At 57.4% G+C, this 70,377-nt stretch overlaps 1 protein-coding gene and 1 pseudogene across 1 annotated transcript; both read right to left on the bottom strand.

Moving 5' to 3' along the window:
- Positions 1-22,468: 22,468 nt before the first annotated feature.
- FGF3 (fibroblast growth factor 3) lies at positions 22,469-31,705 on the bottom strand. Its single transcript, XM_004444124.2, is given in 4 exon segments — positions 22,469-23,031; positions 23,034-23,292; positions 28,702-28,805; positions 31,089-31,705. Coding segments are annotated over 4 exon segments (681 nt in total). The 5' UTR covers positions 31,309-31,705; the 3' UTR covers positions 22,469-22,933.
- A 21,621-nt stretch (positions 31,706-53,326) lies between these two features.
- Positions 53,327-56,853, bottom strand: LOC147912521 (uncharacterized; annotated as a pseudogene).
- Between the last annotated feature and the right edge of the window lie 13,524 nt (positions 56,854-70,377).

The raw sequence follows: 70,377 nt of genomic DNA, 5'->3' as shown, positions 1-70,377 counted from the left end.
GTGGCTTTCTGCAAAAGTCAAGGAGACGGGCAGAGCCGCTGGTATGGAGGTGGTATAGGAGTGGAAACACCCCAGGAAACAATAACTTTTTCTTTAGAGCATCCAAAGAAAAGGGAAATTCAGTCAATTTTTTGTAGCTTTTTTTATTGTGGTCACATACACGTACCATGAAATTTGTCATTTATGTCTGTGTGCACAGTTCAGTGGCAGTAAGCACATTCACATTGTTGCGCAACCATCACCGCCGTCCATCTCCAGAACTTTTCCATCTTCCCGAAATGAAACTCTGTGCCCATTAAACACCAGTTCACCATTCTCCTTTCTGTCTCTGTGAATTTGATGACTCCAGGGACTTCATACAAGAGGAATCACACGGGATTTATTGTCTTGTGTCTGGCTTATTTCGCTTAACATAATGTCCTCAAGGTTCATCCATGTTGTAGCTATCACAGTTTCCTTCCTCTTTAAGGCTAATATTCCCCTGTTTGGATGCTCACGTTTTGTGCATCCATTCCTCCATCAATGGTCACCTGAGATGCCTCCACCTTTTGGCTGCTGTGAATATGCTGCTGTGAACATGGTGTGCAAATATCTCTTCGAGACCTGCTTTCAGTTGTTTTGGGGATAGACCCAGAGGAGGAACTGCTGGACCATATGCTAACTTTATGTTTAATTTTTTGAGGAACCTCCATACTGTTTTCCACAGTTTTGTTTTAAGTCACCTTGATCATGGGGCATCAAGGACGTGGGACAGCAGGTCGGTCTTGGCTCACAGAGGCGTCTTGGGTAGACAAAAGCTTGTGCAGAGGCGGCTCTGTGCCCACTTGGTCGTCCCTTCTCTTGTTCTTCTTCTGGCTTCTTTTTTACTGGGAAGTTGGACCCCCCGCCCCCGGGCCTGAGTGACAGGTGCAGGGTCAGTATTTACAACTGCAAATCAATAAGCAGTCCACCGTGCTGCTGCCCAGGCGGGCGGGTGTTTGTACACCTTAGATACTCAAGCCTGGGAGAATCCCAGAGAAACTGTGCCTCAGTTTCCTCACCTGTAAACTGAGGAATTGGAGTTCTCACCTCGAGGGCTTCCGGGAGAGTTAAATGAGATGACAGGAGTTGAGCACGAGAAGAACGGGCAGGTGTGATGACTTAGCGATGCACGTGGTCTCTGTCGATTTACAGGGGGTGCTGCCCCACCGGAGTGTGGGCTGGGGATCCAGGGGCCGGCGCATGGCCGAGCCCTGCCCTCACTCTTGGCGTGACCGTGGGCAGTCTGCCTAGCTTCTCAGTGTCCAGTATCTACCTTCCTGCGGTTGTGGAGAGAATCAGACGTGTCAAGCGCCTCCACGCTTGAAGGTGCGTTCTCCACGGCTGTGTATGCACCATCGGTGCCTCCCCAGATAAGCCAGGGCCGAGATGTTTATTCCGAGCTGTCGGGGAGCCAGGCGTGGTGTGGGCTTTGCATGCCTGATGCCTCTTCTCCTCACCCCGCCCCACCTTATCACCACCACTCGGAGGAAGAATTAACCGAAGCTCAGAGCCTTTGAGCGGCTCACTCAAGGTCACAGAGCTACCAAAGAGAGCCAGGACTCAAACCCTGGCCTTGGACACTGAAGCCCAGGTTCCTGACCGTGCCGCTCTCTGCCTCAGCTTCCCTTCTGCAAAACGGAGCTCGTGGTCCCAACATGGTCTGCCTCATGGGGACGTTGGGGATCTAACCGTGCAGGTGAAAGTCTTCTGTCAGCTCTGGGGTGGGGATCAAGCCCTACTCGGACATCACGACCCCAAAAGATCTGTTCCCTTGGAAAGTCATAGGATACACAGTCAAGGCCCCGGCCCTGCCAGTCCCTTTTGATATTTCAAACCAAAGACGGTCAGAGCCAGCAGGAACCCGCCGGGCTGTTGAACCTGACCCTCTTGTTTCACGGCAGTCAGCGGAAGGCCAGAGAAGGAAACGGTCACGCAGGGTGATCAGGAGGCCCAAACCTCTCGCTCAGGGACCTGTCCACTCTGGCGTTCTAGCCCGGGGGCTGCCTCCCTTGCCCGAGACGGACAGCCACTGACATCACTGAACTTACGTCTTGGGGAGGGAGGACCTCAAACCAGCAAACCAGCAGGCTCTGCAGACACATACAAAGGGTCAGCGGAGAGTCATGGGGTCGTGGGTGTGGGGACATGTCAGCCAACACCTACAGGACGAGAAGGAGCTGGCCAAGAGAAGGGTGGGTGCTCCAGGCGGAGGGGACAGTGCGGCAGAGGCCCAGAGGTGAAGACGCCTGGGTGTTCAAGAGGAGAGTGGAAGCCTATGTGGAGAGGTGGGCAGGCCCGTGGACCTGGGACGGGGTTTGGACCCCCTTCCACGGGGGGTTCAAGCCAGGTGGCCACTGGTCGTTGTTGACCCCACAGGGTGTGGCTCATGGGCATGTTGGACTGACCATCAGGAAGGCTGGGGTGGGAGGCATCAGAGGCCTGGTGGGGAGTGGCTCCCCGTGTCCCCCAGGCTCGGGGTCTCTGCAACCCTGACACTGAGGCCACTCTCCTCCCCGGCAACTCCAGGGGTCTGCTCGAGCAGCGGGCATGGGATTCAGCCAGTCTCAACACGATAAGATGGGAAATACCAGTGGGGGAGGGAGGCCCCCATCCTTCTCACTCCCAGCCCACAGGGCCCTCAGAGGAATCATTGTGGGGGTGGGTGGCGGTGGAAGACAGATCCTTTTAAAGTCAGCTCAGGCAATGGTGCCCCTCCCTCTCCCTCCCTCCCTCTCTCCTCCTCCCTCTCTCCTTCCCTCGCTCCCCAGGGCCCTGGAAGGACCCTCTGGGCCTAGGGAAGGTTCTGGACACCTTGCTGGGCTGTGTGTGGCGTCTGTGCCCCAGATGGGTCTCTTCTCTTTCCCTCGTTCCAGCAAAGCCAGGAAAAATCCAAACCCATCACCTGGCCCTACTCACCTGTCTTGCAGAGGAATAATCAATGGCAGGCCCCAAATCAAGGGGCAGTGACTTCCCAATGGCAGCTCAGGTGATGGGACGTGGCGGGGACTTGGAGCCAGACAAGCTAGGTCCAGATGCCAGCCCCTCCCCTGATGGGCTGTGTGGCCTTGGGCAAGCCACTCACCCTCTCTGAGCCACTGTTGATTTTTCTGTAAAGTTGGCCTATAATGGTGCCCACCTGGTAGGGTTTCTGGGAAGACTGAATGAAATGGGAGCTTCCTCATCAAATGGGAGACCCAACAAAAATGCAGGGGGGGGGGGTGGCCCTGCCTTCTCTGAGAAGGTGGGTTTCCGCAGCCAGACCTCAGCTTCTCGGGCTGAAATGGAGCAAGTCCTGAGCTGGTGGTTTAAGAACTGTCGTCTCTTCCCTGCTGGCCCACGGCCCATCTGGCCTTTGGGGGACGCTGGGTGTGAGGCTGCCAGTGGGAACGGGGCCTCTCTCGTTCTCCTGATTCCGTTCTGCTCCCTGGGAGAGGTGCAGCGGGGGGCCCAGATTCAGGGGGACCCTAGGAAAGGTGTCTGGAGTAGCACCCAGACAGGAGCATTTTGTTGAGGCTGGGCATTTTGTCACCGGGGTGGGGGGAGGTAGGCTCAAGCGGTTTTAGGGCAAAAACGAGCCTTCAGCTTTGGGGCCGATCCTTCCCTCGATCTTGTTCAGACAGAAGTCGGGTCCCCTCTGCTCCCGGGAAGTTCTGAACTTGGCGTTGTCACCTGCATAAGATGCTTCAGTCTGTCCAGAAACCACAGGCGTGCACCCCTGAAGGGCTGGGTAAGTCCACCCTTGCCCCAAATTTGGATTTAGATTGACCTTGGTCTGAAAAGTGTGGTTTTCTTGGGAGACACATGTGTTTCTTTGTCCCAGGGGACGGATCAGGTGCGAGGACTTCAGTGGGGAGGGAAGGCCAGGTGTCTCTTGCTTCATATACTCAGGCTGGGCAGCCCGCCCACAGTGGCTGCGCTCAGCCCAGGTTCCTTTCCTTCACAGGTGGCAGGTGTCCACCAGGGACCCCAGCTCCTTTTCTCTTCTGGCCCACCATCCTCAGTGTTGGCTTCATCCTCATGTGTGTGAATGAGCTGCTCCCTTGTACTTTTTCAGGTTGAAATCCAAAATTTGTCATAAATAGTTGCAAAAAAGATAATCTCTAGTGTATTTTAAATATTGACATTTCAAAATAAAATTCTTCCATTATGCTTTTAAATGTATCCAGTGGGTCTGAAAGCCATAACAATTTGATATCTGCCATCTTTTATTTTTTAAAAATATATGAACACGCTTTATTCCAGCAGCCAGAAATCATAAATCCTCACCCTTTTGTCTTTGAATTTATATTTCCCCCACCAATTTTACCCAAATTTAAGGAAATTTTAATCTTGAAAATCTTTTTGATCACCCTATCATACTTCTCTAAAACCAAAGTATTTCAATGAATTGAAATCTCTTTAAAATGAATTTCTTATGACTATTAACATTAAATGTTCTCGTTCTGGACTTTATTTTCATCACAATTATTAATACATAGTCGATCAAAATACTGTTAATATAATATCCAGTAATGGATGAGTAAAAATCACAAATAGAATTCCATTGGAAATTAATCTTTTAATTTGACGGGGACAGGGTTTCAGGGGTTTTTTCCTCAATTATTTTATATGATCATTATTACTTATTGCTGGAATAATATGGGATTTGGCCTCAATTTCCTTCTCATTTTCCATTTCTGTTGATGTAAAGCCCTATTCACAGAACAAGTAGAAGGAAGGGAAGTTTTGTTACGATGAGGCCATGCAGGGATATGAACATCTGCCAAAATATATGTTCAAAATCACATATGATTTATCATCACAAATGGTTGTCCCAGGGGCCGGCCCAGTGGCGCAGCGGTTAAGTGTGCACACTCCAGTTGGGCGGCCCCAGGTTCTCAGGTTCGGATCCCGGGCGCACACCAGTGCATCACTTGTCAAGCCATGCTGTGGCGGCGTCCCATATAAAGTGGAGGAAGATGGGCACAGATGTTAGCCCAGGGCCAATCTTCCTCAGCAAAAAAGAGGAGGATTAGCATCGGATGTTAGCTCAGGGCTGATCTTCCTCACTAAAAACAAAACAAAAAAAGGTTGTTCCTGCTGTCTGCTGACACCGCGACTAGATCCTTTTCACAGTGGTTGACAGCAGACTCAGGAGCCACCTGACTCGGCAAAGGATTTACCGTTGGTCATTGGAGTTGCACTTTCTCAGCTCCTGGAAAGTTTATCCCAAGGTCTTTTCACCAAGAAAGACCTGGGAAAGAACGATTAATGATGCCAAGTATTCTCTTACTTGGAGACACGTTGTTAAACCCGGTGTAATGGAGGGGAGGAGGGAAACTAGAAGTGTTGCTAATTTCAACACGCCTTGGCCAACACCGTGGGGGTAGGAAGCTTCTAATGTATCGTGTGTTTTACATGCATTTCTTTGCAAACCTGGGAGCCTCCGGACTCCATTCATCCAACACGCAGAAAACCTCCACCGTATACAGTATCATCAGCCGAGTCAGTCCCCGGAGCGAGGACCACGCGCGATGACAGTCAGAGGACACCAGACGGCGTTTTTGAGTTCAAACAAGCAAGTCCGTGTGCGTCTCTACAGCAAACTCCCTGCTCTGACTTCTAACTCGGAGAGGGAGTAGAGATGGACAAGCACGTCTGTAAGGGAGAGAAAAGGCCGGCCCTCTGCCCAGAGCTGGGTGCCAGCGGGCCTCAGGGCCGCCACCGTCCTTGCTTGCTGCCCCGCTCTCAGGAGAAACGCATCCTTGTCAACCGTGTGGGCTCTGGGAGACAGGGCGCTGGATGAAGGTGTCGCCTCTCGGGCCCTCCGCTCCCCGGCCGCTGCATGCCCCGCCGCCCACACGGTTTCTCCAGCCACCCCTGACGCTGGCAGGGCTGCTCCAGGTGCGGGGAGCTCGGCGAGCGTCACCTGGTGTCCACCCTGTCCCTTGGTCACCGCCCCGAGGCTTCGCGCAGGAGGAGAGCGCCCGTGAGGTCTGGGTGGGGGGCAGAGCTTGACTTCTCTTCTGCAAAGAGGGAGAAAGCCCGCTGCGAGCAGTGGTGGGAGAGGGAGCCCCCTGGGGTCTGGGGGACTTCTCAGGGAGGTCTGTCCTAGGACAGCACATCTGGCAGCGGGTCATCCATTCCTTCTGTTCACCAGGCCGGAGGGGCGGGGGTCTGGGTGCAGGGGTGACGCGGGGACGAGCAGAGAAGTTTGGAAAGGCGTGCCTTCCCCTTCCTGCCCAGTTAGCCGCTACTCACCTTTCAGACCTCAGCTCACCATTGACCTTTCAGGGAGGCCTTCCTGACCTCTCGGGTCCAACCTCCATCCAAGGGTGGCCGTAGGCAAGTCTGGCCCTGGCCTTAGAGGGAGAAAGGAAGCACCCTTAATCATGGCGCTGGGGCAAAGGTGCACACCTGGGCGGTTCTGTGCCGACGGGCACTCACCCACCACGCACTGGGGGTCCCGAGAGCGGCCTGGTCACTGGCTTGGGCTCAGCTGCCTCCCTGGCGGGGAGCCCAGGCTCCTGGGGAGGGCTCAGTGCCCTCCTTCCCCTGGGGACTGGCTCTGCCCTGGGCCGGCTGGGGTGCTGGTTATGAGACTGGAGTTTAAAGGGCCCTGTGAGAGTCACCCAGGGGACGAGGGGCTGAGTCCGGGCAGGATCCAGCAACAAGGGCCGGGGAGGGGGCTTGGGAAAGGTGGCATAGCCACAGGTAGGACTCATTGCTCCTGTCGTCCATCTGGGCCCTGATCTCGTTCCCCCCTCAACGACCTGAGAGGTGGGCAGGTAACCTGAGGCCCAGAGGTGATGTCCCGAGCTCTCGCTATGATGCTGAGCTGTGTCTTCCACGGGGTCTACAGTCAGCGTGGGCAAAACAACCCCTCAGTGAGTCATATATGTCCTGGAAAAATCCTTCCGGAAGCCAGCACCCACCAGAGCTGACCAGTGTCGGCCTTATTGGCCGTGGCCTACGTCCTACAAGGTCACCCCGGCTCGCCTTTAGCGCCCATGCTGGATGAAGAATCCTCTGTGCTGCGCACTAGTCTCCCACTTGCGGGAAGCGAGGGACGCCGATCCGAGCCCCTGACCGGAGGAACAAGGGATCCTCCCCCCTCCCGCCTCCTCCAGAACTCAGGGAGCAGCAGGAGAAATCAGCGGAGGAGGTAAATTATTATTTCCCTGCTCACCATGGTTATTATTACCGCTGCCATCGATGGTGGAGGCCACATTGGCTCACATGGTCCATTCTCGGGGGCTGTAAGGACGTCTGGCTCCATCCCTTACTCTGGCTGTGAGAGCTGGGCAGATTCTTACTCTCAGTCTTCCCATCTGTGAAATGGGTAAGAATGCGGAGGATGCTCGAGTGAACGCCTGAAGGAGCAGGCACTGTGTCAGAGGATGCTCTCCCAGCCAGTCCCACCTCTGACATCCCCCCTGGGGCCTTCCCACCCAGGCGAGACGGAGGGTGCAGGCCCTGTGAGGCCACCCGAAGGCCCTTCCTGGGCCTCCGTCTTTGCCGCCTGCTGGTTGACATCCCATCCGCCCGCCTGTAAGCTGGAGATGCGGCATCTAAGCCGGGGCAGACCCAGCCTGCTATTCTGGGGTTTTCTTTCAACTATTTTGGCAAAGACCAAATGGCAGCCTCCTTTAAAATAGATGCCCCCAGCCCAGAGGTCGTTCCCTGAGAACCAGGTCAGGCTGGGCCGGACTCCTTCCCAGCGGCTCCCCCACGTCGACTCCAGACCCCGGCATGCCTAGCTGCGACGAGGGCCCAACTGAAAGGCGACGGTGATCGCGGGGCAGAAACCAAAATAAAATCTGGCCGCCCCTCTAAGGTGCCTCCGGCGTCTCGTTTCGCAAACGCTCTGGCTTTCTTTGTGCAATCACAGGGGCCAGCTGCGGGAGGCGGCCAGAATGCCCCAGCAAATTAGGAGCAGCGACGGTCGGCCCAGCCAGCTCCAATTCGGGGTGCGTCTGGAGAGAGAAGTCTGCAGCTCAGAAATGTGTGTGGGAGAAACGCCCTGAGACTGGGAGCCCCCACCGCAGCAAGTTCCCGAAAAACAGCTCTGATACATGAGCCCCACCTCCCTTGATTTCCATGGCCGGACGAGCGGCACATTTGTTCACCTAAATCATTGTGGTCCTTTAATATTATGCATATCATGATTGAGAAAACTTAAAAAAAGAAACCAGAAAGGAATTCCAACCATAAAGCGATGCTGCTTCAAATTTTACTAAAGACTTCACGCCATATTCCAAAGATGTCACATTGCAAAATGGCTCAGGTCTGTGTCCTGCCACCTGGTGCCTGAGATGCTGGTCATCGACTGAACCTTGGTAGGATGGCCTCGCGGTGGTGTTGGGCCTGGAGCACAGGGAGTATTTTGCCTGCTTCAAAGCCCAGTAACTCATTCAACAAACGTTGGCTGCGCTTCTGTAGGTGCAGGCTTTGTTCCAGGCACGGGGGACGGGGCAGAGATGGAGCTACCATTCCAGGGGGAGAAGCAGACGCTGAGCAAGGAGGTACCCCCAGGGAGAGGATTCCGAAAGGGGAAGCAAAGATCCTATGGGGGGTATGATTGGGGAGGCCTGGTCTGGGGGTGCAGGGAGGTGTCCCCAAAGAAGTGGCGTCTGGTCGACCTGAAGCTCAGGTCAGGGTGGGGAGGTGACCCAGGCTGAGAGCATGGCGTGTGCAAGGCCTGGATGTGAGACATGGGGCCTCTGGCGAAAGGGCAGGCCGAGGGCTGGAGCCAGGAGGCTGTGGGGCTGGCAGGGCTTTGAAAAGGCTGGTGGGTGGGTTTGGATGGGGGTAGCTCCGTGTTAAAGGCAGGGCCCTCTGGCCGCCAGGTGGGGCAACGGTGTGAGGGCCAGCTCCTCACACAAGGCCCAGTGTGGGGCAGCGGAAAAGGCTTTACTTGCTCATCCTACATGAAACCAGACTCACCGTGCTTTCTGAACCTCTGAGGGCTGTCAGCCCTGCCTCTTCCCTGCAGTCCTGGGGCGGCCCCGGGTCTGGGTGGGCTGCCAGGACCCAAGGGTTCTGCCTGGGCCTGCTCAACCCAAGGGCCAGCATCCACCCCACGGTGCACTGGAGTAGCCGAAAGGTGGCGGTGTGGCTGCGGAGTCCCTCAAGAGGGACTCAGGACACACAGCGGGAGCTGGAGACCTGGGACGCCGTGGGTCACGGGGTCTCATGAGCCTGGGACACGGAAGAGAAGCGACTGGAGGATTGAAGCTAAGGATGGCTCCATCCTACACGTCTTTGTAAAAGCTTGCTGCCCCGGGGCAGGCCAGGGCCAGGTAGGAAGTGTTTGCAGCTTGTGAGCCACCCAGCCTCTGTCCCCACCGCTCAGCTCTGCCTGGCGTAGCTGGAGACCTGCCACAGGTAAGCGAACAGGGGTGGCCGCCCGCCTGGAAGACTCCACTTATTACGGAAACAGGCGGTGGGCCGGCCTCGGGCCCCGGCCTGCAGAGCCTGGCGGAGAGGATGGACGGGGGAGCCGTCCTGTGGCCACATTTCGCTGTTTGCACACCTCCAGCTTCACTTCTGCCTCTGCGTCCCCACAACCAAGGAAAAAAAAAAAACACCGTCTCAGCCCTGGAGAAACTTACAGAATCGGGGAACAATAATAACACGCACAACATCGTGATAAGAGTTCCCGTTAATTGAGCACGTACCACGGGCATTTTGCTTTATCCCGCGTAGAGCTCACAACAGCAGCTCTTGGAAGCAGAGGAGGAAACTGAGGCAGAGGGGTCCTGCATATGCAAACTGCGACGATGCGATGTGATTCCAGGAAACAATGTAGCCCAGCAAATTCTCCTCGAAACTGGGCGCGGTGCCATAAACATAACAGAAATCCTCTTCTGTGATGTAAATAAGCAAAGGCACGGCGGGATCCCAGGACCGAGGAGCCACAGCGAGTTAGCCCTGGTGGCTCTGGGCAAACCATTTTAAGATGCACACAAAGAAATCTGAGCTCAGAATCAGGGATGCTTGTGATTTTTTCCCTCCTCCGTCCTGGGGCCCCGCCCATCCCTAATTTGACGGCGTTACTTTTTACTAAGTCATCTTTCCAGTCTTTCCAAAGCAAAGTTTTCGCAGGTGCGCCAGCTCTCTCTCTGCGTTCGTGTTTCATCGGTGCGTCTTATAGCTCATTTAATTTCCCGGTTGCCCTTAGGAGGACACGGGGCCCGGGCAGCTTGGGAACAAAAGCAGCCGACTGTGGCTGCGAGGGGATGTGGGCATATTGATGGGAGGCCTCTGTGGAGCTCCACGCTGCTGATCACGTGCTGTGTGACCCTGGGCAAGTCGCTCACCGTCTCTGAGCCTCAGTCCCCTCCTACCCTCGCGGTGGGGATTGAACAAGAATGTGGGTGAGGAGGGAGAGAGCCCTGGGGAAGGCCGGATGGTGGTCTGAGCTCTATTCCCTGGGCTCTTTGTGGAGCAGTGTGAGTGTTTGCTGGTGACAGGGTCCTGCGTGGAGCACAGAGGAGGGCCTTCCCCTTCAGCACAGACACACATGCTCCCGGCCAGGGCGACAAGGGCTTCTCGCCGTCCTCGGTCACACCCGGGCCCCCTGACTGTGTAACTCTGCTTCCCAGGACCCGGGCTCTGCAGAGGATGGCCGGCAAGTCAGCCCCGGGATGTTTGGTTTCTCACGAGCCATTGTGGTCCCCGGGGGCAGGGGATGTGGCCACGCCAGAAGCAGTGACCGTGGCACTCAGAAGGGGCCCGACCTCCGTCCATCTTGATCACCCAGGCCAGGAATGCGGCAGCAGAAAGGCCGCAGGAGATGGAGGCCCCGATAGGTCCCCCGGGGAGGGGCCGCTTCCTCTGGCCGAGGGCGCGGGTCACGGTGAGTGGGCCCGCCACAATGCGGGAGGGGCGGGCCGGGGGCTGGAGCCCTGGCGGGGGCTCCTGAGAGGCGCTGGGAGGCAATCTGATCTGGTTGCTGTCTCTTTAACCCTCCATGGCTCCCCACGCTGCGTGGAAAATGTCCGATGGCCTTGGCTGGGCCTCCAGACCTGTCTCCTTGCACAGCGCCCAGTGATAGGATGACCGGCCACGCTCGCTGGCCTCCATCCCGGAAAGCCCAGCCCACCTTCTCTATGAGGCTGACCCGCCACTTCAAAGGCGGCTCATCTTCGGAAAACTGCCCGACCCCCAGGCTGCATTAGAAGCCCCTCCCTGGCCCCACGGTCCAGCACGGTCCCCTCCATGGGCGCCCTTACCCCAAGGGGTGACACTGCTGGCTCCGTGGTCCGCTTCTCCCATGACACCCGAGCTCCTACGTGCAGGGCCTGTCCAGCACAGCCAAGGCCTCCATAAATATTTATTTGCTGAATGAACAGACCAACAAATGAATCATCCTGCAAACACAAGTTTTGTTTTCACATGATAAAGATACCCTGCCGTTTTCCCACATAATTTGTGGTCTTTGTAAACTCCCTGACTTCTGTAGAAAGGATGGATATACCAGAGTTTATTTAACCACTCTGCTCTGTTTCTAACATTAGGTGGTTTCTGAGGGTTTTTTCTCTTTTCTATTATAAACAATGCTGTGATGAACATCTCTGTGCATAAACATATTTTTCTGCATTTGGGATGCGACCTTCAGTAGCAGAATCTCTGGATTCAGGCCAAGAATTTGGGGTTCTACATTTCCGGTCCTCGAAGCACCAGTTTCTGCCGATGGCAGTATCTCGGAGGCCGTCCATTTAACCACACCCTCAGCAGCATCGGGCAAGTCGGGGTTTTTGTTTTTGTTTTTTTCCTGCTGGTCTTTGCTGATTAATTTGACAGGCAAGCAATGATACTTGACTTTCATCTTATTTGTTAAGAAACATTTAAGTTTCTATTAGTTTTAGATTTATAAAGAAGTTCAGAGACGGTACGGAGAGCCCCTGTATATCTCACACGGTACGATTAACTCACTCACGTCCCTGCTTTAAGTCCATTCCTTCAGTTTTTCCCTAATGGCCTTCTTCTGTCGCAGGGTCCCGTCCAGCCCATGTCACACTCGGTCTTCACGTCTCCTTAGGCTCCTCTGGGCCGTGACATTTCTCAGACCTGCCTTGCTCTGATGACCTTGATGGTTTTGAGGTCATTCTTGGTTTCTATTCACGCGTCTTCCCCCACCGCCAGGGCTGACTCCTGCTCTGAATTGCTTTGCTGGGGCATCTTCCCCTCGACTCCCCTTTGTCTCTTGGGGTCTTGATAGCTTTCCTGAAATCCGAGTGACCAGAGACTGTGAGCATGGACCCTTTCCTGTCACGACCGACTCACTCATTCGGTGACATCTGCTTTCATTGTCACTTGGGGCTGTCACTTCGTGATGATCAAGATGGGAGCTGGGGGGTCAGTGGGCAAAGCCGTGCTGATACTCATATTCCTCAGCTCCTCGGGAGATCGGGGAGGGCTTGACAGGGAGGGGGGTCTCTGGAGGGGGTGCAGGTGCAAGATGGTACAGGCAGCTCTTTGGCAGCAGAGGGGCCTCTTTCCCAGAGCAGACCAAGAGCAACGTCCCCCGGCAAGCCCAGAGGGGCCTCGGCCCCTGCCCTCAGAGCTGCGGCCCCAGACGCAGTGCTGACCACACTCAGAGCAAAATGCAGAGTCCCCGGCACAGCCCTGCACCAGCGGCCCTGCCCGCCTCCCCACCACCTGTGCCCCCTGCCAGGGCTCCGGGCAGCCTCTCGGCTGGCCTGGCTGCTTGGGGCCTGGGCCAAGACTCTCCCCACCCCAGGGCCTTTGCACTCGTTGGCCACCCTCATTGCACGGTGGCTCCTTCTCGTCACTCAGGTCTCAGCTTGGATGTCACCTCCCCAGACAGATCTTCTCGGCCAAAGTGTCACCTGTTCTCCACATCACTCTCTAGCTCACTCTGAGGCTGGCTTTATGAACTGGGAAGTGTCACACCGTCTGAAGGTGGCTGTTGGCCACTCAGATATCATATGGGGGCCTCCGCAGAGCAGGCTGCACCTCCCGGGAGCAGGACCGGCCCGCCTTCCTCTCTCCACCAGGGTGAGTGCCAGGCTGGCACTCAGGGCAGGTGAGCGAGTATCTGAGAAAGGAGCGAGAGGCAGGGCGGGCGGGGAGGGTGGACGGCACCAGCAGGGCCTCCCCACCGTCAACGAGACAGCACCCTCTGCTGCTGGAGGCGGCCACGGAGCCCGGCCACCACACAGCAGGGGGAGACGCTGCGGTGGGGGCACAGTGAGGAGAGCCCAGCGCTAGACAGTGGCGAGTTTGCCCCCATGACCAGGGTCGCCTCCTCCTTGACCAGGACTGGACTCCAGCCTCGGCCCCTCAGCAGCATCTCCCCCAGGAGCCCAGACTCTCAGGTGGCCAGCTCCCCAGGAGTCCATCCGGCCCCCTCATGGACATCACAGCCAGGGCTGGAGCCAATGACCCTGTGGTCAGCCTGCCCTGGAGACCCAAACACCTTCCCTCCACGTGTCTCGCCTTGCCCGGTTTACAAGGTTCTCCCTGAGGGGCGGGGCAGGGATGGGCACCCCCATTTTACAGAGAGAAACAGGCCCAGAGGGGCAAAGCAACGGTCTCATCCACGCAGTGGTGACTGAGAGGTGGAGCCAGCTTTGAACTCAGGCCTGTCTGACTGCTGGGCCCGTGCTCTCGCCCTTAACACCCAGTGCTGTGTGACCTTGGGCAGATGGCTTCACCTCTCTGAACTGTTTCCTCACTGGCAAGACGGGGATGATAACAACAGCACATACCCCCCAGGATAATCACGAGGCCTGAGCGAGAGAGCGTGTGCCTGGGGCTCAGGGAGCCCAGCATCTCACCACTGTCAGCCGCAGCCAGTAGGACTAGAACCCCGGTCCTGGTCCCGTGCCCTCCCCGCTCCACGCCCAGCCCAGCCCCTCCTGGATCACGGTGGGGTTATTTTCACGGGGAGGAGGGCTGCCTGGTTCCTTCCGCCAGGGAGAAGCTAGTCGACTGGAACCAAAGCCCAGTGCAGGCCCCCGGCCACGCACCCAGGACGACTGCCCCCCACCCCCAGGGCCGTCCAGAGGTCAGAGCCCGCGTGGCCTGTGCCTGCCATGACGGCACCACTTCGGGAGATGCTGGGAGCCCCAGGCCCCAGGGGAGCCAGGCGAGAGGCTGGACCCACCGCCTGTCCCCCGTAGGAGGGGATGGACACTGCAACTTCCCACACCACGGCTGGGTCAGCTCTGCAGAGTGCCGCCGGGGTCCCTGCCTCTGGGGCCCCTCAGGGCCGGGGGGGTCCCTCCCCACTCCCTTGGGGTGGTGTTCTCAGGAAGTTGCTGGCCCAGCTGGCCGCCCTCTACATGGCCCCACCCCTGGGGAGGGTGGGAGTGGCCGGCGGGGGACCAGCCCCTGCCCAGGGAGGGGCCTCTGACAACAGCCGCTCAGCGTCCTGTTGGAAGAGCCTCTGAGCGTCCCTGGCTGGGAAGCTGTCCTGGCCGGGCTGGCGGTGGGACCGGCAGGGCCCCGACCTCCAGCAGGTGGCCCGCAGGCCGGGGGGCGGTAAATCCGAATGCCGCTCTTGCAGCAGTGAGGACATCCAGCGGGCCGGGCGTTCTCCTCCCGCGTCCCTGACATTTGAGGAAGCCGCCAGGGAAGGAAGGCCTTGGGGGTCCCGGCGGCACGCAGGCGGAGGAGGAATCACGGTGCCCACTCTAAGGAGGCAGGGACCCCCATATCCTTTCTCTCTTTTCCCCTTGGTAGTGAAACCCTGAGTTTTGCCTGGCGTATCACTGCCTGGAGTAAGCATGCATTTCTCAGCCTCCCCTGCAGCTCAGAGCAGCCATGTGACTGAAGTCTGGCCAATGGGAGGTAAGCAACACTAGTGGGTGTGGCTTCTGAGAGACGTCCTGTGAGGGTGGGGACATGCCTGTCTCCTTTGCTGCTGTTGGGTGGAATGTGGATGGGATAGCTGGAGCCCGAGCAGCCGTGGGGTGTCCCCTTAAATCAGGGGTTCCTACCGCCGGCGCGTCACCTGGAGGCGGGTTAACACGTGGATCGCTGGGGCTCTCCCCCCGGGGTTCCAATGGGGGTTCCAAGCTGGGTGACCTTGGGCAGGTCGCCTCCCTTCTCTGAGCCCTGGCTCCTCGTCCATCCCGTGGGGAGAGTTAGGACCCAGCTCCGATCGCTGAGGTGGCCATCAATCAAAGCAACCTGGGGCCAGCCGGGCAAGCGGCCAGTGCGCGCTTCCCTCCTCCCCCACGCCCCTCCTCGCTATGACGTCATCACCATGTTGTACAGATAAACCCGTTCTCCGCAGGGGGGGCAGGTCTGCCGCCCGGCTCCCGTCCAGGCGGCAAGAGTGGGCGCCTGCTGCATACCCTGCCCGGGACCCAGACCCCCGCCTGCTCCTGCTGCGCCCCGGCCCTTGTGCCTGGGAGGGGCCCTCCGTGCGTCATCCTATGGGGGCCCGCAGAGGTGGTCAGGCCCGGTCCCGTCCCCCCAGGCTTAGTCCGTCCTGCACTGATGGCCGACTGCTCCCGGCTGCCTGACCCGGGGTGACCCAGCAGGGCTGCCAGCACGTCACCGGCAGAGGCACCGCCGTCGCCCACCGGGGCTTGTCCCTGAGGCCGCTGCCATCTGCTGGTGGGCCGCGGTACTGCCGGCAGGGGCGCCCGCCCAGACCGCTTGGGACCACCCGGCCCCACCTCCTCCTGTCCGCCACTTGTCCCCAAAGCGTGGGGAGGGCCCGGCCAGTCCCACTCTCACAGGAAGACCTGCAGGTGTGGCTGTGCCATCACATTGTTGAGCTATAATCTGCATACCAGACGGTTCACCCATTTAAGGCGTACAGTTCAGCGGGTTCGTGTTCACAGCACAGTGGGGCCGTCACCGCATCAGTGTCAGAACAGCCTCATCGCCCCAGAAAGAAACCCGGTACCTGCCATCAGTCTCCCCATTTCCCCCACTCCCCCCAGCCCCGGGCGACCATCAGTCTACTTCATGTCTCCGTGGATTTTCCAGTTCTGGACATTTCATATAAACGGAACTGTAAATGTGTGGCCTTTTGTGTCTGGCTTCCTTCCCTTAGCGTCATACTGCCAGGCTCCATCCATGTGGTATGCACCAGCACATTATTCCTTTTTATGGCCAAATAATACTCCATTCTGTGGAGAGAGCACGTGTTGTTTACCCATTTGTCAGTTGATGGACACCTGGGTTACTTCCACTCTTTGGCTGTTGTGAATAGAGCTGCCACGAACATTCGTGTGCAGGCTTTTGAGTGGACATATGGAGTGGAGTTGGGTCACATATAACTCTATGTGGAACGTTTTAAAGATCTGCCAAACTGTTTTCCCAAGTGGCTGCACCGTTGTGCCCACTCGCTGATGAACCGCCCGTCCTGGGTACCATGCAGGGCGGTGGTACAAGTGTCAGAGCCCGAGAGACCTCAGACCAGCCCTGACATGCCCCTCTCTGGCTGTGTGACCTTACGGAAACTGCCTAACCTCTCTGAACCTCAGTTCTCTCGTCTGCAAAAGGAAGGACAGAATGCAACAGACACTGTCGGCGTTCCGTCCATATCCCCTTGGCCCTCACTCTCCCATGCACAGGGGCCCCGGGGCTCCAATCACGAGCCCCCGGTTTCTTGGCCTGAGGGGAGTGGGCCAGAAGTTAGGGGATGACTGTCTCTGGGCAGCCCCCCACCAGACAGCCTTGAGTTGGCAGGTGGATAGGGCAGGTGCCTCATCCCTCAGGTGAGTGATTAGGGGACCAGCAGTGAGGGTACAATTAACTGGATAATTACAGATTGTGTTGGGTTCTGTGAAGGAAAATAACAAGGGCCTGTGGGAAAAAATGAGAAAGGAACTTGATTTTGGACAGGGCTGTGACAGAAGTTCCCTAGGGGGGGTGACACCCTGAGAGGTGGAGATGAGAAGGAGTCAGGTGAAGAGTAGAGGGAAGAATATTCCCCAGGCAGCATGTGCTAAGGCCCTGTGGCAGGGAAGAGTTTGGGAGGGACAGAGCAGTGGGGCTGGAGTGAGGAAAGGAGACAGGGCAAGGGACAGAGGAAGGAGGGGGCAGGGAGTGGCTGGAAAAGCATTCTAGTGAGGGGTCAACTCCTGAAAACCCCACTAAGGCTGCATGCTTGGGGGTTCAGTCTGCTCTCACGAGACGAGAATCTGAATTTTCGCGTAGCCTTGCTCTTGCACGGTGAGGGTTCACGGAGGGAGGAGGGCAGAGAGGACAGAAAAAGGAACTCAGCCCTAAGAATCAAATGTGTGGGACAGGTCTCCCCCACAGCCCCCTCCCCTCACATATTCAACCAGCACCCCTGGGGGCCCAGGGAGGGCCAGGGACGGGGGCTCCGGGTTGGCCCCATCCTCCTTGGCGAGCCCGGGAGGTCCGCTTCACTCAATCCGGGCCGCGTGGTCTGGCGAGGGGCTCTCTGAGGCTGGGGGCATGGTGCGCGAGGGGCAGGCTCCAGAGCCCGCCGGGCGGGGATCCCGAGTCCATCTGCCCAGCTTTGCCATCTTGCCCGTGTTCCGGATCCGTTCTGGGTGTCGGTTCCTCCCCGAGCAGGTGCAGACAGTCGCCCCTGCCTCCCAGGGGGTTCGGGGACCCGAGTCACTAGATGGGTGAGCTTGGAGAACACGTGATGAGCCTGAGATGGTCTGCTACTGAGTCAGGGTCAGCCAAGGGGACTTCTCAATCTTCCTGACCACGACTGTCTCCGACCCATGCCAGAGCCGGGTGGTGACACCGCAGCTGACATAGAGCCCTGCTGATTGCGGATCCCCATGGGAGCCCATTAGACAGATGGGGAAACCGAGGCTGGAGAGAGGCAGAGGCCGACCCTGGGCCCTCACACCCAATTGCATCTGAATCTTTCCCCACCCAGAAGCCCCTCTCCCCGAGGCCCGACCCGAGGTGAGGACACGCGGCCCGGCCGGGCGCTCAAGCACAAGTGTGGGCCCCCCTGGTATTCCAGCTATGGCAGCCTGAGAGGGGACGGGGTCAGCTCCCGGGGCTATATCTGGCGTGGCCCGGAATGTGGCCCCGCCAAGGTCGCCCTCCAATGGGTGGCCGCTAATTATAGACCCGCTTGGTCACCTTTCAGAGTCCCTCAAACCCCAGGAGGTGGGAGACCTCTGAACCCACCCAGGGGCTCAAAGGCCCGCTCGGAGCAGCTGAGGCCCCGTCACCCCGGGCCGTCCTGCCTTCCCCATCAGAGGCCGAGATGGACCAGGGGGCCACCCAGGGCTGGAGCTCCGGGGCAGGGCAGCGGGTCCTTGGTCTGCTGGCTTCACACGGACAGGGCCGCCTTTTTCTGGGGGCGGGCGGGGGTGGGCCAGGCCTGGGCAGGCAGAGGGCCACAGCCTCCAAGGCTACCTGGCCGCCTCTCCCATCAGCTCCCATCAGGCCAGGTGACCGGCTGGCCACGCCCTAAAGAGTCTTTTATTTTCTGTTTATTCAGCCCTGTTCATTGAGCGCCTTCGACACTCCCAACTGTCTCCCTTTGGAGGCGAAGGTGCTAAGAGGAACAACCCGACTCCCACAGTCAAGGCGGGGCCGCCTTTTTGGATGCTCTTTTACCATTTCATCCATTGTTAAGTTACAATTTTGTGGCATGAAGCACATTCACAATCTTGTGTAACCATCACCACCATCCATCTCCAGAACTCTTCACCTTCCCAAACGGAAACTCTGTCCCCATTAAACACCAACTCCCCATCTCCCTCTCCCACCCCGTGGCACCCACCATCCTACTTTCTGTCTATGAATCTGATGACTCTCAGTCCTCATATAAGAGAGATCACACAGGATTTGTCCTTTTGTGTCTGGCTTATTTCACTCAGCATCATGCCCTCAAGTTTCATCTGTGTTGTAGCATGTGCCGAATTTCCCTCTTTTTCATGACTGAGTAATATTCCATCATGTGGATACACCACGTTTGTCTATCTGTTCATCCATCCATGGACGCTTGGGCTGTTTCCACCTCTGATTGTGGTGAGTAACACTGCTGTGAACGTGGCTGTGCACACACCTGTTGGGGTCCCTGCTTTTACATCTTTTAGACATAGACTCAGAGCAGAATTGCCGGGTCGTATGCTTATTCTGAGTTAAACTTTGGAGGAACCGCCATCCTGTTTTCCACAGCGGCTGCCACATTTTACATTCTCACGTCTGCAGGTTCTTGACCCAAAGCCCAGAGATTCTCCCCTGCCCCACCCCGTCCCCCTCTCCTCCTCCCCCTCCCTCTCCCCCCTGGCTGGGCAGGTAGGGGTGACGGCAAATGCAGGGGAGGGAGGGAGGGAGGCTGTCGTCACTGGAGCTTCTGGGACGTCCTGTCGTGGCCCCGGTGGCATCTTCTCATGGAGGCACAGTGCCTGGCCTCCAGCCTTTGCCCGGTCCAGGCCAAATAGTGAAGAGTGCCGGCTTCACAGGGCTCCACTCCCACCCCGACTTCCTTTTCCAGGGGACCCTACCTGCTGCAGTCCCTCCCCCGGGAGGGCTCTTCAGGGACCTGCACGTTCCTTGAAGGAGAGAAGCCAGCGATGAAAGCAGGACCCGAGTGTGGGCTCCGAGGGTCTGCGGCCTCCTTAGTGTCCCTCAGACCGCAGCCTTCAGCTGTGGCGGGCTGTGCAGTGTGCGGAGATGGGTGTGGACAGGGGCGCCCCTGGGGTGCCAGGACAGCATGGCACCCAGGGCAGAACTCCGCCAGCTTCAGTGTCCTGCAAACGTGCACACTGGACAGAGGGAAGCCAGGGGGCAGGGGCTCTGAGGCAGGGGGAGCCTCCTGGGGGCCAGGTGTCCGCAGGTCGGGAGGCAGAGGGGAGCAGGGCAGCGGCAGCGCCACCTTCCCCGTGACCCCGACTTGGGTACCGGAGCCCTGGTGCCTCGCAGGCCCTCACCCCGCGGCCCGCAGCAGACACCACGTGGGCGTCCAGGACCCAACTACCCTCGAGCTGGGTGCCTCCAGGCAGGTCACCGCTCCTCCTAAGCCTAGCTGTCCCGTCTGGGAGGTGAGCGCGACTGTGACACTTGCCACCTAGGCAAGCCCCCCCAAAGTGCCCTCATGTGCAAGCCGTCACCCCCATGACCCTGGCCACAGCAGCTCTGACTGGCTAGGGGACCAGGCTGGGTTCCACTACATTTACTTAGCGCTTTTAAACAGACACTAAGTGCTTTTTCCCTTTTGGGTTCATTTTCATTGCTTACAAAACAAAATGCTGATTTGGGGGAGTGTCTGGGGTTCAAAAGGAGCGTGGGTTGGGACGCTTGTGCAGGCCTCTCTTTGGAATCTTCCACGGCCCTGTCCTCAGCACCCCAAGACCCCCCAAGGCCTGTGTTAGATGGGCCCGGTGTTGGCATCTCGGTGCACCCTATGCAGCCAGTGCCCCCATGCCGCCAGTGCCCCCCGAACGCCTCCAGCGGAGGCCACTCCTTCAGCCTGGGGACCCACTCCCTTCCCCTCATCAACAGGAGCAGGGCCCCTCTCCTTTCGGGGGCCACTCGAATGGCCAGGCAGCCAGGCCCCTTGTCCTCTATGTGACTCAGCTCAGGCTGCTGTAGCAAAGACCCACAGACGGGGCAGCTTAAACAACAGACATTTATTCTCTCCCTGTCCTGCAGGCTAGACGCCCGAGATCCAGGGGTCGGCAGAGTGGGCTCCTCTGAGGGCTGGGAGGGAGAGTCTTTCCAGGTCCCCCCCGCCCCCCAGCTTCTGGGGGTTTGCTGGATCTTTGCCGTTCCCCGGTGTGTAGAAGCATCGCTGTCTCTGCCTCCGTCTCCACACGGCGTTCTGCCTGTGCGAGTCTGCGTCCAAGCTTCCCCTTCTCACGAGGACACGGCCACACCGGATCAGGGCCCTACGTCATGACCTCATCTTAACTAAGTACATCTGCAACAACCCTATTTCCAAAGAAAGCCACACGCTGAGGTACTGGGGGTTAGGACACCAACACGTGAACTTTGGGAACGAGTTGACCCATAACTCCCTCCTAACCTGGGCCCGGAATGAGGCTGCCTGGCCCGCAGGGAGGGTGGGGTCTGACCAGGCACAGCCTGTCAGCCGCAGAAAACGCACGTTCTCTTGTCTAACCTTTAAATATTAACCGAGAGCCCCCAGCATCTCCCTCCGCCTCCTTTAGGGGCCGTCTGTTGATCAGGGAGCGTCGAGTGCTGGGGAGGATGCGACCCCGCTGCACCCCTCTACCCACACCAGCCGAGCCTCAGTTTCCTCGTCTGCAAGATGGGAGGGATGGTGGCACTTGCTCCGTCTCATTCCAGACAAAAGACAAAACCCCAGGGGAAAGCCCAGCGTGAGCAGCTGCTCCTGATTGTCTCCGTGAATGTTCGCTCCTGCAGGGGGAAGACTACTGGGAACCTGACTCGCCGAGGGGGCTGGTGGGGGCAGGGCGAGGTCATCACGTCCTGCGCCGGGCAGCTCTTTGCCAGGATCCTCGCAGGCTGTTGCACAGATGTCAGCGCTGAGCCGGCCTCCTCCCGTGGTTGGCTGGTGCGGGCTGACCCCAGCAGGGCAGGGAGCAGAGCGCCTCGGTCCGCTGTGGGCACAGGCCGGGCCACACCCCTCACCTGGGAGGGCTGCCCCTGTGGGGTCCGGGAAGAGTGAGAGCGCTGCCCGTGCCCTTCGGTTCTCACCTGCCCCAGGTGACCCCGTCTCTGCCATTGTTGGGGGAGCAGGTGCGTGGGGGGGGCAGGGAAGGCACCTGTTCCAAGATGGAGCTTGGACACCTACTGGCGGTGGACCTGGCAATTCATGTCACCCCTCTGAGCCGAGCTTTCTTAGGCAAAGCCAGGAACGCTCAAGGCGCTGGTGGCAGGTGGAAGGAATAACGGACTCCGGAGAGAGCCGTATCCGGCCACAGCACAGGTGCTCAAGACCATCCACGCGGAAGCACACGGCTGCATGATGGAGGAAGTTTTCTTGGAGTTCTAAATGAAGTAAATCTCTTTCTTTCTCTCTCTCTACACGTGTGTGCACACACATATGCACAATACCTTCAGACACAACCAGGAACACACACACACAGATGCATGCATGCGTGTACACACACAGATGCACGCACACGTGTACACACACAGATGCATGCACACATACACACACAGATGCATGCACACATACACACACAGATGCATGCACACGTGTACACACACAGATGCATGCACACATACACACACAGATGCATGCACGTGTGCACACAAACACAGCCACATGCTGACACCCACAAGAACTCACTTGCACACACACACGCACACACAAGCATTAGCCTACTTTTTCCATCCACACCAACCATCTATTGTTTTCAAAAAATACTTTCAAAACCAGGGCATTAAATGCATATTTAGCCTAATTTCTCAGAATACAATCTCACATCTTAAAATCACGATTTGGAACAGACGCTGCTGTAGTCACAAGCAGATCCGTTCAAAAAAAAATCCGTGAAAACCGCCAGTGTCTCTTCGTGTTGTGTTATCATCTACTCAGTGACACAGTAGAATAAAATACTTTAATGTCTCGATTACACAGACCCCACGTGGCCCACAGCCACACAGCACGGCGACTCCTCAGTGGCTGGGCCCCCGCGTTTCAGCTGGGCCCCCGAGTTTCAGCTGGCTTTCCCTGTGGGCGAGGGGGGCTCCTGGCCAACGCAAACCCACAAGGGTCTTCATTGAAAGCAGCCCTCCCTCTGAGCCCCCCTCGTTCTGATGTGACCCTTGTTTGGGAGGATCAGGAGAGGTTGGGAACGTGTTTCGCTGGCCCTCGAAACAGGAGCCAGCCCAGAAGCAGCAAAGAGGGGTGCGGAGGGGGGGAGCCAGTCATGGAAACCCACTGGGCCCCGGTGGTCAGCTGATGGTGCACACGCAGGCGTCGGCTGGTCCACACCTGCCAGGCCGGGCTGGCCGTGAGGTCAGAGCCCAGCCCGGGGCCAGAAGGCGTCAGGCCTCCACTCCCTCAGGCCTGGGGGGCCCTGCGACCTCCCCTGCTCTGCTGCCTCTGCCACTGTCGCCGCCCCCGGGGCTGGGTGGCCCTCCGCGGAGCCCGGCCCTGCTCTGGAGCAGCCGCACCATCTCGTGGTCCTTGTGGTCCAGCACGCGGGGCAGGAAGAGGGAGGACTTCTGCGTGCGGCGCGTCTTGAAGCCCCGGCGGGGCCGGCCCTTGCCGTTCACGGACACGTACCACAGTCTCTCGGCGCTGGGCTGGCGCCGCGCCCCTGGCCCGCTGGGCACCGTCCGGTACAGCCGGGAGGCGTACGTGTTGTAGCCCAGCTCGTGGATCCGCTCCACAAACTCGCACTCGGCGTTGTAGTCCTCCTGCAGGGGGCGGGGGAGATGCCACGGTCGGCGCCCACGGGGGCCATGCGGACACGGGGCAAGGGTGTCAGGGATGCTCCTTCACACCGCCTCCCTGCCCTCCTCTGCTCCTGCACTCTCGTCCCTCCACACCTTTGCCCGGGCCGTGCCCTCCGCCTGGCCTGCCCTCCCTCCCACCTGTGTCTGGTGAACTGGGCCTTCAGGATTCAGCTCAAGTGCCTCCTCCTCTGCCAAGATCTCCCGAGCATCTCCAGAAGACTGGCCTCTCCTGCCTCCCCTCTCTGGTTCCCCCAGCTCCGTCCCCACTCCGTGGGCACTGACTCTGGGGGCATCCCCAGCACAGAGATGTGTGGTTGTCTCAGCAGAGCAGAGACAGGGCCTGCCCGACCCAGGTGCCCTAAATGTCTGCGGGCAGCATGGACATCAGCAGGACTGGACATCTGGACAAAGGAAGGGGGCGGCACCCCAGGTCGCTTTTGAAGAAATTGCATAAATGAGAGAGAATGAGAGAGAAGCAAGAGAACACGGAAAAGAGGAAGGAAGGAGGACGTGGCAGGGTTTTGCGAGCCCGGGTTCTCCGTCAGTCGGCGAACGTGGGTCCCAGCTCTGGGCCTTGAACTCAGAGTCGCCGTCTTGGCCTCGGGGTCGCTGCCCCACAGGATGAAGGAGGGACGAATGCACACAGAGAAGCCGGGAGCCTGGCTGGAAGTCTGTGCTGGTAGACGGCACAGATACTGCTCCTTTTAGCGGGGCGCAGAGTGGGGCGCCCAGCACAAGCAGGATGTACAGGACGTTGACTGTCGGCAGAGATTAATGGGGACCCGTGGCAGCCTGGGACCGGGGGTGGTGGATGTGGGTACCTGCCCTCTCAGATGCGGGCGTCTGGAGGGACAGAGGTGCAAACTCTGAACTGAAGGAGCTTCCACCAGCGTCCCTCAGGGGCCGCTGTGGGGTCTCCCCGGGCAGGGCTGGGGAAGGGGTGGGTATGCCATATGCTGACGCAGTCGAGGCTTCAGGCCCTGCTCCAGGCAGGTGGGCACGCCAGGGGCCACTCCCCACCTCCCAATGCTTCCCTCCCAGACTGTGCCGGGGGCAGGGCTGCGGGACAGGGAAAGGTGGGCAGGACTGGGCAGGAGGCAGGAGCGGGACACCCTCGGGGTCTGTCTCCACCTGGGGAGGGGGAAGGGGGCAGCTACTGAGTGCAGGTGGCCCAGAGGGCCGCAGGCCAGTCTCAGGGGTCACAGGCTGGTCGGGGCCAGACCCCCGATTGGGCAGCATGTGACGGGAAGGACCTCAGGGAGCACGATGTTTAAGCTCCAAATGCATCTTCCCAGTGACATGGAAGTCCAGAGGTGCGGGGGCACTCCGGTTGAATCGGGGCTGAGGGCTGCCTCTCCCCATGAGCCCAGCCCCTCTCTGCTCCCCGGCCCCTCCGTGGATGCCCAGAACTCTCTGGGTCACAGTACGGATGCCACTGCCCAAGACCAATCTCCACACTTTACAGATGGGGAAACCGAGGCTCAGGGATGGTGCCAGGCCTCAAAGCACAGAGGGATCTGATGCTGTTCTGGCCTGTGCCCGATCCCTCGTGGCGTGGGGCTCAGAGGCTGTCGGGGGTGAGTGGGCGGGCTCAGGGCAGACTTAGCCCACCCCCATCCCGGGCATGCTACATTGGCGTCTGGCCCCCACGCTCGACTGTGAGAAACTCAGCGGCAGAACCGACCCTTCTCCCTGGCCCCTCTCCCCTGGAGGAGGCGCATCCCCCAGGAAGCCAGAGGGCAGGCTTTCTCTTTGCAGGGACACTGGGGGTGCAATTGAAGGGGCACAGTCCTGTGAGCCTCCCAGAGCAAGGGGCTCAGGCCCTCCTGAGGAGGGCACTCGGGGCGGGGGGCAGGGCACCTGCTTGCACCTTGTAGGGGCTCCTGGGGGGGCCGAGATGATCAGGAGGAAGGTGTCAGCTCAGGGCCAGGCTCACAGACGCCAGGGAACTGCAGCTGAGACTGTGGCAACAGTTCCTAACAGTCCCCACTGCCAGTCTGTCCCTGCTGTCCCACCCAGACCCTTTGCGTCCCTCCCACCCCCGGCTCCACTGTCCGTCCTCCCCCGGGAGGTGACAGCCCCCCTGTCCTGGAGCAGCCTCGTCCTGGCTGCTCATCCTTCTCAGGCTTTGCCAGCACTGGGAGCTTCTCCAGAAAAGGCAGCCCAGGGCAGTGCAGGGGGCGCTGGCACAGCTGCCGCCCCAGCTGGGTCCGAGCCCCAGGGGACCGGGCTGGGGGTGCAGGGAGGGCAGTGCGGTCAGTGTGATGAAGACGTGAGGAGGAAGTGGACTGAGACTGTCCCCAAGGAGGGGACACTGGGGAGAGTCAAGGAGGGGCAGGCATTTTCGGGGATGGGAGCATTCCAGGCAGTGACAGTACTGGCAAAGGCATGGAGGGGTGAGCAGCATGGATTGTTTTAGAGACCAAGGGAGGCTCCAGAGGCTGGAGGGGGGCACAAGCGACAGAATGATGGTGGGAAGTGGGAGCAGAAGGTGGTCTGGGCCGCTCCTCGGTGGGCTGAGCTAAGGCACCTGGGTGATAATTTGTGGGTGAAGGAGAGTTCCTGAATCCACCTGAATGAATTCACATTTTAGGAAGACCCCCCAGCATGTACCTAGCATCGAGTACGACATATGGTAAGTGGCCAGGACACTGACGAATGAAGGAATGAAGGCCGGGTGGATGGAAGGAAGGAGGGAAGGAGGGAGGGAGGAGGGAGGGAGGAAGGAGGGAGGGAGGGAGAGAGGAAGGAGGGAGGGAGGAAGGAAGGAGGGAAGGAGGGAGGGAGGGAGGAAGGAAGGAAGGAGGGAGGGAGGAAGGAAGGAGGGAAGGAGGGAAGGAGGGAGGGAGGGAGGAAGGAAGAAAGGATGGAGGGAGGGAGGGAGGGAGGAAGGATGGAGGGAGGGAGGAATGAGGGAGGGAGGGAGGAAGGAGGGAAGGAGGGAGGGAGGGACAAAGGAGGGAGGGAGGGAGGGAAGGAAAGGTGAATGGATGAATGAAATAGTGGATGGATGGATGGATGGATGGATGTTGATGGATGGATGGATGGATGGATAGATGGGGAAGGGAAGGAGGGAAGGTGAGTGGGTAGATGAATGGAAGGAAGGAAGAAGGAAAGGTGAATGGATGAATGGATGGATGGTTGGATGGATGGATGGATGGATGGATGGACAGAAGGAGGGAGAGGCTGGAGGCCAGTAGTCCGGTCCCAAGGCTGTTTTAATGGTCCAGGTGGCAGGTAATGGAGGCGTGAGTCATAAGAGCTCCAGCAGTGGGGGTGAGGCAGGGGGGCAAGGGTTATGGATTGAAGAGAGAGATTCAAGAGGTCCGGTCAAGGACTTGGAGATGGCCTGACTGTGGGGCCTAGAGAGAAGGTGTCCGCCATGACTCCCAGCTGACCTTGGGCTTGAGTGAGCAGCTGGTGGGGCAATACTTATCGCGAGGGAGTTAGGGGAGCCGCTGAGTTCAGTTGGGGTGTGCTGCCCTCTGCCAGGGCTCTTTGAGCCATGAAGACTTTTGGGGGGTGATCTACTACCGAGAAGGGAGGTAGGGCTGGACGTGGGAGCTGCCAGGATGCAGTGGCCACTGAGCCACAGAAGGCGACGGCTGGCCTGGGTGGTGAGAAGCAGGCTGACGGCAGAGACCAGGGAGCCCAGACAACCAAGAGGCAGGGCCGTGGGAACAGCGCTTACAGGTGAGTCGGTGGTGCCCAGGATGGGGGCACGGGGTGGAGGTGACAGGGGTGGCACCAGGTTGCCTCACCTCCCAGGCTACCTGCAGGGCAGGGAGACTTTCCTGGAAAGTTCCACATGGTCCAGCTAGACCTCCTGGCTGTCCCCCTGTGGGGCCAGGAACCTCTCCTCCTCCTTCCCCAAAGCCAGTGCTGTCACAGGGAACTCTGACCCCCTGGGCTCCCTCAGGTCATACTTTGTTCTGTCCCTCAAAGCTCTGGGTCTCGGTCCCCCATGGAAGAGATGGAGAAGCCTTAGGCTTCCCTTCCGATTCAGCCCTCCCTGCCCGACTCTGCGAACTTCCTGGTGTGGGTAGAAGGCCCTCTGCGGTCAGGAAGACCTTGGGCCATCACTGCAGGCCAACGAGACCCCCTCCCTGGGCGGCACCTCTCCATAAGGGGTAGCAGCGACTGTGGGTGGTCTGACCCCGTTTCGATAACAGAAAGTCAGTTCCGCTCACTCAGCGCCAGGGGTACAGGGCCCGAGGAGTCTGGAAGGCCACAGTCCACCTCCGGAAAACTCAGACCAGACCCTAGGCTAGGGGCATGTCCCACAGATAAACCACAATTAGTGTCTGGAGATTCTGGAAGCACATACAAAAGAGGCTGGGCAGAGGGTCCCTCCTCCCAGAACAGCTTCTATGGCGTGGTCAGAGTAAACACACAGGGGCATTCCAGCCTGTGCATTTCCTTTAGCAAAACAGTGAAAATCTGTGATGAAATAACCAGCTTAAAGGAGGGTTTTCCAGCAAATTCTCTTCATCACTCTTTGCCTGACTTCAGAGGGGGCAGGGAAATGGTGTGTTTCCCCTGCAACCACCACTGAACAGAGAGACGTAACTGAGGGGAGATGGTCCTCGGGCTGCGTCGTCTAGGTTACATGTGGATGGAAAACCTCTCATTGCCCAAGGAGGTATCAGGCGAATTGCATGTAATGACTAGTTGGAGGTAGCAAATTTCCTAGTTACATGTACTTTACTCCGTGTCTTTCCCGCCCCCGCCCTTGGGGGCGGCACTGCCAATGCCCACAGGGCCACGGGACCCTTTTGGTTGCCGGAGCCCAGGAGGTAGATAGACTGGGTTCCAGCCTGTGTGCCTGGGACGTGGGTGCCACCTCCCTCTCTATTCGCTCCTAAGCGCTAACGGCTCTTGCCTTTCCACTCGCGGGGAGAAGCGGCTGTGCCACGCCTTGCTCCCCCTCTCCCCGCTCCCGGGAGAGCTCTGGGTGAGCCGACAGAAGAGCTTGTGTCCAGTGCACCCCTCGCTTTGCCCCAAGGCTCGCCTGGGTCCATTTCTTTCAGTGGAAATGTGAGGCACCATCTCTCCCCTGCTCTCAGCTACCTTGAGGGAAGCGCAATACTGGTGACCACAAAATGTTGGAGGAACATTTTTCTAACCCGGCAGCACCGGAGGACATAAGACGTGTCTGACCCCCAGAATGATCCTCCCCAAGTCCCTCAAGCTGGTAGCCGCCTCTGACAGAAGCAGCTGAAAGAGCACTGGGCATGGAGTCACAGGGCCTGGGGTTCTGGCCCCAGCTCAGGTGCTGCTCGTCCCCGGGCAAAGCATTATCCTGCCCATGTCTCCTCTGTCCCCCGATGTGTTTAAGGGAGATGGCTGCCCTCCCGAGATTGGACTCACCGAAGCGTAGAGCCGTCCCCTCTTGTTCATGGCCAGGTATCGCCCGGAGAAGAGCCCCTTGATGGCCACAATGCCCACCTCCACTGCCGTTATCTCCAGGATACCTGGGAAGAGGCGGGAAGGCTCATCACTCCCACAGAGCCTCCCACAGAGCCCGGAGTTAAGCCATGCCCAGGCTCCGGGAGCGGGTAGGGGTGGTGGGAACAACACGCACCCAAGGGAGGGTGACTCTGGAAGTTCAGGGGAAGGAGAAATTACTGTGTGGCAGGTGAAGACGGAGGAGCATCAGGGAAGGCTTCTCCAAGAAGAACTCAAACCTGGGGGGATAATAAAACTAACACTTGTGGTCGCTGACTCTGCCAAACACAGTGGTCCTGCAGGACACAGAGGTTTTTGAGCCTCTTGACAGCCCTGCCAGCTAGTTTCACGAGACTGCTGAGGTTCAGTGACTTGCCCAAGACGGCACACACGTGTTTGAGCTGGAATTCAAACCCCGGCTGCAGACACAGGTCTGACCTCTCCACCTGTGCTGCCTGTCCTAGAGGGCCTGCGGAGTCCTGGGAGGGGGAAGGTTCCCGCCCCTGATGAAATGGGTTGATAATATAATCCACGCAGTGCACTGACCAGTGCCACCCAAACGTGCTGGCACTGAACCTGGGAGGGAGATGAGTGTCCAAGGGGAGCCCTGGGATACAGGGTATCCGCAGGAAGCTGCCTTAGACCCGGAGCTCACAAAGGGAAGCTGGTCCCGGCTCTCCCACTCCACGCTGTATGTAAGAAAGTTTAAATCCACCCTAACACTTTCCTTCTGGACACCAGAGCGCTTTTTCTCAGTGGCCCTGCAACAAAGGCCCAGGTGGGGCCATTGTCCCCGGAGAAGGGCTCTGAGGGGCGCTGGGGGGTCGGCCGGAGGGGGCGCTTTTCTGGGTGCGCGCCTGGCCTCCGGCGACCACAGGGCCAGACGCGGGGCCACTGGAGGCACGCGGGGGTGCAGGCTGCGGGCCTCTCGCTTCCCCAAGTCGTAGGCTGAAAGGATTCCGCGGCGCCGGCCCGGAGACCAGAAAAGCGCGCGTCTGGATGCGGGACGGGGGCGGCTGCAGGCGCGCGCCCTCCTCTGCCTCCAGGCTGCCCGCCTTGGATGCCCCAAGAATTTGGACGCTCTGCAACTCCGAGGGGGAGACTGGATTTGGAGAAAACCGGGGTGTCGCTGCGAGGAGAGCTCGGGCACTCCCGTGGCCGCATCCTGCGCGCGGGGACGCCCTGGCGACAGCTGGTCCCCATTGCGCAGCTCTAGAGGCGTCCTCCGAAGACGCCCTCGCGGAGCTGCGGCTTTCCTCGAGGAAGCAGCGGTTTCCCGCCGCCGCCTTGAATCCACCGCACCTCTTCCTGCGCCCGGGGCGGAGACCGAGCGCCGCCTGGCAGCGGAGGACCCGCGAGTCCCTGGCCACACTCCCACGCTCCCCACTGCGGTCCTGCTGGGCCCTGAGTTCGGCTCCCCTGCTCCTCTCCGAGCAGAGTTGCTTCGTCCTCCTGGCTTTGCCCTCCTCGCGGGAGGGTTCAGCCCTGGCCACGGGCCCCGCGACCGGACGAGCCGAACGCTGGAGCCTCACGGGACTCTGGCTCGAGCGCAGTCCAGCCGCGGGTCCTGGCTGCGGGGCAGGGTGGGGGTGTCTCTGCTCCCCCAGGCCCAGGGGGACGCCCCTCCGTGCTCCTAGCCCGTATCTGGCGGCCCCCCACGCAGCAGCGGGGGTGTCTACCCTGCCTGTCGCTCTGCTGCCAAGGGGAAGGAGGGAGGGCTGCGGATTCCGGCCCGGGCAAATGACTATCGGTGGCGGCCGCGGCCCGGGAACCCCGCTCTTCAGGGCGAGTGTCCTCCGCGCAGAGGCAGCGGCGCGGGGCGGCCACCTGGGCGGCTGAGAGCGCCAAGGGCGGAGGGGACGGCGGGGCTCCCCGGGGTGGGCAGAAGGAGGCGAAACCCTCCAAATAATAAAGATGATGGTAAATGCCTGTCCAGGGCCTTTTCTCCGAAAAACTCAAAGGGCTCAAACTTGTCAGGGCCACTGAGCCCAGCCGACCTGAGAGCCCCGGGACCGCCTGCTGCGCGCCCCCTCCGACGAGCGGGTGGGTTGGAGGGGAGACCGGACCAGCTCGCCCCGACAACGGACATTGGCCACCCGCACCCACTTCGGACGTCAGCTTCCCCCCACCACCAGCTCCGCTCGTGCTCTTCTCCTGGACGTGGGGGGGAGAAGAGGGGACCCCAGCGGTGTCCCTCTGGCAGCAGGGGGTGGTCCGCTTTCCCGGACACCCTTCGCGCTCCGTGCCTTCTCCCGGGGCACCGCTCCTCCCCGGGGACCTCCAGGGGCGCCGCCGGGCCGGACACTCACTGTAGGCGCTGTTCTCCAGGCTGCCGTTGACGCGGCCGTTCGGGTGCAGCTGGAGGTGGTACTTGGTGGCGCAGTAGAGCTTGCGGCGCCGGGGCGCCCCGCCGAGGTGCTCGTAGACGCCGCCGCGGCCGCCCGCATCGCGCCGCAGCCGCACCCCGGGGCCCGCGGCGGGCCAGCCGGGCTCCAGCAGGCTGAGCAGCAGGAGCCAGATCAGGCCCATCGTGGCATCGCGCCCGCCCCGCGGCGGCGGCGGCTGCAGGCGAGCGCGGAGCCCATGGAAGGGGCGGCAGCCGGGCCGGGGCGAGGCGCTCGGAGCCGGTCCCGCGCCTGGCGGTGCCGACTCTGGCTCCGCGGAACGTGGGGGAGGGGAGGGAGGGGAGGGAGGATGGAAGAGAGAGAGAGAGAGGGAGAGAGAGAGAGATCCCTTAATTTTCACCCAGGATCGGGTGAAATTTCCGTTGCTGCGCAAAACGCTGAAAGAAAAGACGGTTCGGCAACAAAAGGCCGACGTGGTCCCCAGGCGGAGGCGCGGGAGGGGAGGGAGGCCGAGCGGGTGGGGAGCCCGGCGGGGTGCGGGGTTCGGGCCCGGCACACTCGCCCCCCGCGCACCGTCGTCGAGCCGCGGCTCCACTCCGCCGCGCGCCCCGCGCCCCCGCGCGCCCTCCCGGCTCTGAAAGGTCCCTTCCCCGCCCCTCCCCCGCCCCCTCCCCCAGACCAATTATGCCACCGAAAATTATAGACCGAGGCCTCGAGGCGGCCGCCCCAGGCCCTGTCACCCCCTCCCGCCCCCCATCAATCCGCCGGCACAATAGGACCGCCGCCGCTGACTGATGTCCGGGAAAACAACTTGCGGGGAAGTCGCGCTGACAAACGCCCCTTAAAGGCGGCGCATAATGAAGGGGGCCGCGGAGGGCGGCGAGGGGAGGGCCCGGGGCGCGGGCGCGCGTGGGGGACCCCGGGCTTGTGTCTGTGCCCGGGGGTCCCCGCTGGAGCCGGTGCGCTGTCCTAGGTGGCCCGAGGCGTGGCGGGCCCTGCCAGGAGGTGCTTTATCCTGTCACGCACCCCATCCGGGCAGATCCGGAAGGGCGAGGTTTTCACACCTTGGGCGGGCCTCAGAGGGTCCAGTCCCAGCAGTGGGCCAGAGAGGGGGTTGGGGAGGTGGGAGGGGGACCGGAGAGCCAGAGCAAGGGCACGGAGACAGAGAGCCCCAGAGAGCTAGAGAGACAGACACAGAGAGAAAGACAGGCAGGGAGCCAGCGCAGGAGAAATATGCCAGAGATCCACAGACAGAAGGAGAGAGAGATCAAGTAACAGATGGAGACCAAGAGAGCGTGTGGGAGGGATCCCCACAGAAGAGCGTGGAAGTCTGGTGGCCACAGGGAAAGGAGACTAGAGAAGAGAGAAGTAGCACAGCCTGGGAAATATCCCCACCTGGTGGGTAGGGAGCAGCAATATAGATGCCCCTGAAGGACCCTTGGACTGAGTGGGGGGTATCTCCCCTAGGGACCCCAGTGAAGAGGGGCTTCAGACAGGTGTTGGGAAAAGCCACAACCCCACACCCTCCTGTTATTCCCCTGGCCTCTGCCCCCTACCAGCCCCCTGGCCTACTGACAAGAAGGCTCAAGTAGGGGGGATTTGCCAGCTGGGTGTGGAGCCCAGTGTGGAGTCCAGTGGTCTAGACCACAGCCTTGGAGCGGAGTTGACCAGGGGCTCTGGGATGAGCCAGGTGGGTTGGCGGCCCCCTGCCCATCCTTTTGCCTGCATTAGGATTTGGGACCTTGGTCCTTCCCGGGGAGGGGCTGGTGTGCAGGGCACCAGGGGATTCCCTTGAGCTACAGGAGCTAGCACATCCCACTGGGATGTTTCTCCCCACCCTGACCTAACACCAATAGTACAGTGTGTCCTCAATGAGCCCACTCCAGCATGCTCAGTACCTGAGTGGCCCGGGGCAGGGGGGGAATGTCACCCAGTACCTCAGTCCCTGGGGAGCTAGCTCCTGGCCAGGGTCTGTCTAGTCAGAGCCCATGAACAGTCCAAAGACCAGGCTACTGATTGCTAGAGCCGCAGACTCTTAATGATGGAGCCTGCTTTACAGGGAACAGAGGACGGCCCAGGGAAGCCAGAGGACAGACCCAAGAGAACTTTCCCATTGGGGCTCCACCCACAGACCTGGCCTGGGACATGCTGGTCACGTGACCTTCTTAGGAGAACACAGAAGAGGCACAACGAGGGCTGCTGGTGCCCTAAACGCCGTTAGATCTGCTTCCGGGAGTCAGGTACCTTCGGACAAAGTGTCAAGGAGAGACAGTGTTCAAGAGAGGTAGAGACAACAAGAAATTCGGAGCAAGAGAGCATGAGAGCACGTGCCACCTGCGGGGGCTGGGGGAGGACAGGATTTCGGCGTCCCCGTTTCTGTACAACTGGCCTCAGCCTCCTTGTTGGTGCGACTTCTCCGAGGCTGCAAAGCTCCTGGGCGTGATTTCTCTCCCCCGGGCCCTGGTGACAGCCACCCTTGAGTCAAAGGGACTTGTCTAAAACCCCCAGCAGCCTCCTCCCAACGCCCCGCCCCAGGTCCTGCAGCAGCCCCATCCTCTGCTAGTGTCCGAGGGCACTCGCCCCCTGCCTGCACCCCAGTCCCCTGCCCACAGCCTCTCCAGGCCTTTGCTCACCCACCCACCCACCCACTGAGGCCTTCCTCGTCATCTGAAACCCCTGCCCTCCATCTTTCCTGGCCCAGGAAGCCCCCTGGACACCCCCACAGGCCTGGGCTTGGCTGGGCTGCCAGGCCCTCAGATGCTTGGGCCCAGGGAGGGGCACCTGATTTTGTTGCATCTTCCTGGCAGGCCAGAAATCTCATTGACGAAGTCGATCTGGGCTGGGCCGGGTGGAGGCACCCACACAACCCCCCAATGGCGACCTCCGCCCCTCCCCCTCCAATTCGGAACCAGGTGGGGGGGGTGTGATGTGGAAATAGCGACCCTGTTAATTGCTTCCAAATGGTCAGTGCAGCCATTTGACTAATTGGTCTCTTCCAGACCCCGGCCTGGACACCCCCAGGCCTGGCCCCAGCCCGCCTCACCGCCACTCCTGGGACATCTGCTCTGGGTCCCCCCGCCCCCAGGTCCCCTCCCAGCCCTATCGGGTACCTGGGTGACCCCCGTGACCCCGCCCCCACGCCTCCAGCCCCTTCCCCTGGAGAGGGAGCCAGGGAAGGGGAGGGGACAGAGGGGACACAGTGCCCTGTGATGTGGCCCCAGCCTGTAACTGGGGTGACTATCAGATGGGGTGCTGGCTCCAGGCCCCAAACTCACTCTAATTACACCCCTGAAGAGCAAGGGGAGAGAGACCCGGCCTGCAGTGTGCCAGCCTGGAGCCAGCGGGCCCTGAAATCCTGTGGGCAGCCCTGCTCCAGCCCACCTTATGGATGAGAAGTGGGGGCTCCAGGGCCCCAGCAGGGGAGTGAGGGAAGCCGAGACCTTCCCAGTCCCCACCTTTGCTTCCGGCAGAGTTAGAAGCCTCAGAGCAACAGGGGTGGTCCTCGAAGGTGGACTCTCCACGCCCAGCTGGGGTCAGTTCTCTGCCTGGTGGATGCTGCCTCTGAGTAGACCAGCCGGCCGCCCTCCAGCCAAGGCCACCCCACTGTAAGGGCAACGCCTGGCCCCAGCGCCAGGCAGGAGCCCACCAGTTGGGGGGCATAGCTACCTCTTGGGGGTGCTCCTGGATGGCACCTGGCTAGGGGTCTCCTTAGTGCCAGATGTCCCAGGAACCCTAGGCCGGAGGGGTGGTCCCCAAGGGGTCTTGAACACTGCCTGTGCCCATGGACAGCGAGGGCTGCTGGGCACAGAGAGGAGCGGGACCCCACTCTGCTTTACGCCAGCAGGACCTCGGGGTGAGTCCAGCTCCTGAACGGCGTCTCGGGCCACGAGCACCCCAAGTAGGTGAATGAGAGACCAAAGAGGGCCACTTGAAGCCTGGGGGCCCAGGGCTGCAACCGCCAGAGCTGAGTCTTCTTTAAAATTTATTTATTTCTTTTTAATTTTAAAGAGCTTTATCGAGATATAATTCATGTACCCTATGATTCACCATTTGAAGTGTACAATTCAATGCCTTTTAGTTCATTCATAGAGTTGTGCAACCAACAATTTTAGAGCCTTTTCATCACCCCAAAAAGAAGCCTCATACCCTTTAGCTATCACTCCCTACTCCTCCATTCTCTCCTCAGCCCTAAGCAACACTAATTTACTTTCCACCTCTTAGATGTTCCAGAACATCCAGAATAGAGTTCCCTGTTCTGGACGTCTCATATGAATGGAACCATACAATGTCTGACCTTTTGTGTCTGGCTCCTTCTACTCAGCATCATGTTTTGAGGTTCATCCATGTTGTAGCCTGTGTCAGGGTTTCATTCCTTTTACAGGCTGAATAATATTCCATTACATGGATAGACCACACTTGTTTATTTGTTCATCCGTTGATGGACCTTTGAGTTGTTTCCTAGGTATTTGGCTATTATGAAGCCCCAGGCTGAGTCTTACAGGAGGAGGAGGGACGAGGGGAGGGGGAGAGAGGCACAAACACCTTGAGCTGCCCTCATTCTTCCTCGAACGCCTGAGGGCAGCCTCGGTGCCCGGTGTGGGGCTGCACGTGGAGCAGCTGGTGTGACCAGGAGCGTGGCCCCTGGAGGCGGTGGCCTGTTTCTATGACCTCTGGCACATGGACAGACCTCTCTGTGCCTCCGTCTCCTTGTCTGTGAGAGGAGAAACAGTACCCCCACTGCATGTGCTGGTATGAGGATTCCACAGGTGAGCACCCAGATCGGTCCCCACGATGAGCACACTGTCACCCACGGTGACTGCGGCCCCCAGCAGGACCAGCGCCTCCACAGACTATCTCAAAAGGTGGCTCAGGGGAAAAGGCAGGATGATAATGCGGTGAGGGCTGTATGAGTCAGCTCGGGCTACTGTAACAAATACCACAGGCGGGGCAGCTTAAACCACAGACATTTACTGTCCCCCAGTCCTGGGGGCTGGACGTCTGAGATCCAGGTGTGGGCAGGGCTGGTTCCTCCTGAGGCCTCTCTCTCTGGTGTGTAGACGGCCGTCTTCTCCCTGTGTCCTCACGTGGTCGTCCTTCTGTGTGTGTCTGTGTCCTGATCTACTCTTCTTATAAGGACACCAGTCCTATTGGATTAGGGCCCACCCTGGAGACCTCATTTTACCTTAATTACCTTTTGAAAGACCTCATCTCCAAATACAGTCACATTCTGAGGTTCTGGGGGTTACGACTTCAACATTCGAATTTGGTGGGACACAATTCAGCCCATGATAAATGCTAACAAGAAAGTGCGCCCCCAGGCCTGGGGATGGGGTGGAGTGGAGTGGGGGCTGGGGCTGAGATTTGCACACCGCCCCCCACCCATTGTGGCCCGGCAAAGCTTGATCAGAGCTATGAAAGCAAACACACCCCCACCCCCCACCTCTGCACATGCTGGTCCCTTCCCCTGGGGCATCCTTTCGCTCTTTACTTCTAGAAGCTCCTGCTGTTCCTGGAAGAACCAATGCATCGCCCCCGGAAGCTCCCACCTCCCCAGGCGGAACAGGTCCCCCCTACCCCCACGTGCCGTCCTGATCCCGAGGCCTGTCGGGGTCAGCTTCCTGCTGTCTCCTGCTCAGACAGCGCACTGCACAGGGCAGGCAGGCCTTGTCCACCTCTGTCCCAGACTGTCCTGTGCACTGTGGCCAGGACGTTTGAGATGGTGGGCAGGACGCAGAGACCGTGAGCTGGAGCTGCAGGGGCTCAGCCACTGGGGGGCGGGGCGTATTGAGAAGTGCTCTCAAGGGGCTCGCGGGAAGGAGGGCCCTGACCCTCCCATCCCCAGAGACCAGCATGTTCCCTGTCCTCACCTCCCCTTCCCCCAGCCCCTCTGCTGCCTGACCCCGAGTCTGCTGTGGAAAACGAGCCTCCACTTAGCCTCCTACAGCAGGCTGCCAGGGGGAGGGAGACCCTTGAAATACAAGTACAGGAGCTGACATCGACGGCTGGAGAACTCCAATTCATGGTCTCTCTCAGGCCAAGGTAGGGGGGGCTTGGGTCCGGAATTTTCCAGAACCCCTCGGATTCCATTTTCTGCTTCATTCATTGTCCCTTCTGCCTGAGCACCCTCACAACTGTCAGCCCCTGACGCCAGTCTCAAGTTCAGCACACGTGGGCAGGACGTCTCCCCTCCGCCTCTCAGCGTCACGGCGCCGCATCCTCTGGAAGAGTCCCCTGAGCTGAGAGAGGGGCCGAGGGGCTGAGCAAGCTCCCAGGCACCCCGGGCTCTGCGGGGAGTTTCCAGGGAGGGAGATCCTGGGGCAAAGGGCTGCCTGGCCCCATGGGGCCATGTGACCTCAAGGGACCTGTGTCCCCAGTGAGCAGCCGTTGATGCCCAAGCTGTAGGGACTCACGCTTCTCTCAGCTTCTCTTGAGGAAGTCTGAAGGTGCCCCCAGCCCTCCCTAATGGATGGATGCTGGCCCCGGCGGCTCGCTGACCATGTCACCAAGGCCCTGGGCAATTTCTGGGGACACGCTTCTGTCATCTCCGAGTCAGGGCCAGTCCCACCCTCGCCACAAATCAAAGTCAAGTCCTTAAGATGTGGCTGCCCCAAGCCCCCCTGGATTTCGTGATTTCGGGGGAAGCCCCTCAGCCACCTGGCTGGTGCGGGGACGCGGCCGTGTAGCCGGAGGCCGCAGCGCAGCAACGGCGGTGAGGGAGCGAGGTTGGGAAGGAGCTAGGCGCGCACTTGCTTTTGTTGATGAGAAACATTTCTCGTTTCCCGACCTCAAGGGGCCAGGGAGGGACACTCACTTCCCACTCGCTGAGCTGAGGCCCTCCAACACCCACCCGGGGGCTGCTCTCGCCAGCAGAGCAAGCGAGGCTCCCAGCGCCGGCCCGGCCTCTGTCACCGCCAGCTGCCAAGCCAACTGCCAGTGTTGCCCGCAAGCCTGCTGTGGCCTCCGTTCCTGGTCCTGCTGCCACCCCTCACCTTCAAGTGAGGCCGTGTCCCTCACTTGCTCTGGGGCATGGCCTGGCCCCTGCCCATCTCTCTGGCTCCTCCTCCCCCACACTTGGCCTTGACGGGTCACTGTGAACTTCTCAGAGTCCCCAGGAGCACCGGCTCTGCCCCACCTCGGGGGCTCCGCATTGGCGGTTCCCACTTCCTGCAGCACCTCGTCCCCTCCCCTGCTCCCACTTTGGCTTGTCTGGATTCTTCTTGTTCTCAGAGATCCAGCCGAGAGAGCCCCTCCATGGAGGGGGCGTCCCTCTACCCCTTCCCCTCCCTGGCTGGGTCGGGGGTCCCCCCTCCAGGCTGCCTGCATCCATCTCATCCACAGGCCATTACCTTTGAAGGAGGCCAGGGGTGGTCTGCTTTTCTCTGCTTTCTCCATGCCCCCAGTCAGGGCTTAGCCTGAGTCAATTCCCCGTAGATGATGAATGAATGAAGGAATGAAGGAATGAAATCTACACAGCATCCCTTAACCTGATCATGTTGGTCATTTGAGTGACAATGGAGGAAAGAAGGTCCTTGTATGGGTCCTGACAAAGCTGGCCTGGTTGGGGGGACAGAACAGCATTGTCTCATCTGACTGCCCAGCTGGCGGGTGGCCCCGTTAGTGTCCCTATTTCCAGTCAGAATGGAGGGGCTTCCTGGAACGTTCAATTTGCAAAAACTCCAGAAAAATTGTAGACTAGAAAATCACCCACCCTAAGAACTGTGCATGAGAAGCACAGAGTGGATCCTAAGGCACTTTTCAAACCGGAAAGAACCGTCCAGCAGGTAAAACCGTCAGGGCAGCTGAAAAGACTGAGAATGGAGCTCCGGCGCATCCTCCAGGGCCACTGTCACAAGGGACATCAGCAGAATCTGTGACAGTGTCCGTTGCAATGTCCCCTGGTCTATGAATCCCAGGTGGCCTTTTATCTCACAAAGTCCATAAAGAAATATGCCCAAGAATGTTCCCTGCAGCGTCGTTCACCGGGACATGAAACCAGAAACAACCCAGGCCACCTCCACACAGAGACTACGGTGCGACAAATGCTGCAGGCACACAACGAGATGGCCGTGAGCTCCCTGTGACCGAAGGTTCTCCAAGCGGTCTGTAAAGGAAACTACACAGCAACAGACAGCATGGGGAGTGCATTCGTGACGTGCTGGGTTCGAATCCAGGTTCTGCCACTTACTACCTGTGTGAGCTTGGGCAAACTACCCTCTCCAGGCCTCCATTTCCCCACCTGTAAAATGGGGTGATTATGGTGAGGCTGAGGTGAGTCAGCACGAGTGCAACCTTGAGGGCCGTGTCTGGCGCACAGTGTGCGCAGATCTTGCCGTGGTTTTACTATTCGCACACGCTGACGGATACACGGAACGTTTCTGAAAGAGACACAAGAAAATGTGGGAGCCGTTAGTTACCTCCCGGGAAGGAGGCTGCAAGTAAGGGATGCACATAATTAACACTCTTTGGGTTTGATTTCGCTGTGGTTTTCATTTCTACTGAGAGCAGGTAGGCAGGTATTGCTTTGCTGATTCCTAAGGGAGTCTGGTATGCAAGGCGTGCGCGGCGAGGCCCTTCAGCTGGGGCAGAGGCGACGGCAAGGGATCAGGGCTAAGGTCTGCAGGGACGAGAAGGAAGCAGATGGGGGCAGCGAGTTCCTGTCCTGTACACGCTCTCTCTCCTCTGACAGCAGCTCCGCCCAGGCACGGATGCTCCGACAGGTGGAGGCCCAGGCAGGCACGAGCACGTCCAGGGTGGACCCTGGGCTGGATTCAGACTCCACAGCCCATCTTCCTTTTCACTCATCAACATGACCTGCACGCAGAAAGTCGGAACCGTCAAGTGTCCCCATGCAGATCATTTTAGGTGCACATCTCAGCACAGACAGCAGCCTTGCCGCCCCACCTGGCACTGTAAGCGATGACCAGGCACGTAGAACTGGGCAGGGCTCCTCAGAGACCCCAGGCCCTAGACCCACTCTCGCATTGACACACAAAAAGCTGACCTTGCAAGATGGAATTGGATCCAGCTCAGGGACTGACGGACGGCGGGCTTAAGCAAAGCCCCCACTTGACTTACCAGGGAAGCTTGGGGCCCATGCGGACACGGCCACTGCCTGCTCGAGGCCTGCACAGTGTAGCTAATTGGCCTCAACATTTTCCTCTCTTGAATTTAAATCCTTTTAGCGACAGGTTATGAGACAATGGGCTCTTGGGGGCCGTCATTAGGCCGGGGGAAAGCTCTGGCTCAGCCATTCCCCGGGTGAGCCTCGTTACTGGGCGGTTTAGAGGTGCCGTGTGTCTCTCCTGGGGACACGCACACAATGTGAAGAATGTCTCCGAGCCACAATGACATTTTCATTACGGGCGGCCCGCCGGCCCTCACAAAGGAGCCTTTCCCCCAGCTCAGGGCCCACGATCCGGAAGGTTCTTAGCCTGCTCTATGGCTCTCTTGCTCCGGGTGAAAAGGGGGCACCAGAATCCAAGTCGAACACCCCTGACCTCTGCCCCACATGCAGCACCCATTCCCAGGGCGCGGGCTGCTGTGGGGGTGTGGGCCCGAGGCTGGGCCGGCTGCACTGCGGTGCTCTCGCAGAGCACCCTGCCTTCCCCGGGACCATCCGCCGTGGCCTCTTTTGTCCCTCAGCTGTGATTTCACCTGCCTGTCACCGGGAAGAGCTGCCCTGTCCCCCGCCAGCCAGAGAATTGGCAGCCACTGCTCCCCAGACGCCCCTGGGCAGCCCTTACTTAACCTTTCCCTGACTTGCAGGGCCCACACCCACGCTGTCTCCGGGACTCGGGCCGTGGCCTGGGGTGGGGGTCTTTGGGTCCAGTCAGACCTGGACCAGGAAAGAATTCTGCCCAGGGTCCTAGGCCTCTTCCCACTGCCCCCCCGCTACGAATTGGGGGCTCACAGGAGTTGGGGGGGCACGGGTCTCCTAAAGCAGAGTTCCCAGTAAAGGCAGAAGGGGAAGGGCTTTGCCGCCGGGCGGGCGGGGTGTCCCTCCCGGTGGCTTCTGTCCCCCCACCCGCGGCTGCTGCAGCCTCGTTTGTAAAACCACGATTTTCTCAGCTGCATTTTGATCACCGCGATGAGCTTTCAAATACAGTCTTTCTCTAGACAAAGCCGAACTCGACAGCTTGGCACCGCAGTGGAGAGAGACACGGGGTCCCTGCGGCTCCATCCGAGGCCTTGCCCCACGCCCAGTGGACGGCCCAGCTGTATTGCCCACCTTGACCGCTGGGGCAGGCATGGGACTCTCCCTCAGGCCAGTACCCGGGCGTTTCTGCAGTGTCGACGCACTGACCTCTGTTTGATAGCAGCTCTACAGAGCTGTAACTCACATAGCACACGATTCACCCACGGAGGTGCACGATTCAGGGGGTTAGTGTGCTCAGAGGTGTGCAGCCATCGTCACCACCAGCTATAGAACATTTTAATCACAGCGCAAAACCCCTATCCCCGTTAGCAGTCGCCCGTTCTCCCGAATCCTCCCGCCACCGGCAACTACTCGTCCACTTTCTGCCCGTGTGGATTTGCCCGTTCTGGAAATGTCATACAAATGGACCAGCGATAGGTGGTCTTTTGTGACTGCCAAGGCTATTGTCGAAACAAGGAAAGGGCACCGGCCCCTCCCTAGTGCCCCGCATCTTGGCACCCGCTCATCACCCTCACGGAGCAGGTTGTGGGTGGCAGGGTCAAGCCTGGACCTGGCGTGGAGACCACAGACATTTTGGCCACTTCTTTTGAGCTCGACTCTGAAAACCGGGGGTCGGGGACCCTAAGGGAGGGGCAGTACACCTCAGACCAGTCTGGCCGAATCCAAGGGAAGTAACAGGATGCGTCCTGCTAGTGAGCCAGGTAAGAGCCCCGGGTGCCGTGCGCCAGAAGTGGGGTGGGGCGTACCTGATCTTGTGTGATCCTCACCCACTTGGGCCCCCCCCCGTCACCCCGCTGGGACCTGGTGGGGCCAGCATTTGGCCCCAATATGTCTCATTCCGAGAGCTGGGCTCCCTCCTCTGCAGGCACGGGCCAGGAGCCGGGGCTGTCCTCCAGATGCAGGGAGCCCCCTCCTCTGTCCCCCGCCCATGTCCCCAGCACCTCCGCTTCCCAGATCCTGGAGTGGGGCAGCGATGTAGCCTCCTCCCAGCTTCTGAATCTGAGAAATGGGCACAAGGACAGCAGCGCCCTCGTGAGGCTGCTTCGGGGACTGCGCTCCTGGGGAGGCGCTCGCAAGCACCTGCTCCTTCTCCCCTCTCCTGCCCTGGTCGCCTGTCACGGCAGCCGCGTTGCTCTGAGGACAACAGGGGACCGTGTGAACTGCTCCCCGTGACTCTCAGGTCCAGCCTTGGCTGCCGTCACTGCCCCGCCCCAGGAAAGTGAGAGTCTCCTCCATCACTTCTGCCTCCCCGGCCCGAGCACAGCTCCTGCTTCTGCTGAGGTCGGGGCTCCACACAGTCCGCCTTTCCCCAAAGTGAAACCCACCAGAGGGCCAAAGCTCACTGGCCCCAGGCCTTGGAATACCACCGACCTCTTCAGATGTCACTCCCTGTGTCTCTCTCTTGCTGTCTCTCTGACTTGCAACTAGACCAGCCTTCGCACACTTCCATCTCTCTTCGATTTTTGCTTTCGGATTTGAAGCCGCCGTTGGATGCAGGGAGTGGCCTGTGCCTCCAACAGGCCATCTCTGTCCAAGGATGTAACCCCACCGTTGCCCTGGGATGAGGAAAGGACAGGAAAGCCACAGAAGCCAGAGGCTGTACTGGCCTCCGAGGACCCAGCTCCCGGGATCTGCCCCCGTGTGTCCAGGAGGAGCGAGACCATCTGGAAGACGCCCCAGGAAGGGACTTGCTTTCTCATCACAAACCTCTTGTGAAAGTGTCCTCAAAATATGGGCCTTAATTCCTTCCCAACAAAAGAGTTTGTTGACAGCCCCTCAGCATCTGTGTCTCTGTCCATCTTCCACTGGAATCACTCTCCATGGTGCCACCCGTCGAGGTGGCCTCGAGAGCATTTGTTCAAACTGCTGGTGGCTCATCTGTGACTCACTGAAATCAGACAGACCAGGGGCCAGCCCCATAGCGTAGTGGTTACGTCAAGAACGCTCTGCTTCAGTGGCCAGGGTTCACGGGTTCAGATCCTGGGCATGGACCTATACCACTCATCAGGCATGCAACCCACATATAAAGTGGAGGAAGATTGGCACAGATGTTAGCTCAGGGAGAATCTTCCTCAGCAAAAAAAATAAAAATGAAATCAGACAGACCAGACCTCAAGGCCACTGACACCCACCTGGGGGAAGCTTATGCCCACCTGGGGACCCCAGTTACAGCAGGGTGCCCCAAGTTTGGCAGCCTCCCCAAGAAGGCACATGGAATGAGCACTAAGGAGACGCTGTCGTCTTCACGATAAGCACCCTGGGCTTCAGTTCCTCCCAAATGTCTCACAAGATTCCCAGGGGAATCCAGTGTCCACCAGCCATGGAAATTGCTGTCTAAGACCATCCGTGAAACCAAAACACAGTCTGATCACTCCTCTATTCACATTTGGTCGTTCATCCATTCATTCGCTCACTCATTCATTCACTCAACAATGTTTTGAGTTCCTGCTTTGTGCAGGCCACGAGCGAGGACACAAGGACGCACAGGACACGTTGCTGTCCTGGCAGAAGGCTGGCAAACGTGCACAAGCAGGGAGAAGGTGGGTGACAGAGGTGAGGGGCGGCAGCACCTTCGGGCCAGGTGGGCACGGGCAGGGGGCACCCACTGCGCCGGGGCAGGGGCAGGAGGCAGTCTCTCCTCCCCTCCTGCTGGCCGGCTTTGACCTCACTTAGCCACTCAGCGAGCGTCGTGGGCCCCACCTGCACTCCACGTCTCTCACATTTCATTCTCCCAAAAACTGTTCCACGGTCGGGCAGTGCCTTCCCTGTCATGCCCACTCTCTGCTTTGCACCGTACTCGAGTTCTGAGCAATAGACAGGGAGAGACCACGTGCTCCACTTCCCAGATGGGGAAACTGAGGCACGGAAAGTATCCAGTTTGCTCAGGAGCACACAGCAGGTAAATGGATGAGCTGGGCTTTGACTCCAGGACCCAGCCCCACAGACTGCACCCCCTCTTAGTAACCATCCACAAGAAAGAGAAAGCCGTGTAGACAATGCTGTTCTTCCGGATGTGATACGCAGCCAACAGGGGGTGGGTACACCCAGAGTCCGACAAAAGGTGAAAATCTATCTCCTGGACACTGATCTGGTGCTAGCCATACACAACGTAGCCTTCTAAACATTTAATAAATATTAACTCATTTAATCCTCATAATAGCCCCAGTGGGTAAGGGCTATGGATAGCCCCATTTCAGAGATGAGAAAACAGAGGCACAGAGAGGTCAATCAACCTGCCTGCAGGTGCTCAGCAGCCAAGGGGCAGAGCCAGGATTCATAGGCAGGGAGCTGGGCTCTGGAGTTTATATCTGAACCACGTGCCACTCTCCGGTCTGTTTATCTCACAGCTCTAAGGATAATTAGGAAGATTACGTGTTGGGTGGGGAAATGCTTGTGATCAAATATTAAGTGGACAAGCAGCAGTCAACATTGTACTTATACTTTGCTCGCAAATAAGAGAAAAAATAAAGATGTATTTTTACATAAAAAACGTGATATCCGTACATTACCTGGGGCCAGCTCCTGGCGGGGGGCAGACACAAATGCCAGAGGCAGAGTGATTAGCGTGGAGGAATGGGGGTGGGGAGTGACCTTTTCTCTCGAGTTCCTCCAATGTCGTCCACCCCATTGTCTTTACAACAAAAATAACTCATTTCCCCATGAATGGGTTTCTTTAAAGTGTCACTTCAAAATTCCTTTGGGATTCTCCAGGCTCACTCAGGTGCCTGGAGTGGCGGTGAGGGGCCCATTATCCTGAACTCAGGACAGAGGGACAGGAAGCCTAACCGTGTGTGGCTTTGATGCTCAGAATGCGTCACCTGAAAGAAAAATGGTGTTTCTCCGGGCATGCCAGGATGTCCAGGAGGAAGCCAGAGACACGTGCAGAAATGCTGTGCTGCCGGGGGGTAAGACCCCAAGCTCGGCGGCTGCAGCCGACGCCGGCTCTGCCAGAAGCCGTTCCACACGGGCATTTCCCCCTGGTTGCAGAGGGTCTGGAGGGTCCCGGGCAGGGGGCAGCTGACCCCGCCCCAAGACGGGGGCCCTGACTCCAAACCTACCAGGCGGATGTGCGCGAAACTCAAATGCATCCTGAGAACACGCTTTGCCAGGTGACGGGCTGGCAGGTGCCGAGGAGGTTCAAGCTCAGTCCCTACAGATTGGAAACCCCAGAGGTTCTGCTGGTCCAGGCTACGAGGAGGCTGCAGCCATCGGTGCCGTTTACATGGGTTTGAAGAGTTTGGGGACACTCTGTCACAGCTGCAGATGTGCAGGGCAGAGTCACACATTGAAAACTGCCACGGAAGAACGTGCATGTGCCCACGTGGGCTTGACAGTTGGCACAGAAGTCAGACTCTGGCTCAGACTGACCCATTCTGTGACTTAACCGCTCTGTGCCTCAGTTTCCTCACCTGTAAAATGGAGACATAATAGGGCTTACCTCATAGGATTTTGTGATGATAAACCTCATGGAACGACCCCACATGTCGGGAGCGTTCGGACAGGACTGCCGCCACTGCTCTTTAATCCTCATGACGATCCCATGAGGTCCTTCTCATCACCCACCCTTTGTGGGTGAGGAATCGCAGTGCAGAGAAGGGAAGCAACCTGCCCACGTCACTGCGGGCGGCTTTAGACCTGTTTGGGCCGTTCCTTGATTCACGCCATCACCCCGCAAGAATGATCCTCGCCGGATCCCCCGGGGCCTGGGACACGGCGGATTCTTCCCCGGAGAGCTCGCAGCAGGGAGAAATCTCGCACTGAACACCTCGCCGCTGAAAAGATCTGCAAAGAACAAGTGGACCCATTTTTATTTTTCGCTTAAATTTATTTCGAAGGAAACTTCACACCCTTATCGAGCATAGAGACCAGCATCACGTGCCCTAATTACATCATAACCGTGAAAATAAGTTCAAGGAAACGGTGTTATTAGGTTCTAACTAAATCCGAGGCGCAGACGCGGCGCCTGCTCTTGCATTGTAAAGGGAGGAGCAGGGGATGATGGGGAGGGGGAAAGCTGGACTTCCATTTAGAAAACTCGAAAGAGAAGAGACGGGAGAGAGCGTCCTCGCTGTGCGACCCACAGCCACATCGGCCGTTGCACACGTGCGCCCCCCGGCTCGGGAAGACCGGTCCTCAGTCCACTCGAGCCCCCCGCCCCACAGCCGGCTTCTTCCTCATGCCAGCGATGTGCCAGGCCCTGGGCCTACGGGCTGGGGTGGGGGAGCGGAGCGTGGTGCAAGCATCGGGGTCACTGCCCTGAGGATCCCCCGGTGGGCATGGCCCTGGTCCCCCTCTGGCTGCCCTTCTACAAGGCAGAGGGCGCCTGGGCTGGGTGGGGCCCCTGCTGTCCCTCCTGCCGCCCTTCTCAGCGGTTTTCTCCTTCACCACCTCCACTCGAGCCAGAGGCCCAGAGAGCGCAAGAGACTTAAGAAGGTCACACAGCAGGCAAGGGGCCCCAGGGATCTCAAACTTCCCCACTCCCCCAGGCTGTGTTCTTTATTTAGCGACGATGGCAGCAATGACCTTAGCCACACAATGATCACATCTACCCGCCTCTACCCCGTTCAGGGGTGGAGACCGGCTCAGAGGGTGGAGTGACTTGCCCAGAGTCTCTCTGCAAGGATGTGGGGTGCAGGAGCTGGACCCGGGCCCAGCTCCCTGGCTGCTGTCATCCCTCAGCCTGCCCTCTCTGGGCTGCGCTGCTGGGCCCCCCACCCACAGCCCTTTCCTGGTGTCCTAACGCAGGAGGCCTGCAGGGCAGGAACAGGACCGCTGAGCCCAGCACACTCCCCCTTCAGAGCATTCTGGACTCCAACCATCCCCGCCCCCCATTTGTCTGGTTTTAAAGGGATACTGTGGTCTTTACAAATCATTCATCTTCAAAGCAGGGAAGAGAAAAGGCTCCAGAGGGGCCGAGCGGGCATTGTGAGCGGCCGGGAGGGCTTTGCTTTAGTACCTGAGATGATGACTAATTGGAGCCCGGCGGCCGCTTTCAAGGAGCCGGTGGCATTGTGAGCACCACGCCTTGGGGAGCCGGTCTCAGGAGGGCGGGAGGGCAGGCGGGGACCATCCCCTCCCCACAGCCCAGCTGAGCGCTGTCCACGCCCCGAGTCAGACATTCCGGCTTTGGTTTGGGAAACCGCAGGGCCCCCGGGAGAGGCCGCTGGGCTCAGGCTCTGGGGGGGATCGCTGCTGTCCTGGGTGCCTGCTGCGATGGGGGATTATAATACAACTCTGTTTTTCATCCTAATTCCGGGGTCTGCTGCGACAAAGTACCGCAAACCAGGGGGCGTAAAACAACAGAAATTCATTCTCTTGCAGTCTGGCAGCTGAAAGTCTGAAATCAAGGTGTCCCCTCCAAAGGCTCCAGGGGAGGGTCCTTCCTGGTCTCTCCCAGCGTTCCCGGGCTGTGGCCGCATCCCTCCGGTCTCTGCCTCTGTCCTCACTTGGCCCTCTATCCCGTGTGTGTCTATGTCTCTATTTTCTCTTCTTATAAGGACCCCAGCCATTGGATAGGTCCCTCCCTACCCCGGTAAGACCTCGTCTTAATTACATCTGCAAAGACCCCATTTCCAAATAAGTTCCCATTCACAGGTTCTGGGAGTTGGGACTTGGAGATAACTTTTCGGGGGGACAAAATTGTACCCCTACACTCTCATATGGTGTTTGCGGCGGCCAGTCCCTTCACAGGCAGGGACTCAGTGAACCTCCCACTCAGTGGCCCTGCGAGGGAGGTGGGCTCTCATTATCATCATTGTTCCCATTTTACAGATGGAGAAACCAAGGCACAGAACCCTGCTCTCGCTCGCTAGCGTAGGCACCTTGACTCTATGAGAAGGGACTGTGATCCCCCTTCCCAGAGGGGACAACGAGGCACAGAGGGTGTCAGTAGCCGGCCCTCGGGCAGCCCATGGCTGTCTGATCCCATGCCCGGGCGCTGCCCACCACACCACACCGCATCCCCAGCCAGTGAGGCTCTTGGCCTTGGCGGAGCGAGCTGGGAATTCACGAAGCTGAACATCACGGACTGGGAACCAAAAAACGCAATCTGGGCCCAGGGCAGGCACACCCTGCTAGGCAGCCTGGGGCAAGACACCTCCCCTCCCTAGGCCTCAGTTTCCCCAAGTGAGAGAGGAGGAAGAGTCCAGTGCACTGTCCCGTACGGACAGCCATGCGTGGTGACTGAGCACTTGAGACATGACCAGTGTGACCGAGGAACAGAAGCTTCATTCTGCTCAATTCTAGTTCATTAAAATTTAAATTTATTTATTTATTTATTTTTTCCCCCAAAGCCCCAGTAGATAGTTGTATGTCATAGCTGCACATCCTTCTAGTTGCTGTATGTGGGATGCGGCCTCAGCATGGCCGGAGAAGCGGTGCGTCGGTGCACGCCCGGGATCCGAACCCGGGCCGCCAGCAGCGGAGCACGCGCACTTAACCACTAAGCCACGGGGCCGGCCCAAGTTCATTAAAATTTAGATTCAACAACAGATGATCAATTTAGTTATTGGAAACATGATCAGTTCAGTTATCAGAGTTATTTTGCAAGTTTGGAACAACTTGGGTGTGTGAATCTCCTCTTTCAACTGTAGACGTTACGGAACCTAAATACAGATGGGGTACCCCCGAAAGAAAATTTCGCATCTGAGTTAAGACGTTCTGTAAAATGCACACACGGGATTTCGGAGGCTTAAAAGACAGGAAAGAATGTCAAATAGCTCGTCAGTGTTTTTCATATTGGCAATGGATTGAAACGACACTATTTTAGATGTCTCAGCTTACATAAAATATACTATTAAAATTAGTTTCACCTGTCTCTCTTTACTTGTTTGAATGTGGTTGCTAGAAAACAACACGATATTTAACTGGACGGGGCTGGTCCCGATCGGCGGGTCTGCATCTCACACGTCGTGGGAGCCGGTGGTTTACCGTGTCTCCCGGGCGGGCTGTGGCAGCGATCCTGGGGAGAGGCTGGCGCTCTCAGGGCCGAGCTGGACGGGCAGTCGTGTGGAGGTGAGTGGACTGGAGTCTGGAAGGAGGGAGGAGGGTCGGGGGTGGAGGCGATGTGGCGGGTCTGGTCCGGGCAGAGCCGAGGTCCCCGCTGCCCCAGCAACACGTGCACATCTGTTTCCGGCATGAGTTAGTGGGGTGGCTGAATGATTCGTCACCCACACCAGGACGGCAGGAGGGGGTGCTGGGTCACCACCGGGCTGTCCTGGGCAGTCCGGATGTCAGGCCCCTGTGACAAGCGCCTCTCTCCCCCCTCCCCAGGAGAGCCTTCCAGGACCGGCTCCCACCCCGTGTTCCCGGAAATCACTCGATTCTTCCTGTCACTTTGGGGACTGTGTCCTCCTGCTGGCTGCTCTAGTTCACGCGGGGATGGCAGGAGGAAAGAGCTGGGAAAAGATGACTCGCTCCCTTCTGGAAAATTCTGGAGTGTGTGTCCCCCGGGATGAAATGTTTGCTTCCTGGCTACTCTCCTCACAGTGGTTGTCAAGCCAGATCCAAGAAGTCAGGACGTGGCGGGTGTGTGTGTTAATGTGATGTGTGTATGAGTGTGCGTGTCTATGTGTGTCTGTGTGTTTGTGTGTCCCAGTCTCTGGGTGTGAGTTAGTGTGTCTGGGCATGTGCCTGTGCGTGCGTCTGTGTGTGCTCTTGGTGTGTGTGTGTCTGTGGGAGTCTGTGGGGCCCCTGTGGGTGTGAGTGTGGTTGTGTAGGGGAACCCGTAGGCCTTGCTCAGGGCTGGCTGAGGCGGGTCTCTGCTCCCCGCTAGCCGCCCCGCACCCCCTTCCCTGCAGAGTCTCTCTCTCCTGGCCCCTCCAGCTGCCCCTGTAGTGGAGCACTGAGCTGGAGGGGGATGGGGCCCTCACAGGCTGCCACCCCCTCTGGGCTGGCAGGACCGTGTCTCCAGTAGGGTCCCAGCTCCCACCCCACCCTGCCGTGACCCCGCCTGTGGCCTCGGCTGGTCACCTAACCTCTGGGACGAAAGGGCTCACCCCGTGGACAGCACAGGGCTTTGTGCTCCGAGTTTTGCTGGTTGGTGTTACATCCACTCCTCTTTCTCCCAATCTTGGGCCATGTGCCTCCCCCTGGTCCTGGGGAAGGCACAGCCAGGGCGGCTTCCTCCAGGCTGGCCCCCAGGCACTCGGGCAGTGTGTGCTGGCGGGGACTCAGGGAGGAGACCGAGGTGAACAGCCCTGCATGGGCTCAAGGCGAAGGCCAGACGGCCAGGTAGACATGGGCATGCGTCTCTGCTCACTGAGCCTCAGTTCACCCGTCTGTACAGTGGGGATAAGAACAGCCCCTCCCCCTCAGGGCTGTGTGTGGGTCGGGTGCCCGCACACCCCCACGACGCTAAACATACAAGCACCCACTCCCCTCCTGCTCCCCATCAGGATGGGCTGCCGTGGGACGAGAGGAGAGTGGGTCTGGGCTGGAGTCTTGCCTCCTGGCCGCCTGACCTTGAATGAGGCAAGCCTGTCACCTCTCTGTGGCTGCTGCACTGTGCCATGTGGGTAAGAACTCTCAGAGGCCCGACGGCCGCACTCAGATTCCAGCTCTGTGCTTGCCAGCTGTGTGGCCTCAGGCAGCTTCCTTAACCTCTCTGTGCCTTGGCCTCTGCCCCCTAAAATAGGGATCACTGTAACACCTCCCTTGTGGGGTCGCCATGAGGATTAAATGGTGCTCTTTGGCTGAAGAGCTTAGAACAGCGCCCGGCCCACAGGAAGGCCCTCCCCAGGTCTGAGGTTATTACTTTATCCTCTCCGTCTGCCTTACAGAGGCCTGGGAGGGCAGAACAGGCCAGAGTGGGTGGAAGGCTGAGTAGCGAATGATGCAGGTGGTCATCTGGGGCAGGAATGAGCATACTGCACGGATCCCACCCGGCGAGGGAGGCTTGAAGGACATCCTGCGACAGGTCTCCCAACACCCACCTGAGTTCACCTGTGGGGCTCTTACATACGGAGTGGAGAACTTGTTGGAGACCCTCCCAGAGAACCTACCTACAAGGTCCTGCACCCTATCGGGATCACACACTGTCTCCATTATTTTTGGCTGTGTAACAAACTACCCCAAACCTCAGTGCCTTACAAACAATGTAACATCAAAAAATCCAATTTATTCTTTCTTACAACTCTGTGGGTTGGCAATCTGGGTGAATCTCCTGCTGGCCTAGCCTGGGCCCTCTCCTGCAGCTGCATTCATCTGACAGTTGGACCGGGGCTGGAGAGCCCGAGATGGCCTCACCCCCACATCGGCTGGTCAGTGCTGGCTCTCAGCTGGGGGCCCTCCATCCTCCTCCCAGAGTCGCCTCCTCCAGTAGCCAGCCCTAGCTTCCTCACAGCCTCCGGTGTTCAGGTGGTCTCAGAGCCACGTTCCGAGATGGCGAAATGGAAGCTGCAAGGCTCCTTAAGCCTTGCCCTCAGCAGTCGCCCATCATCCACTGGCACATTCTGCTGGTGGAAACAAGCCACAGGCCTGTCCAGATTCAGGGGGTGGGGACATAGGCCCCACCTCTTATGAGAGGAGCTTCAGAGTCACATGGCAAAGGGGTGTGGCTACAGAGCCAGGAATCACAGGTGTTTCTGTGTACGCCATCCCTCTCACGTACCCTCTGAGAATCTGAAGAATGCTGCGGACCGGCCTCATCTAAACACCTGTGTCCATACACACAGCATCTTGTGTACAATTTTAGGGTGTTCCCACACCCTTCTTTCTGGCCCGTCTGTGGAACTCCCATCTACACAGGCAGGCTCCCTGTGGGCTAATCCACCTTGGCATCAGGGCTGCAGAATCAAGGGGCTGCCGAGGCCCAAGCTGAGGGCTTGTCGTTAAGCCTCCTCTTCTCCCCCATGGGCGACTGCCCCAGTTTCCACTGCTGTGTAACAAACAAGCTCCACCCTCTGGCACCACCAGTGGTTTTACTGTGCTCCCGGATTCCGTGGGCCAGGAACCCGGATGGGACGTGGTGGAGATGGCTTGTCTCCTCCCTGCGATGTCTGGGGCCTCAGCTGGGGAGGCTGGGAGGCTGGGGGTGCCTGGATGGTGGGCACTGGAGTCACCCACACATCTGGGGCCTCGGTGGGGGTCACTGAGAAGCTGGACTCTGCTGGATCTATTGGAGCAGCGCCAGCGAGGGGCCCACTGTGTGAGCCTCTCCCAACACAGCCGCTGGGCTCCGGGAGGGAGTGTTCCCCTGAGAGCATCGCGAGAGAACCAGCAGGAGCTGCAGCGTCTTTCTTTCTTTTTTTTGAACTTTATTGAGGATAATTGACAAATATAATTGTGTAGTCGAAGCGTACAACGTGGTGATTTGATATACGTATACATCGTGGAAAGGCTTCCAAGTTCAAGACAGTTAACACATCCATCACCTCACAGTTAATTCGTGTGTGTGTGTGATGAGAACACATCAGATCTCCTTTCCATATGCAATACCGAGTTATGAACTCGAGGCACCACGCTGCACGTTAGATCCCCAGAACTTATTCCTCTTATAACTGAAAATGTGTGCCCTTTGACATGACACCTCTCCTGCCCCAGCCCGGCAGTCAAGCAGCATCACTGCCCCTCATTCTACTGGTGGACACAAGCCGCCCAGATTTGACGGGGGGCAACACAGACCCCGTCTCCCAGTGGGAGGCTTGTCAAAGACCTGGCAGTCATTTCTGAAGCCTCCATGATGACCGTGCTCCCAGGGCCAGCAGCAGGGAGCCCCACCCAGTCGCAACTCTCCGGGGGCCAACACCACTGGCTCGGCTCACAGAGTGCCCTGAGGCTCCCTGTCCCGGCCCTTCCAGGGGGCGGGCTCTCCGGTCTCCCAGACCTGGGGCTCCCTCGCTCAACCCAGCGGGTGGAGGCGCTGGGGTGTCCCTCTTGCTAGAGGCGGATCTTCAGTTGGCATTTGGAGAGACTGTATTGTGCCCGGAAGGGCCACACAGCACGGTCCTCCCTCAGTGAGCACAGGCGCGGGCTACCTCCAGGTTCCTTCCTCCTGATCAGGCTCCCTGAGCTCCAGCCCCTCGAGGCTGGCTCACCTGGACCTGGCCTAGAAGCCGGCCAAGCGTCCCTCTGCCTGGAAACTTCTGGCCAGAGCAGCCTGCTGCTGCGTCCCTGTGGGAAGCTCCAGGGACTTAGGGCAGGTGAGGAGCTGGCCGAGTGGGGGCAGGAAGCCGGCAGCCGGCCCCCCTGAGACGGCAGCCCTGCTCGATGTCGTCCTTAAGAGGCTGGGGTCACGGGCCAGTCCTCCCGCCGAAACGGAATAGTCCTCCTGGGAGAGGGGCCTCCTGGCAGTGGGCGAGCCTGAGAAGGCCACGCCGTTAAGAGCCCTCGCGAGGAGCATTACCTTCCCTCCACCCCCGGCCTCCCCTTTGTTGTGATTCCCACTTAGAATATCAAAGCCGTGGGGCCACAATGCCCCCCTGAAAGTTGAGTCACCCAGGTTTTGTGACACCACCAAAACCCTCCTGCCGTCTCGCCCTAAGCCCGGGGCTCGAGGAGCCAGATGAAAAGGAAATCCCCAGCCCTGGGTGGGACGGGGCGGCCCGGCCGGGCCCGGCGCCGCACAAAGGGGCCTTGTTCCCCCGTCAAAAGGGCCTGAACAAATAGGAGAGAGAAGAAAGGGCCGGGGGCGGAGGGGCCAGCTGCGTTCTGGCACACCTTGGACGGCACCGTGCCAGGCCGGCCCACAGCGCCTGCTGGCAGGGGCGGCCCCTCCTCCACAGCGTCCTGGCAGCCCTGGGCTTTTCCAGAGCCCCTGTGGTGGGAGGAAGAGCGGGACGGGGTGGCGACACACGCGGAGCCGAGCGGTAGCACCCTCTGGAGCCTGGTGCAGGTGTGAATGGAACGCCCACGGGCAGCCGGCCACCGGCTTCCCACCAGCAACAGCGACACCAACACCAAAAACGCCACCAACATCACCACCAGCAGCAGCAGCCCGGTCCCTTGTGTGTTAATTGGGGATGATGACAAACGTGCCCACGTTGCAGGTCTGTCGTCAGGACCGAGCGAGCGAATCCAGACGCGGTGCCCAGAGCAGTGCGGGCAGCGGGCAGTCAGGAGGCACCTTCCCCGTGCCGGACTCTGGACACCTGACTCACGGCGTCTCCTCCGGAGAGCGGACTGCGGTCATAATCCGCATCTTACAGACGAGGAGCTGAGACCTGGAGAGGTTCAGGAGACTGTCCTTAGCGGGGATGTGGGGCACCCGGAATCTGAACGCAGGCGATCTCATTCCGGAGCCTGTGCCCAAACCAGGCTGCCGGCTGCCTCCCACGTGGGGAGCCAGAGGTGCCAGGCTGCCAAGGAGGCTGCAGCCACCAGCAGAGCGAAGCCCAGGCTTCTGCCCGGTGCACACCCAGCACTGCGCCTCCAGGGCCAACAGGAGACGTCTGCCCAGGGGCTGGGCTCTTGAAGAAGGGCTCCAGTGTGCTCTCCCATGCAGAAACCATCGCCAGGGGCATCTGCCCTGCAGGGTGGTTAGCTGTTGGCTGCTAATTAAAAACCATAAAAACCCAACACAGGCCAAATAAAGCCCATCTGAGGGCTAGAATTGACCGGGGGACTCCACTCTGTGACACAAGGCATGGCCCAGGACCCACAGGCGGGCTGCCTTCATCCAAATCCCAGCTTTGCCAGGTAGCCCCTCAGGGGCCGCAGGCAAGAAATGAAACGCCCATGCCTCAGTTTCCAAATCTGCAAAACGGGAATAAACAGTGTCTATCGTTTACGTAGCCCCATACCTGGCCCACGGCAAACCTGCGGTAGTGGTGACAAGAACAGAGAATCACCAAGTAGCCACTATGTGCTGGGCACAGGTCTAATCTCGGTTCACAGGTCAACCTTCAGGTGTGAGTGTGAGGGTTAGTTTTATGTGTCAGTCTGGCGAGGCTGTCACACCCAGTGATTCAACCAAACACTAGGCTAGGTGTTGCCGTGGAAGTGTTTTGTGGATGTCACTAACATCTCCCATCAGTTGACTTTAAATAAAGATCTTCCTCGATTGGGTGGGTGGGCCTGCTCCAATCAGTTGAACGCCTTAAGAGCAAGAACTGAGGTTTCCCTGAGGAGGAAGTTCTGCCTCCAGACTGCAGCCTCAGCTCCTGCCTGAGTCTCCAGCTGCCGGCCTGCCCTACAGGTTTCAGACCAGCCAGCCCCACAATCGCGTGAGCCAGGTCCTCGAAGGAACAAATGAGGGAACAATATATCCACTGAGAGGGTCCCGCTCGTGGGTCGTCAGCATGATCATTTTTTGGGTGATGAACACACAGCCACTGAACCGACGGGTTCCCTGGGTCCGGCTGCAGCTCCCAGCCTGTGGACGAAGGCATGCTTTACAGCGTTTCTCAGACTCACCAAGAGGCGGCCCCTGCAAGACCAGGAGGCCCAGGTCCACGGGTCCTCAGCCAGGTGCTCAGATGCTCAGGACGGAGCACACCCTTTGTCCTCTCGGGGTGAGAGAGGGTGATTCCACAGAAGCCTTCAGGTTTGCGGTTTGTCCAACTTTCCACCCAGAATCAAGCCCCCTGTGAAGTCCCGCGTGGCCAGCTCTGCACGAGGCTGACCCCAAAGGCCAGAGTTCCAGTCCTGGCCCTGCCGCGTACCGGCCGAGCAGCCCTGGACAAGCTATCTACCCTCTCTGGGCCTCAGTTCCTCGTCTATACAATGGGGATGATGATAACAGAGCCCACCTCGCGGGGCTGTCATCAGATCAACGAGCTCATTCGTTATCAAGTCCTTAGAATAGTGTTGGCAGAGAGCAGGCGCTGTCTTAGCTAATAACAGCAGCCTTGATGTGGCCTGTGATGACTGGGCCTCATTGATGGTAGGCCCTGCCCAGGGGGGCTGACTCTGAAGCAGGGAGCCCTCTCACCCCAGTGCAAGAAGGAAGGGGCTCCTCTCTCAAGCTTGGAGGGCTAAGGAAGGGAGGGGGTGGGGCTCGTTGGCTGTGAAGCGATTCACATGGAGGATCCATCAGCACTTGGGTGAGCTCAGGGCTTCGAGGTCCTACAGGTCACGGGGTGGGTGGCGGCTGAGGGTGGAACCTCACAGAGAGAACCCAGCACACGGCCTTTGGAGACAAGAGGATCCAGTTGCATTTCAGCTCTGACCCTTTCCCGCCATATGCCCGTGGCAGGCCACTGACCCTCCGTGAGCCCCAGCTTCCTCAATTTGAAAATGGAGGTGGCGGTGGAAAACAGCACCTCCTGAGACCACTCCAGTGAGGATTAAATGAGACGACGCATGCAGTGCTGGGTATACAGTAGGTGCTAAGGATGAGCTGAGGTGGTGATGATGATGACGGTGATAGTGGGGGTGAAAATATGACGCTGGTGGAGAGGACAATGGCAAAGAGAGTGCTAGTGACGTGAAGAAGAGGATGGTGATGGTGATGGGTGATGTGATTACGTTGACGAGGAGCAGGAAAACGATGATGTCAATGAAGACGGTGAAGAAGATGAAGACGGCGAGGAAGATGATGGTGGAGAAGATGATGGTGAAGAAGATGATGGTGGAGAAGATGATGGTGAAGAAGATGATGGTGAAGAAGATGATGGTGAAGACGATGATGATCATGAAGAAGATGATGATGGTGAAGAAGATGATGATGGTGAAGACGATGATGATGATGGTGAAGACGATGATGATGATGGTGAAGACGATGAAGACGGTGAAGAAGATGAAGACGGTGAAGAAGATGATGGTGAAGAAGATGATGGTGAAGAAGATGATGGTGAAAACGATGATGATGATGGTGAAGATGATGATGATGGTGAAGACCATGATGATGATGGTGAAGAAGATGATGATGGTGAAGAAGATGATGGTGAAGACAATGATGATGATGGTGAAGACGATGAAGACGGTGAAGAAGATGATGGTGAAGAAGATGATGGTGAAGACGATGATGATGATGGTGAAGACGATGAAGATGGTGAAGAAGATGAAGACGGTGAAGAAGATGATGGTGAAGAAGATGATGGTGAAGACGATGATTGTGAAGACGATGATGATGGTGAAGAAGAAGATGATGGTGAAGAAGACAATGATGGTGAAGAAGATGATGATGATGGTGAAGAAGAAGATGATGGTGAAGACGATGATGATGATGGTGAAGAAGATGATGATGGTGAAGACGATGATGATGATGGTGAAGAAGATGATGATGGTGAAGATGATGATGATGATGGTGAAGAAGAAGATGATGGTGAAGACGATGATGATGATGGTGAAGATGATGATGATGACGGTGAAGAAGAAGATGGTGAAGACGATGATGATGATGGTGAAGAAGAAGATGATGGTGAAGAAGATGATGATGATGAAGATGATAATGATGGTGAAGATGATGATGTTGGTGAAGACGATGACAATGATGGTGAAGAAGATGATGGTGAAGAAGATGATGATGATGGTGAAGATGATGATGATGGTGAAGACGATGACGATGATGGTGAAGAAGATGATGATGATGGTGAAGAAGAAGATGATGGTGAAGATTAAGATGCTACTACTGCTGAAGAGCTGTTCCAGTTTTCTCTTTACAGGAACAGAAAAGGGAGGGACTAACCCAGAGTCACAAAGCAATTAGTGATGGAGCCAGACCTGGCTCCCATTTCTGACTCCCATTCTAGTGCTCTTTCCCCTGACCCCACATCCCTTGATACCACCTTGAATTGAAGCAACTGGTCTAATCCTTAAGTGGATACCTCAGATTCACGGATACCCAGAATTAGATGACTTGGCTTAGATCCCCAGGTGTGTGGAGTCTGCCAGTTGCCTCCTCCGTGTCCCTCCTCCTTTTCTTTAGTAACAGAAGCCATGCAGGTTGATGTGGCCAACGGGATGTGAGCAGAAGTTATTGGGTGGAGTTTTTAAGAGAATCCTTTTTGCCCTTCCCTCTGTTTTCCTTCCTCTGCCTGGAGTGCCAGCACGGTGGCTGGAGCTGGAGCAGCCATCTTGGATCATGAGGCCACAAGAAAGGAATTCACATGCTTCCTTTGAGGAGGGAGGAGCGGAAAGATAGAAAGGGTCGGGGTCCCTGATGACCGTAGAACATCATACCAATGCCAGAATGCTCACCAGAGCTGCAGAAATGAAGCCCTTGCCGTGTGAACCATTCATGCTGGTTGAGGGAGACAGGAAATACAGCAATAAACACACAAATGTGTTCAAGTCAGGTGGTGATAAAGCCCAGGAAAGGGATGGAGAACAGCCAGGTTGTGCTAGTTTAGAAGGAGTGGAGGTGACCTCTGAGTCCTGTACAAAGGGCTAGAGCAAACCACTAGGGGTGGGGGTGGGGAAGGGCAGTCATCAGAGGGGAGAGGGCCTTGGAAATGTGCTTCATGTAAAGGGGGAACAGCCAGGGGTAGGGAGCTGGGGTTGTGTGAACATCTGGGTATGTATGGAGTTGGATGTGGGTCCCCAAAAGATATGTCCACATCCCAATTCCTGGAACCAGTGAGTATTACCTCATATGGCAAAACGTGTGATTAAGTTAAGGATCTTGAGATGGGGGTTTCTCTTGGATTGTCTGGTGGGCCCTAAGGGCAATCACACGTGTCCTTACAAGAGAGACACACAGAGGATACAGAGAGGCGCAGGCCATGTGACCACGGGGGCAGAGACTAGAGGGATGCGGCCACAAGCCAAGGACTGCAGACAGGCCCTTAAGCTGGAAGAGACAAGGAAGGATCGTCCCCTGGAGCCTTTGCAGGGAGCACAGGCCTGCTGACACCTTGAATTTGAACTTCTGGCATTCAGTTGTGAGAGAATAAATTCGTAATGTTTTAAGCCAACAAGTTCTTGGTCATTTGTTACAACAGCCACAGGAAACGAACACGGGGTGAGAGGCGGGTGCCGAGGTCAGAGGCTGAGGTGGGGGCCAATCTCTTTGAGGACTCTGGACCTTATTCTGAGAGCTAGGAGAAGCTGCTGGAGGACCAAGGGCAGGGCGTGATGGGGTCTGATGTGCATTTTAAAAGGACGGCTCTGGCTGCCAGTTCTCTAGAAGGACGGGAGGAAACCACCAGGAGACATCTGTGATCACCCAGATATGAGAGGGTGCCCCTGGCCTCGAGGAGCCCTGCCCAGGGGCTGCCCACATGCAATTGGGGTGTTGCCTTCGGTGTTCTGAGTGCTCTAGGGGCAGAGAGAAGGGCATGGCTGGGCCCCTCCGATCAGCCAAAGAGACCAGATGTGTTTTGAATGGGGAACAAGAGTCCGTGTAGCTTCAGGGCGGAGACACAGCTGTGTGTAAATATTTAGAAAACTGGGTGTGATGTGTTCATATAAAAAAATATTTCCTTCCTTTTCTTTGAATGATTTTGTGAATGACAAAGTGGAAACACCCGGTTGTTTCTACACCAAAGTGCGGGCAGGTCAGTGACCTCGAGTGGGCTGAGACAGAGGAGAAGGAAGGGAGAGGGAGGCCCTCAGACTCCAACTAGCAGCCCTCCATCAGGTGACAGAGGGGCTCAGCTGAACCTCGGGAACCCACAAGGCACGGTCACAGATGGGAGCTGCATGGGGGCAAAGACCAGCTGCTGGGACATAGAATCTGCAGGTAAATGCTCTTGTCAATCAAGTGGAGTCAGAGACCCTGCAGCTGGGTGAGGAAGCAAATCTCCCTCACCTAAAGTAGTTTGCAGGAGAGCCCATTTTTCTCAAAGTGCCTGCCCCTTCCCCCATCCACCTTTGTGCACACCGCATCGCCTCCTCTCTGCTCTCCACCTGTCCAGTTCCTGAGTCTAGGCGAGCAGATACTCATGGTGGGTCCAGTATTCAGGTGGCCCTGGGCTGTGAGTGCAAGAGAACTTTCAGTGAGCAACCCAAGAGGAGGACAAAATCAACTCCCCAAGGCAGGAAAAGCAGCTGGGGCATCTAGCTGGGGAGCTGGGGGAGCTGGAGAGCACCACGCTGAGCCTGGAGGCTGCCCTGTCCCTCAGGAACACGGCTGCTGCACTTCCTACAGGAGAGGAGCTTTTAAGGGCACTGAGGAGCCCCAGTCTCTCCCAGACTGCTCTCAGCCCTGCCCTGGGCTTGCACATCCAAGACCACCTCTATGGGGTACCACCCCAGACTGCTCGAGACTTCCCTCTTCTCGTGCTCCTTCACACTCACCAGGAGGAAGGAGAGAGCCTACATTCACACGTGCTGAACACCTACTGTGTGCCAGGGGCTTCACGTGTTTCCTATCACAATTCTCCCCACAGCTTGCAAAACAGGAGCTACAGAGATCCTCCTTTTGAAGAAGAGAAATCTGAGACTTGGAGAAGTGGAGACTCATCCAGACTCACGTCAGCCTGTCCTACATCACACTGCTTCTCGCAGGCTCTGAATTCATCTTATTCTCAAGTATTTACTGAACGCTGCTCGGCACCCGGCCCTGTTCCAGGCATATCGTAGTGAACACAACAGACGCAAACCCCTGCTTCCGGAGGGAGGCTTCTGGTGCTGGAAACATTCTGATTCTCCAACGCAAGCGTGTTCAGCTTGAAAATCATCAAAGTGTACCCTCATCATCAGTGCATTCACTGTACTTAAAGAAAAAAAATCTAAACCTCTGCCTTCACTGAGGTTGCGTTCTGATGGGGGGGGGTGGCAATAACCAAGACGTAGGAGGCTGAATCAAGGCCCTCAAAGACATCCAGATCCTGATCTCTGGAACCGGCGAATGTGGGCTTGTGTAATGAAAGGATGTTCTTTAAGGGAGAGGCAGAGGCAGATTTGACTACCGAAGAGATGTGATGAGGGAAGCAGAGTGATGCACGGAAGGCTCACGAGCCAAGGAATGCAGGTGGCTTCCAGAGCCTGGAAAAGACAAGGAATGGATTCTCCTGCAGAGCCTCCTACGTCGTCACAACCAAATTGTCAAAATCCAGAAATTGGCACTGATTATCACTACACCGTTCTGGTTTCACCAATTTTCCCAGTAGTATCATTCTAGGGAAGCATCCAGGTCAGGATCTTAGTCTCCTTCAGTCTGGAAAGTTCCTCAGTCTTCTCTTGACCTTCAAGGTCTTGGCATTTTTGAAGAATACGGGCCAGATCTTTTGAAGATTGTCTCTCAGTTTGGGTTTGTCTGATATGTCCTCATGACTAGATTCAGGCAGGTTCTGCACTTTTTACAGTAATCTCACAGACACAATGCTGCGCCCCACTCGCTGCATCCCGGCAGGTAGGGCACAATTTCAGTCAGCCCGTGGCTGGCGCTGTTCACCAGATCACCTGACTAGGGTGGCGTCTGCCAGCCTTCTCTGCCGTGACGTTACTCTTTCCCCTTTGTAATTAATATCTTTGTTTGTTTGTTTATTTATGTATATCATCATGGACTCATGGCATCTTATTTTAGTCAATTAATTACAATACATTACCATCATCATTTATTTTGATCCTCACCGTGTTCTACATTTGGCAGTGGCAGCCCCTTCAAGCCCTTTTGACATGTCCTCATCATTCTTTGAGCACTTCTTTGGCTCCTGGCCTAAGACGTTCCAGGCTCATCTTGTCCCCTCCCTGCCCCTGGAATCAGCCATTTCTCCAAGGAGTCCTGTCTCTGCCAAAACTCATTGAACTGTGTGCTTAAGATCAGCTCTTTTGACCAAACATAAATTAAACCTCAATTTGAAAAAATCTGTGTGGAGTGAACACTATGCTTAGGAGACTCAGGAAAACTGGGGTGTGGTCAAGGATTGTCCGCAGCCTCGGGGTGTTCCAACACCGCACATTGCAAAGAAAGGACCGGCCCTGGACCATCTCCTGGGAGACAACCTCGGAGCATCCTCCCGGTAAGAGTGTCTGTGTTCACCTGAGAGCTCTGGCCACGCTGTCAGTTTGACCTCTGGTGGGGCTGGAGACGAGGAGCTACAGTTAGTCACACGGACTCTCCATGTCGACATGACTGCCCTCAATAACCACCCTGGACACCCGGGCTCAGGTGAGCTTCCCCGGTTGGCAGTATTGCACGTGTGTTGTCACACAGGCTGCCGGGAGAGTGTGACTCCACTGAGAGAGGAGAGCTGGAGGCCGGTGCCTGGTCTCTCCTGGACTCTGCCCCGTAAGCTGCTGGGTTTTGTTGATTTTAATGTGTATCATTTCGCTGTAATGAACCGGAACCAGGAGTCTAACAGCTGTGTTGAGTTCTGTGAGCCCTTCCAGCGAATCAGTGAACCCAAGGTGGTCCTGGGTTCACAGAGGAGGAGGCGAGGGAGCCGGGTCTTGAAGGATGAATGAGAGTCCTCCGGGAAAAAGGCTGGTTTCCTGAGAGAGGGACCAGCGTGGCCAAAAGCATGGAGGCCGCAAACAGCGTCGCCTCCTTGCCTCTTTTGCTTGAAGAGGAGATAGAAAGGTAAATTTCGACTTTAGAAAATGTGTGTATGTTTTTTTTAATGTACCTAATTCTAGTAAAAGGAAGAAGTTCCCCCCTTGCACAGATAACCGGACCACCACAGTGTTGGGTCCGTGGCTCCGAGGGATGAACTTGCTCCAGCCTGGATGCCTGGCCCACTGGGGAGGGCGTCTGCAGGCAGCTGCATGGGGACGGAGAGGCAGGAAGCAGTTTGGAGACCTCTCAGTCTGGTTCCCCCCAGATGCTCTTGTGACCTGCTGGGGGGAGCATTTCTAGTTTCTAGAACCATCCACTGTCATTAGGACCTTCTCTTTTCTGACCAAGGGGGTCACTGTCTGCTCAGATCCACACAGAGGCTAACATACCCTGTCTGACAGCTTCGGGAGGGGGAGCAGGTTGTGGGGGGAAACCTGCTGTTAGTCCACTTCAAATGCTGTGTTTGATCAAGCCTCGAACGTAGGGAGCTCCAACTGTGAGCTAAGGTTGATCTAAGACCACCATGTGCCCTGAGGGTTGATTTTCTTTGAATTCCTGTTCTTATCAGCTCCAAGTGAGGACTATGGAGGATGCAGCCTGCTATGGAGCACATGTTTGCATCCCCCCAGTTCGTTTGTGAAACTCTAATCTCCAAAGTGATGGTATTTGGAGGTGGGGCCTTTGGGGGTGATTAGGTCACGAGGGTGGGGCCCTCCTGATGGAATCAGTGCCCTTATAAAGGAGACACAGGTGCTCTCTGTCTTTCTCTGTCTCTGCCATGTGAGGACATATGAGAAGGCTTCTATCTACAAACCAGGAAGTGGTCCTCACCAGACACTCGATCAGCCTACACCTTGATCTTGGACTCCCCAGCCTCCAGAACTGGGAGAAACAAATGTTTGTTGTTTAAGCCTCCCAGTCTGTGGTTATAGAGCCAGAGTTGATCTTAATCCTAATCTGACATGGGCCCCAAGGAATTTGCAAAATGGAGAGAAAAGACAAAGACTGCCTGCTACCCTAAATCTTTCTGTTCTGTTCCCCCCTCCACGCTTTTTACAGACTACTGGGGCCTCCCCTCTGCTTGAACCTCCACCACCGCCTTCCCTGGCCGCACTCTCAGCTGATGGCCTTGCTCCCTGCCTCACTGAGAAACGTAGATGCCATCAGAGACATCAGGCTCCTTGGAGAAACGGCTGATTCCAGGGGCAGGGAGGGGACAAGACGAGCCTGGAACATCTTAGGCCAGGAGCCAAGGAAGTGCTCAAAGAATGATGAGGACATGTCAAAAGGGCTTGAAGGGGCTCCCACTGCCAAATGTGAACACAGTGAGGATCAAAACAAACAATGATGGTGATGTATTATAATTCATTGACTAAAATAAGATACCATGAGTCCATGATGATATACATAAATAAACAAATAAAATACATATTAATTACAAAGAGGAAAGAGTAACGTCACGGCAGAGAAGGCTGGCAGACGCCACCTTAGTCAGGTGATCTGGTGAACAGCGCCAGCCACGGGCTGACTGAAATCGTGCCCCACCTGCTGGGAGGCACTGAGCGGGGCACAGCATCGTGTCTGTGAGATTCCTGCAAAAAGTGCAGAACCTGCCTGAATCTAATCGTGAGGACGCATCAGACGAACCCAAACTGAGAGACGCTCTTCAAAAAATCTGGCCTGCATTCTTCAAAAATGTCAAGTCCACGAAGGTCGCAGGAGGACAGGGCAGGGAGCCAAGATGCGCAGGGAGCTTCTCTCCTGTGTTGCCTTCTCTCGAAGAAAGCGGTCCTGCACCTTCTGTGGTCCAAGGCCTTAGAAAGGCGTCTTCATACTGTGTCCAGTTTCATGGTTATTTACAGGGGAAGGGTGACTTTTATAGTCATCACCACAGCAAGGCTGAACCCGTTTCTCAACTCCACATACTTATTTTTTCTAAAAAAGCTTTTCATTTTGAAATAATTGTCAGCTTAAAGAAATGCTGCAAAAAATAGTACAAAGAGTTCCTGTATGCCTGTCACCCAGCTTCCTCTAATGTTCCCATCCGGCACAACCACAGTACGATGATCGAAACTAAGAAATTAACTGAACTACAGACGTTATTCAGATCTCACAAGCTTTGTCACTAATCTCCTTTTTTCAGGATCCAACCCAGGACACCGTGTTGCATTTAATTGTCACGTCTCCTCTGTCTGTGACGTTCCCTCAGATCTTCCTTATCTTCACGTCTTTGACACTCTTGAAGAGCATCAGTCATTTATTTAGGAGAATGTTCCTCAACTGGGGTTCACTTGATGCTTTCTCACAATGAGATTGAGGTTATGCATTTGGCAAGAATCCCACAGAAGCGATGGGCCCTCCTAGATGCACTGTATCAGGGCGTCGGCACACCTGATCCATGGCGACGTTAACTGAGATGGCTCAGCTATGGCGGTGTCTGCCAGCTTCTCCACCACAAAGTTACTATGTTTCCAATCGTGACTAACAACCATGGGGGGGGGAGAAACTTGGAGACCATGCAAACATCCTGTTTCTCCTCCAACATCACGCACTGATTTTAGCCTCTATCTGTGGGTCTTGCCTGTGACAATTATTACTGTGTAGTCCAAATGATGATTTTCTATTTTCCCAATTCTTTCTACATTTATTAATTGGAATTCTTCTGTAAGGTAGAGCTGTCCCTCATTTCCTTTATGTACTTACTGCACACAGTTTCAATGCACCAGGTGCATGTCTTCCCATGCAGCAGGGGAAACTTCTGTGTTAAGCAAACCCGGAGACTCTTATCTCTTCCACAGACCGACCCTGTGTGTCAGCCAGTGAAGCCTCTGTACAACCCGCAAAATTTATCCGATGTTCTCCCAAACAAAAGCTGAGACTGTGCTCACAAGCAAATTTTTTTTTAATCTGAGAGAATGTTTTCTTGTTTAAAAAAAATGTGCAGAGCTGGGGCCGGCCCAGTGGCATAGTGGTTGAGTTCGCGTGCTCCGCTTCGGCGGCCTGGGGTGCGCCAGTCCGGATCCCGGTGCGGACCCATGCACTGCTCATCAAGCCACACTGAGGAGGCGTCTAGAAGAGCTGCAACTCTACAACTATGATACACAACTATGTACTGGGGCTTTGGGGAGAAAAAAGAGGATGATTGGCAACGGATGTTAGCACAGGGCCAATCTTCCTCAAAAAAAAAAAAATGTACAGAGAAGGGGATGGGGAAGGTCATTTTCGGAAGAGGGAAGAACATATGCGGTGGCCTAGAGGAAAATGTGAAATCCTGCCCTTGGCTGGAATCAGAGTGCTTTCTGAAGATGATACTGTTCCCCCAGCATCTCTCCTACTTTGGGGCGTCCCCCTTCAAGCCCCTTGTATTGGTCCTTGTGGTCGAATGACTGTAGACATGCCCCTGATTGTTTTCTTCTCTGAATCCACGCCTCTGGATGCAGCAATTCCCACCAAGAGTGAAGTCTTGTTTTCCCGCCCCTTAAATCTAGGCTGACCTTGTGACTTGCTTCAGCCAGTAAAATGTGGCAGCAGTGGCCAGTTGGCAGTTCTGAGCCCAGGCCTCAAGAGAACCCCACCACTGCCGTGTGAACAAGCCGGGGCTAGCCTGCTGGAGGATGAGAGGCATGTGGCCCCATCACCCCTGTCACCCCAGCTCATAGCCAGCCAACCATCAGACCTGGGAGTGAGGCCATCCTAGGTCAGCCAGCCCCCAGCCCGCCCACCAGCTGACTGCAGACACATGAAAGAGTCCAGCCAAGACCACTGGAGCCTGGTCCAGATCAGCAGAACTGCCCAGCGGATCCATGGGCTCACAAACTGAAACAATGTTATCACAGGAAGCCGCTGGGCTTTGGGTGGTTTGTTATGCAGCAGTAACTAACTGATACAGTCCTTAGCCACTCCCACTCCAAGACCAGATCCTCCAGCCGAGCCTTAGGGCTCAGAGAGAGGCAGTTCATGAAGCACTCATCTGGTCCAGCCTGCCATAGGATGGAGGACACCAACAGGGATCAAGTGACCTGCCAGAAGGGAGAAAACAAGTTGCAGGAAAAATACAGGAACAGAACCCAGTGCCTCTGGCACTGGGCAGAGATGGTCCTGAGAACACACTGCTCTGTAAGTATTTGTGAAATGAATGATCAATAAATGATATTAATCATTGGAAAGACTTCTGTCTGGAATGATCCGAGTCTAAAGAACAATAACAGCAGCAACAGTAATAGTGGCTCCTCTTTATTGAGGCTTTACGGTGTCCCCGGCTAGCTGAGGGTCTCGTGCTGTATCTCATTTCACGCTCGTGGCAACTTTATGATACAGCATGCATTATCCCCGTGCACAGGTGAAGAAACTCAGAGACAGGCGGAACCCGCCCAGTATCACACCTGATCACTCCCTCAGAGAAGTTTCCCCACCACCCTAGCGAGAACGGCGAGCCCCCATCACTGCCTGCACCTTGCACTGATCACACCAGACACGTCATCCGTGTCCCCTCTAGGACAAGCCCACGAGCTCAGTCTGCCCTGCTCACAGGTGATGGGGTGTGGAGCGTGGCCACGGCTGAATAAAGACCCGTGGAGTGAGTGGTCTGCTCTGGGAGGTGCTGGAGCTGGAGGATTAGAGCTGGGAGCCTGGCTTAGGAGCCCTCTGGGAGACCCCCACCACACAGCAGGTCACAGCTGCCCCAGAAGACCCTCAAGTGAGAAGGGGTCTCAGCCCAGAGAAGGGGCATTTGTGATCAAGTCTGCAAAAGCCAGCCGAGCTGCCTGGACTCGGGCATGGGGCTGCTTTCTGCTCCAATGGGTTTTAGGATCCTCTTCTTGGGGTGGAGGGGCACAGGCAGCCAGTGGGTGGGCCCACACTCCCGTCCTGCCTGTTTCCTCATACGTGAGTACGTTGAGGGGTGGGTCCAGGGGGCAGCTCTGCAGCATCTCGGCCCATCGGAGGCCTGGTCCCTTTTCCGCTCAGAGCCTCCTGCTTGCTGAAGGAGGGCTCAGCACTGGGGCTGGCTATGCACAGGCCTGCAGCAGGCGCCCGCCATAGGCTCAGCTGGTGCCTGTGGTCACCTTTGCTTTTTCACTTTAATTTTCACTTTTCGGGATTCCTTCTGTAATTCAATCTGGGTTTTATTAACTACAGGAAATATTTACTTAGTTCCAAAGTCAGATTTACCAAACAAGGTCGTGTAAGTTTCCTACAGCTGTCGTAACCAATGACCACAAACTCAGTGGCTTAAAACAACACAGATTTATTCTCTCACAGTTCTAGAGAGCAGAGGTCCTAAAACCAAGGTGTCTGCAGGGCTGGTTCCTCCGGGAGGTTCTAGGGGAGAATCTGTTTCCTTCCAGAGGCCACCTGCATCCTCGGTTCGCTGCCCCTTCCCCGCATCACTGCAGCCTCTGCTCTGTCGTCACAGCTCCCCTCATTCTGACCCTCCTGCCCACTCTTACAACGACCCTGTGATGACATTGGCCCCACTGGCTAATCCGGGACAATCTCCCCATATCAGGATCCTTTTGCCCCATAAGGTCACGTAGTCACAGGTTCTGGGGATCAGGACACGGGCATCTTGGGGGGCCGTTATCCCGTCTACCACAGGAGGTATATTCAAAGAAGCCTAGCTTCCATCTCTGCGGCCCCTCTGCCTGTAGAGGTGGCCATTCTTTAAATTCACACACAGTAAAATTCACTTTGTGGCGTCCAGTTCTGTGGGATTTGACAAGTGTGTAGAGTTGTGCGCCCACCCCCATAATGGAGATCAGGACGTAGTTGCATTGGGACCGGGAAGGGAGTCTTTGCACATCTGATCCCATTCTCCCTGCAAAGCGAACCCAAGGCGGGGCTGTCCTAGATCTGTCATCCCCAGGCTGGACTCAGATACCCAATAAGAACAGCGCTCGTGGAGGTAACGTTTTAGCGGGAGCAAGACGCAAACAGACTGATGACCCGATTCATTGCTTGATGACTCTGGGTGGGTACAGGGCGCTGCAGGGACCTGCGCTGTCTCGGATTACGGCTGAGATGGCAGGAGCCCCTTCCTTTCTACTGGAGCCGTCCGCACAGCCAGTGAAGGTGGCTCTAACCCCGGCCCTGGGCGTGGGCCCCGGGCGAGGTGGTGGTCCCCCGGCCGAAGCCAGGGCTTTCTGAAATCTCATCAAAATGAAGAGTGGTCTCATGTGCGCTGGCCGGGGGGCTGGTGGCCCACGGGGACGGCAGTCCCAGAGACAACAAGGAGCCGATGCCTCTTTCTTCAACCGCCAAATGAAAGCTGACCTCAGCACCACAAAAAGATGGAGTGTGAATCGCTTCTGCAGTGACTGCGTTTCCTTTGAGGGGCTGTCACCGGCAGCAGGCGGTAAGAAAACATTTTGTCATGCACGTCAGCGGCCTTTCTCCAGCCTCGGGTGGCCCAGGAGCTGCTCCTCCTCCAAAAGGACGGCTGTCCCGGCCGCGCTCATCCATCAAGCTCATAATGAAGGGGCAAATTGCTGTCTTAGGGCCATGCTCAAAAGCCAACTACTGCAGCCTGTGTCCAGGAAGGTGTCAAAGGCCTGTCCCTGGGGACAGCCCCCTGGGAGCCTTTCTGTGGGGGCTGAATGCAGAAGGCATTATTGATCACCAAAGGAGTCACAGAGACCACCAGCGGCTCCATGGTTCCCTGGGGGTTGGGCTGCCTGGGCCCCCTGCCACCCCCATTGGAGCCAGAGGTGCCCAGCCCCCCATGACACTCAAAACCCCGAATCCTTGTTGACTTCAGAGTTGGCCTGAGAAATCCAGCCGGCTGGGCTGCACTTCTGGGCACCCACCTGGCCACCTCCACCTGGCCTGGCACCTTCCTTTCCTCCACGCCTGGGCTGTGGTCAGCTGAGAAGGGCTCCTCTCCTCCCTCAAGTTCCAGAACCTCAGTGGCTGCCCAGCAGAGCTGCAGCCAGGCTTCCCCTGGCATTTGATCTGACATCAGTGATGATGGTGATGATGATGGCGTGATGATGATGGTAGTGATGATGATGATGAAGATGCTGATGATAGTGGTGATGGTGATGGTGGTGGTGGTGATGATGGTGGTGATGGTGATGGTGGTGATGATGGTGTGATGATGGTGATGGTAATGATGGTGATGATGGTAATGATGGTGATGATGGTGGTGATGGTGATGGTGGTGATGATAGTGATGGTGGTGATGACGATGATGGTGGTGATGATAGTGATGGTGGTGATGATGGTGATGATGGTGATGGTGATGGTGGTGGTGATGATAGTGATGGTGGTGATGACGATGATGGTGGTGATGGTGATGGTGGTGATGGTGATGGTGGTGATGATAGTGATGGTGGTGATGATGGTGATGATGGTGATGGTGGTGGTAATGTGATGACGATGATGGTGGTGATGGTGGTGGTGGTGATGATAGTGATGGTGGTGATGACGATGATGGTGGTGATGGTGATGATGGCAACGGTGATGATGATGATGATGACGGTGACAGTAATAGGGTAAGGCGGCAGCTTTGTTCACTCTGACCCAAGTCCTCTGCACACATCATCCCCTCGAATCCTCAAAACTACCCAGGAGGGAAGTAGCAGCGTGTCCCCATCTCACAGATTAGAAAGGGAGAGGGGAGCGAGCTGCCCCACCACAAAGCAAGTATCAGAGCGAGACCCAGACCTGCTCCAAAGCCTGGGCACCCGCATGCTCTCTTGAAGCATTTAATAATTAGCTATGAGGTGACACCCATGTAACCAACCACCAACCAGGCTAAGAAGAGACCAGCATCCTGC

This window comes from Ceratotherium simum, chromosome 34 (assembly GCF_057802395.1).
Source record: "Ceratotherium simum simum isolate JZ-2026a chromosome 34, ASM5780239v1, whole genome shotgun sequence".
NCBI classification, from domain to species: Eukaryota; Metazoa; Chordata; class Mammalia; order Perissodactyla; family Rhinocerotidae; genus Ceratotherium; species Ceratotherium simum.
This window is presented reverse-complemented; position numbering and strand designations above follow the sequence as displayed.